Raw genomic sequence first — 71257 nt, forward strand, 5'->3', positions numbered from 1 at the left:
GGACCACAAGGTCGTGTTGTGTTTTCCTTTGGTCCCTTTGTCTGTCTTGTTCCTCCTGTTTTCAGGTAACTTTATGGAGTCCAGAGGTTTAATGTTGCATGAATATGAAAAGCAACACTATCTAAATAATTGGATCTGACTCTACAAGATTCACTGGGTGGCATCATTTGAGGACTCACATCTCCAGGAGAAGTGCTGGCCCAGGAATCACGCATGTCCAGCTGCAGCGGCACTGAGAGAGCTGTGCAAACTGCAGGGAGGACCCGTCCCCGCAAATGCACACGTTGCCAAATGCCTGGCCTGAGCCCTGACTGTCTGCCCACCCAGCAGAACCATGAGGAAGAGTCAATCAAAAACTAATACAGAAAGCTTTTCCGTCTACCCACGAGGTAGAGTACACACAGACTTCCAGACTCTTAGCTGCTGAGAGGTTCCAACCACCCGCCTCTGTGGGAGTGGAAACGAGCCTGGATCCGTCCCTGCCGCCTGGTGGCCCAGGCCCCAGCTGCTACCTTGCCTTCCCAGAGGGGCAGCCTGCTCCGTGACGTGGGGACACATGCTGGTCCAGGATGGAGGGCAGGCCCGACACACCACAGCGAGCACCTTGACCTTGTGGGCTTCCCCGTGGGCTCATCACGGCTGCGGTTGGGAGGTTCCCAGGGGGTCCAGGAGAGAATGAAGTCAATGATGTGAGTCAAAAGGCCTGAGGACCCTGGCCCCATGGAGATGACCTCAGCCTGCCCTGACCCAGGGCAGCCACTGATGGACCAGACCTGTGCACCAGACCTGGGACAGCCGCTCCAAGAGACGTGGCCCGAACTTCTGCTCTTGGGGGAAACGGCCGAGATGAGGTTTTTTCACCAAACAGTTTTCTGGTTTTGTTTTTATTTTCTTGCTGGTTTTCTGGGAAGAGTTGCTTTTTCCTCTCACGAGCTGCTTTCTCTGCTGCCTGCAAGAATACTGGAAACCAAGCGAACCCACCTTTTGGGTTATTCACTATCCAGACGCCTCCTGAGTTTGGACAGGTGTGTTAATCACATTCCCAGACTCTCAGGCTTTGGCTTCCAGAACTATCTTTCTTAACCTGCTCGACAGTGGGTGCTGACCAGCGAATAAATGGTGTCACCGCCCCGCGGGCTCAGAGAGGAATGACATCATGGAGAGAAACTCAGCCGAGTGAGGTGAGGAGAGTGCCCTGGGAGGAGGGAGGATGTCCAGAACCCTGGGAAGACAGACGTGACCATGTGCACAGCCTCAGATGGCACTTCTCTGCAGAGAGTGGGCTGGGTGGGCCAGGTCAGACCAGTGTCAGCCTGGGAGCAGTGCAACTGGGGCTTCCAGGAGCATGGCCTGATATTAATCCAAAATTGTTCCCTCCAATTTCTCATCACAGATTCTATTGCATTGACAAATAAGATGGAAACACAAGAAGGAAAAATAAGACGATAGCATCAGGAAAACTGCTAGTCAGCTCCCCTTCCATGTGTGAAATCTTTTCTTCGCCCACGTCTGGCAGAGGACCCAGGAGTGTCCAGGGAGATCAGGCTGGGTGCAGACGTGAGCTCCCCCAGCTCATGCGGCTGGCAGATGTGTGGGGCTTTGATAACCAGGAAACCCCAAAACAGATTGTGGAGGGAAATTATCTGCAGATGTGTCATAGGGAGAAGAGTCAAACAAGTGCCAATAAATTAGTCAAAATTACATTTTCCCAGATCAGCCTTATCTTCTGAAGTATAAATTATGTGCGATCTAAATTTTCCAAAGTCTTCAAAGGCAAAGCACCCAGAGTCCTGGATGTTCTTGGCAAATGTGTGTTCTTCCCTGAAAGTATTCACAGGAGAATGAAAGTGTGTACCAGCAGCTTGCCACTTGATGGTGGAGCGAGTTATGCAAGAGGGCAAGGGGAGGAGCAAGGCTGCCCCAGGAGCTGGGCTGAGGGTTTGCTGCCCCAGGTCCAGGACAGCAGCTTCTCCTCTGCTCCCAGGAGCCCAAGGTTCACCCACCTGACACTAAACTTGCCACACCTGGGGCTCTTCCAGCTCGGCAGGGTTTTCATGTGGTCCTTATGTGAATCTCCCCTTGGGGAGCACTAATCCTCAGGCACGAACCCCATATTCATCTGATGACCCTGACATCATTACGGTGAACAGAGAGATCCCCTTTTTATTAACTCCCATTTTAAAAGAGGGGAAACACAAAGAGATTCAGGTTAAATCCCCAGCCCTCCCGAGACACCCAGGAATGGAGCTGGGCCAGTCATCCCCACACAAGAGAGCTGTGTCCTGTTCGGCACTAGAATTTTTCAGAGCAGTGGCTCATCTAAAACGTGTCATTATCTCAAGGGATTTTCAGAGAGTCTCAAATTCCTAAGACAAAATGCAAAGCAAACCCAAAGAAAAAGTTCAAGGAAATAGACACACAAGAAGTTTCTTTTTGAAAAATCCCTCTGACACTGGGTTTGAATAGGTGTACTGAATTTCTGTCCTTCCCTTAGAAACCATGCTGACTGGTTTATCATAAAATGGTTAGCATGCTGGTTTGATGAACATGCAAGAAGGAAAACAAACCTCCTTTTTTTCTTGGCTCTCATTTTCTCCCTATGGAGATGCACTTGTCTACCCAGGGGCAAGAGTCTAAACAAGAATACTGAGCACACCTGTGGGGGTTGCAGAGCATACCTGCCTGGTGTGTCTGGACCATGCAGGGTGGGTGCCTCTGATCCTTCCACCTCGAGTGCAAGGTGCCATTTAGCTAAACTTCACCGTAGTGGGCTGTACAGCGTCCCTCCAAGAGCTATGTCCACTGGCAACTTCAGAACATGTCTGTCTCTGTCTGCCTGGGCTGCCGTGGCAACATTCCACAGACTGGGTGGCTTATAAACAGCAGAACCATATTGCTCACAGTTCTGGAGGCTGGACGTCCAAGATCAAGGTGCCAGCAGGGTGAGTTCCAGTGAGAGCCCTGCACTGGGCTGTAGACAGTGCCTTCTCACCAGGTCCTCACCTGATAGAAGCTCTTTCATAAGGGCACTAATCCCATCCCTGAGGGCTCCATCCTCATGACCTAATCACCTCCCAAAGGCCCCACCTCCTGATACCTTCATCTTGGGCGTTAGGACTTCAAAGTATGAATTTGGGGACACACACACATTCAGACCACAGTGGTGACCTTATTTGAACTAAAGGACTTTGCAGAGGATCTTGACATGAGATCATCCTGGGTTTGGATGAGCCCAAAATCTAGTGGTGGGTGTCCTTGTAAGACAGAAAAGGAGGTGACAGAGAGGAGAAGCCAACATGAAGGTGGAGGTGGGGACTGGAGTGATGAGGCCTCTATAAGCCAAGGAAGGCCACAGCCACCAAGGGCCCACAGAGGAGTGGGATAGGGTGCCCCCAGACACTCCAGAGGGAGCCAGCTCTGCCCACACCTGGATTTTGGACTTCCAGCCTCTAGAGCTGTGAGACAATAAATGTCTGTTGTCTAAAGTCCCCCAGTTTATAGCAGTTTGTCACAGGACACTCGAATACTTACACACCCAGAGTGGGAGGAGGTGGACGTGCCTGGGGGAAGGGACAGCACAGCCCTGGCTGCTCCTCAGGGATGAATCTCTGGGAGGGTGATGCCCGAGCCCTTGGTCTTCTCCTCTGGGATTCACAGCAGAGGCCACCTGAACACGGGAACAGTCACAGAGGGTGTGGAGGCGATGACCAGGGCTCCTGGCTGCCCTCCCACACACACACACACACGCCACAGCCCAGGCTGCCCTCGGTGCCCGGCTGACCTTACGCTTCTCACCCCTAAGGAGGGAATTGATGAAAGCATGAGGGACAGAGCTTCTGGGGGAAACAGCACAGACTGGGCAGGGGTGTGGCCTCTAGGGACACTGGCCAGACTCTGAGCGGGATGTGGGCCTGTGCCTGGCTCCCTCCCCAGATGTGCCATGGGTGGGGTCCAGGCTCTGAGTCCCCCCACTGAGAGAAGACCACACCCCTAGGAGGAGGGGACCACCCCTGGGATGACGGCAGCTGGTCACCGTCCACCCCAGCACCAGGCAGGCCTGCAGCCAACTTGTGTCTGAGACGTGTCTGCTGGGTGTTCGGCATCTCGGGGCCTCCTCCTTCCACTTGGGACATGAGTTCCTTGTCTGAGTCGCCCCTGCTGACAGCCTCCTCCTCAAGGACCGGCACCTTATGGGTGTGTCCTATGTGTCCTGGCGTGTCCTAGGGTATGTTCTGGGCCTCCTAGGTTATGTCCTGGTGTGTCCTGTGTGTCCTAGGGTATGTTCTGGGTCTCCTAGGTTATGTCCTGGGGTGTCCTGGGGTGTGTCCTGGTGTGTCCTGGGCATGACCTAGCACAGATGAGGGCCCTACCAGAGGAGGGCAGGTGACTGGGAAGCAGCAGGACAGGACAGGACACAAAAGGGGACCAGGGGCCAGACCATCTGGGGTCCAGGGCTGCCTGCACACACACAGAGACAGGAACACACCTCCACAAAGGAGCAGTGAGGGCTCTGGAGATGCCACTCCCGTGAACTCACCACCTGGGAGCAAGAAAGGATGGAAGGCCTGGAGAAACCCTCGGGTGGCACCTGGCGAGGACTTCCACATGAAGACAAGGACCCCCCCAGCCCACCCATCACGGAGAGCCATACGGGTGGTACCCGGGCCTCTCCCCCCACCCCTGCACCCGGGCCTGATGGCTCCGTCTATCCCTGTCGTCCCAGCAGCCTGTGTCCTCTGGCTCCACGCACCAGAGATAAAATCAGAATCGATGGCGCAGACAAGCCTCATCTTACCTGCATGTTAGCAGCGATGAAACCCAATCCAGCAACTCCTTGAGGCATCTGGCCCAACTGAGGCAGAAGCAGATCAGGCCAAAGCCGGTGGCCCAGGGAACAAGAAGGGCCAGAGAGGATGCCACCCAACAAGGCCTCACTCGGGTCTAAATGGGGCCGGTTTCCAGGGACCTCACAGCCAGTGTGCTCCTGCCTTCCCTGCCCGACCTCCTCTCCATCCACACCTCACCCCCACCCGACGCACACACCTCTCAGCTCTGATTGTTTTTAAATCAGCAGGATCTGGGGTCCGTGCTTGTGCCTGAAATGGAGAGAAGCCATACCCTTCTTCCCCCTCCAACTCTGATTAAACCTCCTGTCCATCAACCCTGCCTAAGACGCCAAGAGCCCGGGCCTCCTTGTGAATTTGCTTCGGAAGCCCAGCCCGGCCAGGACTGCCCGCTGCCGTCTCTGCTGTGTGCTGAGCGGTGCATGGTGAGCACATCTCTACGGTGTGCTGAGCGGTGCATGGTGAGCACAGGCCCAGGGAGGAACAGCCAGGGAGTTCTCTAGAGTAGACAATTATCCTCGCAAGGGCTCTGGGCATGCATTTGGGGAAAGGAAGGGGATTTCTAGGATGCCATGTAGCTATCCAAGGCTGGAAGATTGATTTGCAAATTTACACATTTAAACACCCTTCATATTCCATGAAAAAACATTAAGGAACGTTATCTGCTCTTCTCAGATACAAAACAACAGAAAATGTGTGAGACTGTCATGCTCTTGGTGTTTGATTATTTAAAATATTTACCAGACTATGGCCACACCCCGTCTTCCATGGGATTTCAGCTCCCCTCCTGCCACCAAACTGTCCCGCCCTGTCACCACCCTGGTCATGTGATGCAGAAACCCAAAGACCACTTCTCTCAGTTCCTCTTTCTTGGCTTCTTGGGGATGTGGAATCATCCGGAAACATGTTCTTCCCATATGGTTCCAGGAGGTTGCAGGCTCTGCCTCCACTCCCGACCCCCTTGGGGCTCCTTCTCTGCTTGATCCTCTTCCTCTGGTCCCCCAAGATGCCGGGCTCCTGGGGTTCCATCCTCAGCCCTCTGCTCTTCTCCATTCCCACCCTGCCCTGGGGGCTCCTTTTGCCCCCCAGGCTGCCCATCCTCAAAACATGCCAAATCCACACACCCAACAGCCTGCTGCAGGTCACCAAAATGACCGGCTGTTGTCACCTGAAGCTCTACTTCTCTGCAACGCTCACCTGCACCCCAGCAGCGCCCTTCCCCCGATCCTGTCCCCTCCACCCACCATGCCGTCACATCTTCATCTGCTCTCCAGTCCCTGCCTGTCTCCACCTCCACTGTGTGCTTGGGGCCCCTCCATACCCCCCGGACCAGTGCAGCCCCCTCTGCTCACCCTCCCCTGCCCACCCTCCATGCACACCAAGGGACACTCACAGGGGTTGCCTCAGGACTCCCTGCTTTGTCCCCCACACATCAGACTGCTGTCTTGGGGTGAAAATGCTGGGCTGCTGCCCACTGGTCCCACCTGCTGCTTATTATCCTGTCTTGTCCTCCAGGAAGCCTTCCTTGCCTTCCCCATGCCTGGCAGACCTGAGCAACCTTTTCTACCATCCACAGCACCACCACAACTGGATGTATTACAGCCCCTGGAGGTAGCCCTGTTTCCTTATTAGCCTGCAAGCTCCTTGAGAGAAGGAGCACATGGGGTCTGTCTTTGCCACTGGACATTCGCTCGCTCGCTCAGCCACTCACTCACTCAGTCACTCACTCAGCCACTCGCTCACTCACTCACTCAGTCACTCACTCATTCACTCACTCATTTGACTCCACCACGCATTCACTCACTCACCCGCTCACTCAGCCACTCGCTCACTCACTCACTCATTCACTCACTCACTCACTCATTCACTCACTCATTCATTCACTCAACCACTCATTCTCTCACTCATTCACTCTCTCACTGATTCACTCAACCACTCACTCATTCATTCACTCAATCACTCACTCACTCATTCACTCAACCACTCACTCATTCACTCACTCATTCATTCAGTCACTCACTCATTCATTCACTCACTGACTCATTCAGTCACTCACTCACTCATTCACTCACTCATTCATTCAGTCACTCACTCATTCATTCACTCAACCACTCATTCTCTCACTCATTCACTCTCTCACTCATTCACTCAACCACTCACTCATTCATTCACTCACTGACTCATTCACTCAACCATTCACTCTCTCACTCATTCACTCATTCACTCACTCACTGTCATCCCCCTGGTCAGTTTTGGTCACACAGGACCCCTGTGCTGGGCAGTGGTAAGGAGGAGCAGTGATGAGACAGGCGAGGTGGCCACCGGGAGCTCACTCAAGACAGGGGAGACTGACACCCAGTCCAAAGTCCAAAGACAAAATATCCCACACAAGTTAAAAGGAAATGCTCCAGCTTTAACTCGAAGTGACCAGACCTTAGAAACATACTTCTGAGAGGGGAAAAAAGCAAGTTTTGTATACGTTTTGATCTCACAGGCATTAAAAACACGGGAAGTGAGTGTCTTTTCTGTGTCACTAACATGCATGGCGTCTTTCCAGACACCAGCACATCAGCTGACGTTTGCTGAAGGCCTTTCCACCAGCTTCTGTGTCCTGACAAATACCCACCTGTACCTCCTCTTTCTGTCATCCTGTGGGGTGGTCCCAAATACCTGAAAACCGCCCTGTCTACTCAGGGCCTCGGCCAGGGCCGCCTGGCTCGTGGGAGGAGCATCCAGCCCCTCCCAGGTCTCCTGTGTGTCCCAGGGTCTCTGGGTACCAGGCTGGCCTCAGGGTCCCACAGAACAGGGACTGAGCTGACCACACTTCTGGGCACCCCCCTAACTTAATATTTTTGTCCCTTGCACAAACAACTGTGCTATGGGATTTTCTGTGTAACACACACACGGAGCCTTGGAAGTTAAACTGCCCTGGTGTTTATAAAGAGCCATCTGCTTCCCTATGACACCATCCGGCAGCTCCAGGGAGGCTGGCCTTGGAAAAACAAGACCCCAAAGTGTGTTGAAGCCGCGCCTCACTAGGCCATACACTGGGACCAGCCGGGGGGTCTTTCAGACAAGATGTGCCGGAACTCCCCCAGGGATTATACTGGGCACACGGCCGCCAGGCTGTTCTGCCCCATTGCTTCTTGGTGAAATGAAAATAATAATAATTTCTAAGACTTCAGATTCTACCTCCCAAAGTACTTTTCCAGGAACATACTTTGAAAGAACACCATAGAAAATATGGTCCCAGTGACACAAAGCTTCAGACATTCTCATGATTTAAGGGACGAGGCCGTGAAGGGTCTCCTGCAAGAATTTTTTGTTTCTGAAATTTTGAGCTGAGCCTGTACTGTCAGCATTCAAAATTCCATGTGAGCTTTGCTTGGCTGGTGCTTGTTCTAAGAAAAAAGAACATGTGTGCCATGGGGGTCTGGCTGTCGGCAGGCATTCCCATCCTGGGGTCAGGGGAAGCAGCACTAAAGATGGTGTCTCAGGTACAGAGTCTTGTACAAAAGTCTCTGTATAAAGCACAGAAGAAGAGCAAATATTCTAGAGCAACCCCTGTGAGTGAGTCACAAAGCAATTCTTCAGGATACGTGAAGGCCCCAGAATGAGCTTGCGGACTCCCGGTAGGCAGAGCACAGATTCACCCAAACATGCCTGGATGCCCTGGGCACTTAGTGAGCACCTACTGGGTGCTTGGTCCGTACCAGGCTCTGGGGAGAGAGCGGAGACAGGTGGAGGGTTTGTCCTGTGACTGTGACCACTCATGCACTTGAGGCCCCCGGGCCGCCACGGGAGGGACACAGAGCCACCTCCTCGGGGCTGACTCGCTCTAGACCTGATGATACGCACACCAAGTGCCGCTCAGACCAGAAGAACTTTGTCTTTTCTGAGGGAGGAATCAAAGCTGGAGTTTCCTTGCACGACACAGAATTCCCAATTCTGCTCCAGAAAAATTGACCTTAAACTGCAAAACGTAAGAGGAGGAATGAAAACTTCAGCCTGCCTGGAACACAACAATGGTTTAGCGGATTCAACTCAAAAAAAGTCCCGGGCAGCTGGTGAGGTTTCAGGCGGCGCTGTTGATCCAAACTCTCGTTTTTACCCACAAATCCTGAAAAGCAACATGTTGAAGGGAATGGATGTCTCTAACATCTTCCTCTTGCATTCCCTGGGAATTCAACATTAAACAATGAAGAATAATATTTATTTCTTTCAAGAAAATTGTGAAGATAAATACAGAGTGGGTCACATCGTTCCAAGACTTAGCTGGAACAAGTAAACAGGTTTTCCCTTGTGCCCAAAGAACAAACTATAAAACTAATCACTTTGGGGGGATGGGGGGCACATCTCCTCCTTGATATCAGGTCAGACCAGGTAGCCCTTTGGTCCAAACACTCTGTGGACCCATTGCTGGAAGCATCTCAAAGCCCCTTGATGCTTCATTGAAGAGCTGCCACGGCCTCGTGACAGTTATACAGCATCTTGTGGGTAAGGACACAGGACAATGCACTAGATTAATACTTTGCCTTTTTAATCTATTAATCTACCACCTTTGGGACATGATTTTAAATCCACTCCAGAGCAAAGTGACTGAAAATCACTCTGGTCTGACAGCTTTAAAAGATCACAAGTGAAACGTGTTAAGAAGGTCTCAACCCATCGATACGGTGCAAGGATGGCTCTCTGGAAGTTTCCCTGGCCTGGTGATGCTTCTACACCCTCCCGCTGGGAGCGTCCAAAACAGACAATCATGCACAAGCAAGAAAATATTTCTATTAGACAGAGTTAAAGGGGTGAGTCCGTGTTCTGTCAGATCTGGGCCAAGGATGTTTATCACTGCTGGGGTTGAAAATCCCCCGAGTTCCTGAAAAATATATGCATCCTCCTTGCTGGGTTGGGTCCTGGTATCATCTGAGACAGGGAAAGGGGAGGGGGGATGCAGGCCAGGAACTTAAGTAGATGGAGCCTTGCAATGTGACAAAACAGAAAACTGATTAAAAAAAAAAGTTTCATTTTGATGACACTGAAGTAAAGCATGTCTGTATTTTTAAAACCAATGACTGAGCCCTGCTTCCCTTGTCAGTCCCTGTGCTCACTGGCCAAGGTCACCCCCATAGCCAGGGATGGCCCCCCTAAATAGGCCCTGCAGGCATCTCTCCACGAGCGTGGTCTGGGGAGAATGCCGAGGAGGTCCCCAGGCCACAGGCATCCCCGGCCAGCCCCCAGACGGCACGGGGCGATAACTCACAGCTCTCAGCCTCTCAAGTAGTGGGAAGATGAGATAATACATACAAAACCTCACTTTTGTAAAGCAACCATAAATAAAAATTAATTTTAAAAAACACCTCACTTTCTCCTGTGGTCAAGGACACACACTGCACATCTGGCCATTTGGATGCAAATCCCAAAGTGTAGGAACCTCTAGGAATTGCCTACATATGGAGGAGAAGAAAGAGGAGACATCACCGCGAGAGATGGGTCACCTGGGAAAGCAGGAGGGGTGGACTCCTGTAAAGAAGGAAAGCTCCTTGGGACAGCCTGGGAGCTATGGACAGTGGGCTGAAGACTCTGCCTCTGGACAGCAGAACAAAACAACTCAACAGGACCGACTCCAGACGGCTAAGGTGTCCTGTCGTGGGGACAGAGAGGGAAGTGTGGACGCTCCTTCTAGGATCTGCCAGAGAATGGAGGGAAACCAGACGGGTGCATGTGGATGGCAGGGGCCAGGAGAAGGTCTAGGGTGTGGGATGGCCATGCTCACAAGGCAGAGACAGCAGGCACATGGGCCAGCATGGAGGGACAGGGGGCAGGTGACCCCCAGCACAGACGATGTTGTGCCCATGATGAGGCTGGAGCAGAAGCTTGGGGGCCCTGCCCACTGCAGCCCATCTTGGAGGCCACCTGTGCAGGGGCCTCCGCTCCTGCCAAGGCTTTCTGCTTGACAACCTTCCTCTGTGCCCAGAAGCCACCTGCAGCCACTGGACTGGGAATCAGTGGATAAATACCCAGCTCGCCTACCCTCGGTGTTCCCGCCAAGGTTCCAAGACTCCCACCAAGGAGTCTCCTGACCCAGCCTCCGGAATCACCTCCCAAAGAAACTCCTTTCCCTCAAATCCTTTACTCAGAAGCTGCTTTGGGGTCGCTGTAAGCAATTATAAGACACGAATGGGGGAAGTGGGGGGACTGTTAGCAGAATGCCTCCTGGGAAAAACCAAAAGGATGGTCAGGGCTGTGCAGATGGAGAGACAGGGAGACGTGGGGTCCCCTCGGGGGAATTCAGGGGAGGCTCAGGGGGCAGAGTAGAGAGGGATTCAGATCTCAGAAAATGCCCACTTTTGTCCTCTGGAAAGAATTGATAATATGATGCTGAAGAAGAAACGTCGTGCAGTCAAGGTTACCAACATGGGATTCCATGATTAGTAACAGGGAAAGGCTGGGTTCAACCACGTGCAGGACAAGCAGCCCTCCTGTAACAACAGTGCACTTTTTTAAAATTATGATTAATTTTTATTGGAGTACGGTCGCTCTACAATGTTGTGCACGGCAAATGAATCAGCCAGACACGTACAGATATCCCCTCCCTTTGGGACTTCCGTCCCACTTAGGTCACCACGTATACATTATTGATACTATGTATAAAATAGATAACTGATGACAATGCACTTTCATCAGCACAACCCAGTGAAGCCTCCCCTTTCTTCCATCAAGTTGCCCTGCAGGTCAGAGAGGAGCCATCACTGTTCTCTCTCGCCCTGGACATATTCCTAATTAGTTTGCTTTTCTTAATTAGAAGAGGCTCTACATCCCCACCTTGTCCCCAACTTTATGGGCTCCTCCAGATGTTGAATAGGAAACAGGAAGTCCCAGAAAAACAGCTGGATGTTAAAGACAGTGGGAATTACCAACAGATCACTTTGGAAATGATGCCTTCTCCTCACGTTATCTCTGAGTAACCACTGCTGCGGCATTTTCCTTCTAGAAGGACCGAGTGGTATGAGCCTGGGGCAGGACATCCGCTCTCGCTGTGCTCTGGTGTCTCCTGAGCTTACTTCCCTGGGGTGCACCCATGCCCCCGCCTGCCCCCGCTTACAGTCGCTGCCCTGTATCTCCCCCGGGCTCACAGGACCTGGCTTCCCTCTTCTGGCTCTGCAGATGGCTTTGCCGAAGGTTGTGGGTGGAGGTGTCCTCTCACCCAAACTTCCCAACTTCAGCCACTGTTAACCTCCCCTCCATCAGGTTGAGAGTGACTTGGCATCTTTTCCTTAGAAAACCACATCTCTCAAGTGACTTGGAATTGGTAGAGATGTCTCCCTTCCAGACCAGTGACCTGCCTGTTCTGGAGCGAGAGCCTGGAGTAAGGAAACCTCTGCGGGAATGCACCCGGCATCCACAGTGGTAACCTCAGCCGCTGCTCAGGGCCGTTGCGTGGGTGTTTGTTGACTGCAGGACCCTCCCTCCTCCACCCACCCCTTCGGATGGAGGTCAGTTGGGATCCAGAGCACAAGCCAGCACCCCCAAGGCCCTCATCCTTGGTCACATGGAGCTTTCTCTAGCAGGACTCACTCTTCCAAGAAGACGAGGGGAGATGGCAGGGGGCCTGCTGGTGTCAACCCAGCAAATTCCGGTCATCTCTGCAGCATCTGGTGGGGAGGAAGTGTAACTCGTGGACGCCTGGCCAAGCGTTCCCGTCTTGATTCTGTGAAGAAGAACGACCTTGGTTCTTGTCTTCTTTGAAGAAAGAATTCAGCAAAGAGACCAAGATTGTGAAATAGACACAGTGTTTATTTGAAGCAAAGTGCATGTGGAAGGGCACATGGGCGAACTTGGAGTGAGTTATGCGGGCAGCAGGGGAGGCTTAGTTTGCTTATGTGGGGACGGTTTTCTGGGTTGTCTCCAGCCTATCATCTCACTTGTGCCCACATTTGGTCTGACTCCTTCCAGGTGTGTGCGCATCTCTCGGCCAAGATGGATTCCAGCTGCCTCTTCTCCCTCCTTTTGTCCTTCCTCTAGACGGAGGGCCTTCTCTGCACACGTGTTGGGCTGAGAAATCCACAGGAATGCACCCAATCAGAGCCCATCTCGAAGCATCAGCAGGAGGCCAGATGCAGCTGCTTCGCCTGGGGCCTAACTCCTCCCTCAGGCTGAGTCCTCTATCGTTCCTGAAATGATTAAAGCAAAACGTATGACAAAAGCAAAACCCAAAGCATCTTTCTGTCATTTTCATGACTGTGTTTATATAATTAACATACATAATAAATAAATAGATATTCAAGTTGAGTTAAGTTCAGGATAAGTTCATGGTGATAAACACACTCATTTATTACCAAAAAATTGAAAAATGGAATAGAAACACCTGTGTGAGTTGACTAGCCCATAACTGCCTTGTTCCAGGTATTCTGTTTCAGTGTTTCTCTATATGCATCGCTTTTTCATAAAATTCCGTTTATTTACGGTTTCTGTGACCTCACGTCCGGCTCCTTTTATTTACTGTCACAAAAAAATTATATGTTTGGTCTCTGCTCATTATTTTTTGTTTAAAAGAAATGACTTTGATGTTTCAGTCTTTTGCTGTCTGAATTATGTTTGGTTTACCTTGTCTTTTCTAAGAAACTTCAGGATATATTTCTCCTGTCTTCAGTTTTTCACATGATTACTTTACATTTAGAAATGTGTTAATTCCTATTTTATCATTAGAGTCAGAAATTACAATCATCTTAATCCCTTCGCACAAGATAAAATTTCAGTCTATTTTTTACCATTTCCCAACATCCTAGATTTTCTTGACAAAGTTTGAGGGTTGAAACGCGAGTTACCCTTCTTTGAAGAGCTGGGGTCTTCATTTCGTTGTGGTTTGTAAACAACTCTCTAACTTCTTTCTGGATTTACTTGATATGTACTTCCTAAGACCCTCTGCCAAGTCTGGGCCTGCCTGCTCCACTCTAGTTTGCTTCAACTCCCAGCCTCCTCATGCCTCCTCAAGTTGTAGAACTTTTGTTTCTCGAAGAAGGCAACCACGTACCCTGCTCTCTGAGGGTCCCTGTCGATCTGGGTGGCTTGTCTGTGGGAATGGAAGCTTTCAGCTGCATTAACAACAGGCCCTAGTCTAACAGGCTGGAGCAGCAGGGAATACCCAGCCGTGTGCAGGGTTGAGGGAGGCCACCCGGGTGCTAGATGGAGAAGTTAAATGGGGCCACGGATGTCGCAGGTGTGTTCTGCGTCTCTCTCTGTGACACAGGCCACCAGTGTCGTCCTAGGCTGGAAGCCCTCATGGTCACAGCAGGGCTGCCAGTGCCCAGCAGGACTGCATAACTCTTCCCTAGTCATGCCCTCTGGACAGAGAGTGGCTCATGTGACACCATCAGAGTGTTTTCCCAGCCACCTCCACAAACCTCTCCTGAGCTCTCATCGTCAACTCTCGCTCCTCCCAGGGGTCAGGCTTGGCAGGGATAGGGTTAGTCCTAGAGCAGTCAGGCCTCCTGCTAGCCGAGGTCTGTGACCACATAGGGGGAGCATGGGGAGCCCCCAACACAATATGGGAAGAGGAAGTGGGGAACACACACACCCTCCAGGACAGAGCTCTGTTGACTTCCTACATAAACAGCCCATTATCTGGGCCCACGACAATGTTAGAATAAGTGTATTCCTTTGGCCTCTGTGCAGTTGGGGAGGCCTAACCTCTGTTCCCTTTATAGAACAGTAACTTTGGTTGCAACTCTAAAATCAACAAAATGATAGAACTGCAAGCAGTATTTCTGCCTGGAATATTCCAGGCATCTAAAATTTCCTTCCTTAATGAAAGAAAATTTTCTTCAATTTTAGCTCTGATTATGTTTCTCCTTTAGTTGCCCTAGATTTTCCTACAAGGACATTTATAATTCTTAATCTAGATTCTTTCCCTGTCCTCTCTATCTTCATTTACAAAGAACAAAACAATTAGTTTCATTTTCTCTGCATATTAAAAAACAATGTTTCTTATTGCAGAGAGCCAATACCAGAAGTTAGACATAAGAACACAAACGCCCATCACCAGGGGGAAAAGCAGTATTAATAGTTCACCATGTATCCTTTGGTCTTTTTTCTATGTGATGTACGTCAAGCCACGTGTTAAACAGTCATCAAATACTTCTTGGTGACCTATTACGTTGGCCTTAGAATATATCCCTCTGAAGGTATGCAGAGCGCAGCGCTTAAAAATTAATCAAATTGGTTATTTTTCCCCTGTACTTATATCAGTGTGGTCTACATTTATTCCTATTTGATGTTGCCTTTGATCTCTTTTAAAATTGGACTGTAGTTTTGCCACGTGCAGCATGTCTTGTTGCAAACATCAGCTGGCACTCTGCACAGAGCTCTCCCGCTTACACCCTCCCCACTCCCCTCCTGAGTGAGCACTTTCACCATCGGTCCCCGTGGGCCCTTTCTGTGTTCCATTTTACCAACGTAAGGAAGCTGCTGGCCTTCTTATTTCACCTTCTCTCTGATTACACATGTAACATCCTCGCCCCTGAGCATTTGACTCCACAGCGTCACCATATCCTGCTCTGGGTGGGGATGGGGGACGGACAGTCCTCCACACCTTTTCCGCGTGTGGCCACACGAGTTTGTGGTCACCTTCTCCCCGACGGGCTCTCTGTGTTTGTTTCCTGTGATTGCTGTGGTAAAACACCGCAAAATGAGTGGCTTACAACACCCAAAACTTTTTCTCTCCCAGCTCGGGAGGCCAGAGTCTGAGATCAAAGTGTCCGCAGGGGCTTAGAGCCTCCAAAGGCTCTAAGGGAGGCTCCTTCCTGCCTCTTCCGGCTTCTGGGGCCCCAACACTCCAACCTCTGCCTCCGTCTTCACGTGGCCTCCTCCTCTGTGTCCCTCTTTTCCCCTGTCGTCTGTCTAATCTCCCTCTTAGAAGGACACCTGTCATTGGAGTTAGGGTCCACCCAGGTAACCGGGATAAGCTCCTCAACTCGAAATCCTTAGTTACATCTTCCAAGGTAAGGTGCCATTCTCAGGTCTGAGGTCAGGACGTGGACAGTGTTCTGGAGGCCACTGTTCAGCCCACTGCAGTTGGTGGCTTTGCCGTGTCTTACGGCAGCAAACATCACCTCGTGCACACACCGCTTTGTGCCGTGCAGGTACATCTTCGGCACAATTTCTAGAGGAGGTGTTGAGACTTGAAGGGTGACGCACGGTTTTGTTAGATTTTGTCCAATTCCCTTCCATGGATTGCATCTCTCTTAACACAAGTGACCTTGAACATCTATCCATGGGTGTAAAGGCAATTTGTATGTGTTTGCATTTGCAGTGAAATATCTTTTCATGTTGTTTGTCCACTTTTCTTTTGAGTGTTTTGGTCTTTATTTTTCCTTGATTGTTTAAAACATCTTAAAGTTTAAGGGTTTTAGCCCTCAAGCTAAGATAGGAACTGTTGATATATCCCCCAGTTTGCCATTGCTTTGGATCAAGGCAGTTTGGTGGGGGCGGGGAGATTTTTGGGCCACGCAAACATTTATATAGTGTTGATTTTATTCATTTTTTTCTTATTTACTTGATTCTTTTTTTTTTTTTTTTTTTTCAGTATGTGGGCATCTCACTGTCGTGGCCTCTCCCGTTGCGGAGCACAGGCTCTGGACGCGGCATGTGGGATCTTCCCGGACCGGGGCACGAACCCGCGTCCCCTGCATCTGCAGGCGGACTCTCAACCACTGTGCCACCAGGGAAGCCCCTGATGTCATTTACTTTTACCTTGATGGTATGAGATGCCACCTTTGCCATAAACAAAGTCCCCTGGGTTGGTCTCTCTACTCTGCCCCTAGGGCCCATTTGTCCAGCCGGGCACGAGGGCTATTAGTTACAGGCTTTATACCATGTTTGCGTGTCCTTCCTCGCGCATCTTTTCGGGATTTTCATATTCTTACGTGATTATTTGTCCATACAAACTTTAAGGTCAACTGCATGTCTATAAAAAATACCTGCTGGCACGAGTGTTGGATTTATGCTAAATTTGTATATTAACTCGGTAGAATTAACTCTTCTTATCCAAGAGCAAGGTACAAGTCTACCAAGGAAACTTTGAAAAGTATTTGAGAGTTTCCCCATATCGATTTTACAATTGCTTATCAAGGGCATAAGAATTTCATGTTCTTAGTTGTTTTAAACAAGATTTTCTCTTTCTTTCTGTTTTCTAAGGGGCCGTTGTGGGTCCATAGGAAAGAGATTGATTTTTGTTGGTTAGGCTTATATCCTCCTAAACGTTCCTAAAGGCAGCGTTTTATTATTTAAATAACTTCCTTAGTTCTCAAAGTCATGTTGATGAAGGGATAAGAGTTGAACCTTCTCTCTAAACACACGGATATGGTAGATAAAGATTATTCAATATTTTAAAAAATGCACAGCCACCCATGAAAGCAAGCAAGGAGAATCCCTGTGGCTGGAAATGGGTGAGTGCATGGTGATGCCAGAGGCTGGGTCCCATGGTCACAGTGGATCCAGAGCAAAACAGGTCCTTGAGATCAGTGCTCACCTTGCGCAGGGCCGGACTTGGTGGGTGAGGACTTTGGGTCTCGGCAGGAAGCTGCCCACCCAGGAAAGGGTTGAAATTACCCACCCCTCACTCCCTCCCACACACTCAGGGTTGAGATTGGGAATGAGTTGCCTGCCCAGAATGAACCCAGCCACGTATTCAAATCAAGCCAGGCCCCCAGTGCATCTGTGTGCAGCCCCTGACCTGGGCTATCGGGGCAGGATGAGGCCAGACCAGGTGCCTGCCCCGGGGACTGCGTTCCAAGCAGGTGGGAACAGTTGGCAAAGCGCCCTGTAGGAGAGGCCCTGCTCAGGATGAGCTCTTAAAACACAAGGATTTGAAAAACAGTTAACAGTCCCATAAATGGGAAACGTCAATAATGATCAAAGAAATGTTCACATATTGAGGTGTGGGGAAGTCATTCTGGCTTATACATGAGATAACTTGAATTTTCTTCTAACTAGAACAGCCTGTTTGCGGCCCATCAAGCACACATTGTGCATCTGCTTTCATGATTAAAGAAAAGGGCACATAGACTAGAAGGAAAGAATGTCTGTGTTAAAAATAAAGATTAAATGCCTGTCTTGCTTGGACGCCAATGCCGGTCCTCCTTTGACGATAAGAACACCTTCCCAGGCACCAAGGCCATACTGACTCACTGTGTATGTGCAGATCTTTTTTTAAAAAAAACCAGGAATGCCTCCCTGACTAGTTTGATGTTATTTGTTCTGACGAGACATAAAACTGTGCTGAAAACCGTGCTTCTCAGGAGCAGCTCTGCAGAGTAAACTCTGAGAGGCTGTCTCCCAGGCTATAGTCCTCAGTTTGACTCACATAAAACTCTTTTCCCTTCCTATTATACATTGTTTATTGATTATTTTCATCCGACAATAAGGAGGATATAGAAGTAGCAGAGCGGGAATTCCCTGGAGATCCAGTGGTTAGGACTCCACGCTTTCACTGCTGAGGGACTGGTCAGGAAACTAAAATCCCTCGAGCCACGTGGTGTGGCCAAAAAAGAGAGAAAATAGCAAAGCAATTTTCAAGAAACACTAAGCTAAGCAAGTGCATACTACATTCTCAAGTAAATAAAGTAAAAATCTTATCTGTGGAAAAATAAAACAAGGTTATAAAGCACACATAGGCAGATTAGAAAAATGGGAACACTGGAGACAAAAAATAGCAGGGATGAAACTTACCCAAATTCTTACACACAAATCCCAGGAGGAGGGCTGGGCTGTGTAGCAGGCATTGTGGAGCCTGTTGGAAAGGGTGGGTGGTGGGATTGGAGCCAGTGGGGCCCCCGGCTGTGCAGTCACTCCTGCACTGAGGTCAGCCCAGCAGCCAGCAGGGTGGTCTGGTCCAGAGATTCCTGCCTGCAGTGGGGGGACAGCAGGGTCCCAGGGGTCACCCTGGCACCTCTGGCCCCAGAAAGTCTTCCCCTTTGGATGGAGCTGCCGCCCCAGTTGGGTCTTCGGGTTTGATCAGGCTTCATGCACCACCACCACCACCACCACCACCCCTCCCCACGGTTTGGCTCACTCCTGCGTTTAGGCCAGTTCCTGGAAAGAGCCTTCTAGGGCATCTGCCCACCCTGCAGCCCGTGCCGGCCACTGGACCTGCATCCTCGGCAACGGCATCCACCCCGCTGCAGGCGCCCTGCCTGGAGCTGACCAGCACCGAGACCCCGGGCTGCGGTTGCCTTTCGGAGGAAAGTTAGACTTACTCTGGGATCCCCTAAGGGAAATCTTCTCAGAGTAGAGAGAGTTCCCCCACTCCCTGGGCCCAGACCCCTTTGATGGGGTGGGCAGGGGCCTCTGAAGGGAGCTCTCAGCTGGAGGCAGGTGAGGCCTTGGATGTTGTAACTGATGGAGACCCCTGTTCACTCCGACGGGCCAATTAGCTCGAGGTGACCCTTTGTCCAGGACGGACCTGCCCCTCAGGAGACCAGGGAAGGTGCAGGAGGCACCCTGCACTCCGTACAGGCCTCCATCCTCCCTGTCCAGGCATCCAGCCTCCCATCACCCCTTCGGGCAGTGGAAGGTCTGTTTGAGCCGCAGCCCCTTGCCCGTAACCCTTAATCCGGTGACACCAAAAGGGAGCTTCAAGGTTCAGGAAGGAGTCTGAGGGTTACAGCGAGGGCCTGGATTTCAGACCCAGGATGGAAACGGGGAATATAGCATCAGACAGGACCCGACCCCCTCCTCAGAGCACTTTGCGGGGAGCACTCCAGCTGATTCCAGGGTTTGGGGTGTCTCCGCAAACTCTCGGATCAGTTGCCCTCCTGGGAGAAGCAAAACCACTATAGAATTACCAGAAGACAGATTCTAGAGTTTCAATCGCATTTTTGTGAAGTTCTGTACCATATACATTCAATTTCAAATGTCAACACTGTTCTTTTTCCATCTGATAGGCAAATGTAGATCTAAAAAACAGCCTAAAACCAAATCTAAGACAAAAAATAAACCATGGATTTACAGAATTTAGCATATCCTTGTCCTCAAAGATGAGGTTAGTTCATGCACAGTTTAAGCAAAATACCTACAATTACAGCCCCAGTTGCAATGTTTAGCTGCAATTCACAGAGGAGCGATCAGTCAGTAAACTATCCCATGGTTAATAAACCATCGCATGGAGGTGGACCCTCCGTGGTAACCACGCCCGAGCATTTCAACATACAGTTCCTGGTCTTGTTGCTGGAAGCTTCCAGCCCACCTGAACGCCCAGAGTGGGTCATCTCACAGGTGCACAGACACAAAATAATCTCTACAACTTACACTTTAGACCAATGTTCAGACTCCTACTTCTGAAAATGTTCAATGTTTCATATTAGCTGTTTTTAAACAGCAAAACCAGCAAAGAAAATATTATGCAAAAAAAAAAAAAAAAAAAGAGCGAGAAGTATAGTTCTCTTGCATGGTGCATTGATGGAACATTTACAGACGGGCTGTGTACGGAGCCCCTGCCACCAGCATATTTAAAATAATCATTTTCAGAGCCGGGATCTGGGCCGGGCGGGGCTTGCTCTCCTTTGGGCGCTGAGGAAGGACCACTGGAGGAAGGGCAGGGAGTCCCCTGTGGAGCCCACTCAGGAGCACGATGTCAAGGTGGGGATCCTACCTGTGGCTTCAGTATTACTCACGAATTTAAAGTAACAAAGTGTTAAAAAATATATCAGAACAAGTAACTCCCAACGATAAATGCATCAAGGCGGTGGAAAGGATTACATTTAAGGTATCAGAATTGAAGTTGATGCTGATCCCACATTATTCATTACTTCAAATGGAGATGCCTTTAAATTTATATTAAATTCAATTTAAATGCCATCAAAACCATGGTTGACAAAGTACTGACGGATGAATATTTTAGTCTGATTCAATAGCAGTAAACTTTATTTTCTTACCTTGAGGCAAGGTGATGGAGCTTTTATATGCAGTAGGTTGAACTAGGTTTGTAGTAACATGGCTTCTGATTTCCATAAAATAAAATTCTATCTTTAAAAAATGATTTTCATGGGTTTAAGCCTTGAACTCTGAAAACATTTCTTCAGGGCTCTTTCTGCTTCACTCATTAATTTATACTCTGAAATCCAAAAGCTTTCTTATGCTTCTCTTCAAAATATCTTCAAGTTCAGAATTAATAATTAGTCGTCTTAAAGGTTTTATGTTTGATGTTGATATTCAGTAATATTTCAACTTGATTTTTCCACTTACAGCTCTTGGTCATAGGGGAAAAGCGCCTTATACAGTAACGCACTTGGAGTTGGTGTTGAATGCATGTGCGTTAGCTGAATGAATGAAATGATTCAATAATTGATTAATTATAATTAGTCTCTGTAACTGGTTCTAAGAAAGAATAGGCAGCCATTTGTCCATCTTCTAGAATAGCCCTTGGCTTAAGAGTTTACAGGCCTCGTCACAAAAAGATACAGGCAGTCCCTGTGAAGAGATTATTAGTGATGTAAGTATTGATTATTACTGATGCAGGGAAATAGATAGTCGTCTCTGGGCTGAGTCCTTCAGCCTCTGGCTCTATGTGCTTCCATCTAAGCTCCTAGAATTCAGAGAAGGTTTTTCTCTCCGCATCTCGTTCCCAGCGTGCTGTCTTTCCCAGAGATGTACAGGAGCTCCTGTGGTGGGATCACATTCTGTCAACCCTTCCTCGTGTATTATTATTTTCTTTAGCACAGTGTATTTTTAATTCCTGTCGATTCTTATCTAGCTAATGGCTCATTTCTCCCCTAAACCAAGGCAGCCACAGCTTCTGGGGAAGGACAGATGCAACTGAAGGTCAGGAAGCCATGGCTTGGCTGTGACTTTCAAAATAGCCTTTACAAAAGGGCAGGGGGGTCCACGAGATTTGGGAGCCAGAACGTCAACTGTAAAAGCCAAGTCCTTGATAAATAAAAAAGGCCCACAGACATTTTCCATTTTGCCTCGTTGAATAGAGTGGGTCCTGTAGCCAAGGCTGGGCTGCAGGGAGCTCTGAGGAGTAAACACACAGCTTTTCCAGGCTCTACTGGGGGAAGGGGGAGGGGGAAGGGGCTGAGCATGAGGGACAGCTGGCAGTGTGGGCCACAGCCCTCTAGCAAGCTGTGCCCAGCCCTGTAAACATGAGGGACCAGGATGTGGGCAGAGGCGTCTGCCTCAGAGTCCGTCCCAGGCTCTCCAGGCCGCTGCGCTGCGTTCCTCCCTGAGTCTCAGGTACGGCCACTCTGGTGATGAGGGCTGGCAGCTCACAGAGGCGCTGTGCACAGAGGTTTACATTTTAACCATCCCTCTCCAGACTACTGAGCAAGGCCTTCGGGGAGACATTGTCACAGTCTTATTACAATTAGCATCATCCATTATTTCATCTCCAGGATGCAAGGGCTGCATCCTGGTGGCCAAAAAGTAGGTTTGGGTCGTCAGGTTCCACATGCCATAGCCACCGTCTCAGGGCTCCCTGAAGGGCCACCCAGTCAGAACAGCAGCCATCAGTCCAACCTAGTTTTAGGTGGTGACCACTTCAAGTGCTTAATTTTGATTGCCCTCTTATTTTTATACATGTTTAGAAATTGTTTTCCAAATGTATTTTTAATTAATCCAAAATGAATCATTTAAAAAACTCTGTAGTAGGAGGGAAGAATCAGTGCGGAAAGGTGATTCATTTCGGCATAAAATCAGTCACTCTGGCTGAAAAGCAAAGATCTGTGACTGACATATAGAGTATCGGGAAAATAATCTCAGAAAGGGTTTTGTCTTCTTCTTGGCTTTGCGGTACCGAAACACAGATTCAGAAATAAAAAATAACTTCATCACATAATGACATGCCTAAAGTATCGCATTTTACTAACCTTTCACATGAGTGATTTATAATAAAGTCACCATGTGATTATATAGATTTACATGTTACTTGTCAATTAGAAATAGTTTATTTTAAAGGAATATGGATTTGTTTTACTTATCAGAATCCCAATATACACATTCATGAAATGACTTACAAACTTCATTTTTTACTTTTGAATTATCCCAGGCTCTGGAGGCTCCAGGGAGTCACTAAAACTTAGTAATTCTGAGTAGAGTATCCCCGTCTCACACTTAAAAATAGAAGCCATAATACTCTCGAGCTTCTGCCAAATTGCAAATAAGTGAGCAGAGTGAAGAGTGATGTGATGAGTCAGAGCTGAATATTCTGTGCGATTACACAGCCTTACCCTGGGTCCCGCACCCTCAGCTCTGGCCCAGAGCCCATCTCAGGTAGGCAGGCACCAAAGTCAGGTCCATTTGTGCACCCTGGAGCATCTTTGAGGAAAGCCGGCAGATCCCAGCATTGTAAGTAACTTCATAAATGTGTCTCTTGGGATTCTGATAAGCAGAACAAATGCATACTCCTTTAGGAATACTTTAGGACACATTGTTTTAGTTACTGTGAATATCATTATAATTAATTTGGAAAATACAAAACATATAAAAGACAAGCCGGGGCTTCCCTGGTGGCGCAGTGGTTGAGAGTCCGCCTGCCGACGCAGGGGACGTGGGTTCGTGCCCCGGTCCGGGAAGATCCCACATGCCGCGGAGCGGCTGGGCCCGTGAGCCATGGCTGCTGAGCCTGCGCGTCCGGAGCCTGTGCTCCGCAACGGGAGGGGCCACAGCAGTGAGAGGCCCGCGTACTGCAAAAAAAAAAAAAAAAAAAAAAGACAAGCCAGAGAATCACAGCCCCCTCCTCTTTCACTCTCAGCCAGAAGAATCCTCACCGCCCACCTGGTCTTCACTAGAGCACTGTGAGGCCTGGGAGCTCCTCGTTCACTGAAGGTTGAGCCCCCAAGTCCAGAAGAATGGCCAGGTTGAAGGGGAGCAGACCTCACCCCAGTGGCATGTCCTGGCTGCACTAACGTGTTGCTGGGACATCACATAGGAGAGGGTTTATTCCCCATCAGAACAGAAACAGAGCCAAGGCCACTTGTGCCAAGGTCATTCCATCTTGACATAGTGCATACTGACCTGTCTGCACAGGAGAGAAGGGAATTTACCGATGGAAATGAAGGTGGGCGTCTGCAGACAGGAAACCCCAGAGTCCCATCGCTCTGGGATAGGGGGACCCTCCTACATCCTGGTCACCTCAAGGTCCACAGTGCACCAGGACACCAGGCTCCAGCACTTAGCAGTGGTCCATTTATTGGTTTAAACAAACCAGAGCTTCCAGTTCACCATGCTGGCGATGTAGCCAGAGAATGTGAGGTTTCAGGATAACTGCAAAGAGAGCATAGCGCACTGGAGCAACATTTTGGAGGAAAAGCATCCTTCGTATTCTAAAGTAGAGTCACAGAAAAGACGTAGCATCTCGCAGGCACCGGGCACGTGAACAGACCCACCAGTTAGTTATACTTGAACCTGACACGCTGACTACGGTTTCTTTCCCCAACCATTTTGGGACTTCAAGCTCAATGAATTTGAAGGGGTAAATGTACTTGACAAAACAAAGACCTAGCTGGAAACGATTTCCACAATCTCCAGAAATGTCAGGTGTGTGATATGTATTAAATCGTGTCGACAGTTCAGCCCATAAGTCGCAGAACCTCTGGATTTGGATTCCGGTTCAGGGAGGAGATGATGAAAGTATAAATACGCAGCCAACTGCGCTGAGCACCTCGGAGAGTTCCCAAACTCGCCCTCAGCCAAGTGGCAGGGAACAGCTGGCCAGAATTTCTGAGTGCCTTTAATGAAGAGGATTCTTCGTTGTTCGGATTTGGTGATTAAATGGAATAAGACATATTCCTTAGTGGGTTTCCTGAAAGAAGGTTGTCCTGGAAGACAACTGGGTCTATGAATCCATCCTGGGGCCCGACAGGGCAAGGGCAGGGGTGGGGGGACCACACTTGGAAATCAAGCTTTTGGTCACTTGGTTCTTGTCAGTGTGCTTTTTGTCTTTCCACACATTTCAAGAATCTTTCTTAGACCCAGCTAAGGAGTCTGGGCTACTTTATGTGTTGGGATTTGATTTCCTTCCTCAGAATACAGCACCAAGGATTTGTAAAACAGACTCTGTGTGGGTCCGTGGATGCGTCATGGCTGGTGGAATTATGGAGTGAAACTACGCTGCACTCAGGGCAGAAGCGGGGAGACTGAGGAGACTCCAGAAGCCAGGACGCCTCCAAGGGCACTGCGGACACGTTCCCAGGCCTTGGAAAGTTTCTCTCCATGATGGAAGAAGCTGTGATCATCACCAGTCATCACTAGCATCTCATGGCTGAAGTCTGTACCTACGAAGTGTTTACTGAAACTAGGAACAGTCCCCATGGTCCCCGCGTTCCCACTTAATTAGCTTCTGTCTCACTCACCCTTTAGGGTTATTTATTGTCTTTCTTGACAGACAGAAATGGAGGCCTGGGGTGGTGGGTGGTGGAGTGTCCGGCTGGGCTGCCTCACCCCACACTAGGAATTACACAGGCCCAGCTCCGTGCTGGTTCACTGACCCTGAAGCCAGGCACCCTGGCTTTGCTGCGCAAAGCCCCATGGAAATGTAGGGTCCCAGGTAGAACACAATTGAAATCCTGGTCACCTATCAGAAGAGCATGAGTCATCACTTACTTGCCCAAGCAGCGGGCTTCAGACTGTTGACCAAAATCCTCAGAAAGAAGTATGTTGTGTTATCTACACAGACACACACACACACCTGAAATACAAGTTCACAAAACACTCCTTATATTCCCGGTGTGATACTTTCTCTTCTACCCTATTTCATTTAAGGAAAACTGGACACACAGTGGATAGAAACCCACAGTTTGAAAATAAGCCTGAATTGCTTAGACCGTCTTGCATATTCACGGCTGCATCCCTACAGATCCACGGCCGCAAGCATCTATCCACTAGGCTGTTTCCACGTAGGGTGAGACACTTATGTTTCTGTAGCCACAAGAAATGTGTATTCAAGAGACACTGAGCTAGATTCTCAGTGTGGTTTCTAACCACCACTGCTGTCTGAGCCCTTGTGTGGTTGAATCTATGGCTTGAGCTTTTATCCAAGGTAGTTTAAACAACTTCATGAAACAGATGGGTGTTATCAACAAACTTCATAGGGGATGTCCTTTGTTTAAGGAGCTCTTACTAACTCCAAGAAGATCACATGTCAATCCAGAGAATCTTGGGATTATAAACTCTTAGGTCTAGAAGAAATCCAATTGGTCCTGCTTCCCGATTCTTGTTTTATTAATTAAAAGGAAAGCGTCTGTGGACTAAATTGTCCCACCCAGCATCTGGTACACAACGGCAGGGCAGTTATACGAATTGAATTAATGAACATGCCAACGTGGCAAGGCCAAGGCTGAACAACAGGCACCAGGCTGGGGATGCAGACTTGGTATCCACGGTGGTGTGTGTGGGAAGTTCTGGGTTTGCACCACAGTGTCCGTGGTCCGAGCTCGCCTTCACACCGGGAGAGGAGCCGCTTGCCCACAGCCAAAGGCACTCCCAGCAGAGTGAGCAGAATTATGGCTACTCTGTACCATCTGCACATTCCCGTGTGGCCTCCCACACCTCTGAGTTGAGAGATAAGATGGGTTCCTGGCTCCCCAAAAGGCTTCATCTCTCCTAAGCTCGTCTAGAAGGCAAACCCACAACCCTAGCCTCAGGAGCTCCATGTTTTGATGAGGTTGGAAAACATGGGGTGGGGGGAAACATGGAACAGGAAGTTTTGTTTAATCTATATTCACACCCCTGAGATGGCATTCCCAAGGGAAGTTAAAATAAGACTTTGAAATGGAAGTTGCTTAAGAAGGGCCACGCAAATGATAGGGAGGGACAGGAACCCACAGAGCCCTTCTGCCTCCTCACCCCTGGATGTGGCTGGAAAGGTTTTTCATTTGCAAAATCCAAGGTCATTTTAGTCACTAGTGAAGTGCTTGTGAGGAATTATTAATAGGAATTGTGAACAATACCACTCAGATAGAATCCTGATCTATCTGCCTGTGACAAGCAGAGTGTTAGGGGTTCTGAGGGCTTTGGATAACAACAGCTGGTTCTTCTCATAAAAACGGGGCACCTGTCAGCTTTTCCAATGAAGAACTTTCGTGCGAAGCATACTAAACTCTCCTCATCCGGCTGCCAGCGCCCTGCCATCGGGCAAAGGTATTTTTAAATGTCTTCCAATATATTTTATTACCTGCAAGGGCAGCAGAAATAGTTTGTCGATGTGTGACACCCTCCTTTCCCAGCACGACCCGAAGCGAGCCAGCAGCTTAGAGATGGCAAGTCATCACCCTAATCACTTTTGACTTTTTTCTTCAAAACCACATCATGAAAATGCTGCACTATGAAAAAAGGGGATTGTTCGCAAGGAAAAAAAAAAAGCCGGGGTTTCCGTTCAGAGTGCACAGAGTCTCCTGCCGCTCCGTGTGCCACCCTGGGCCGTGGTCAGGGTGACGCTTGCACCGTTAAGGGTGGTGGGCTTCTCCCCAGTCCTGGGACAACCAGGTGACCTCAGAAAAGGCACATGATCTCTGGGACGCTGCCCCAGGTGATGTTGATCCGCCTTCCTGCCCCCGCCCCCCCGCCAGCTGTTGGTGCATTGATGAATTAATATTTGTAAAGAACTGAGAGCTATTTGCAGAGGGTGTCAGGGGTCAGGAATCACACACCTCCTCTCAGAGTGAAAACGCATGAGGAAGAGACGTGCAAATACGAATCAGGCTAAATGCCCGTTGTAAGTTACGAGTCTGCCCTAATTCTTAGTTTCCCGAGAGCCCGCGACTCCGTGAATTCAGATGTCCTCCCTAAAATAGGAACACAGAAGCTCCCGGGCCCACTTTCGATCTAGACAAACAATTAGCCAGGACATTCTTCTGATTTACCAACAAAGGTCCTAAATCAGTGAAGCTCCCCCTGGCTTTCTTTTCAATGTTATAAAGTCTCTGTCAGTTTTCCCCCTTCCATTGGAAGGTTACATCACTTTCTTTTTCTTCTCTATTTCCTTTTAGGTTTGGAATCACATTCATGGACAGTAGACACAACGCCTATTTGCCGTCTATAAGGTTTAGGAACCTTTCTGAGTTATCCCTCCAACAAAGAATTCTATAATTAGCACAGCAGTTAGTAATATTCAATGAATTGAATAATACATTACATAATCCTTAACAGTATCAGAAAGTCTTCTGATTGTCTGGTGTTTCACATGGGTTCCATTTTACTTATTTTTGTTTTTGTTGTTGAAGTGTAGTTGATTTACAATGTTGTGTTAATTTCTGCTTATAGCAAAGTGATTCAGGTATGTATATATATATATATATATGTATATACACACACACACATTCTTTTTTTTATTCACATGGGCTCCATTTTAAACACAGCCTTTTCATGAGAAAATAATCTTGAATTTGTTACCACAATGTACACTTTGCAGCTAAGGAATTCTAGAATGAAAACAGACGTTCCTTCCAGATAACACATTAATGACTATGCCATCTGATATTCTTTCAATTTTGTAGAATTGCAGGGCTGCCTGATCTGGGAAGGCCCCGAGTCCCAGTGCCTCTGTGTGGATATGGATTTAGGGATGGTTTCCTACGACCTGCTCCTGGCACGGGTGAGACGGAGAAGGCCAGGGAGTTGAGGGAGGCCACATCTGACCCCTCCCTCGACGACCCCTTCCCACGCCTTCTCAGATCACAAGATACTCGATAAAGGCACATTTAAAATGTGGCTTTCAAATTACTCCCTCTTACAATGATTCCCTGGGACACAGGAGTCAGACACCGGGCCAAGATTGGAGCCAACAGCAGGTAAGGGAGAGTTTCTCCCGGGGCACCCACTGCCCCCAACAGGGAAGAGACACTGCATCCCCGCCGCCCCCAGGGGCACTGTCAGGGGGACCAGGCGGTGCCCCGAGGGGCGGAGACGAAGACAGCCCCCATGGAGAGGCCTGGGAGCAGGATGCCCAGGTCACACAGCCGGAGGGGGACCCAGGTCACCAGGAAGCTGTGCTGGGGGAAGACGACCTCAGGCCCCAGTCCCAACCCTCGCCCATCATTCCCCAGAAGCACATCGCTTGTTGGGCCCCCAGTGGTGTCTTTTACCCGTCATCCTGAACTTGAAATATTTACTTGTGCTCAGAATCTGGAGATGCGTGTCCGCTGAAACTAGGCACGTGGACCCCTCTCACTCAGCTCCCGATGTATCTGAAAGAGACAGAGTAACACAAGGAAAGAGTGAACTCCACTCGGGCCTGTCTTTCCCCAGGCAGCTGGTGCAAAGACAAACGGTGCCGAGTTGCTGACGGGTGATGAGTGGCAGTCCCCAAATATTCCTGAAATACTCGGTCAACTGGATACATCTTGCTTAAGGGCTGTTACTCCACATGATGTAAGGTAGACATACCTCCTGCTCCAAATTAGATTGTGCGGGTGAGGCAGGAATCTGAGGGGCCCAACTTCAGCGTGCAGCTAGGGGAGCATCGCGGTCTGCCCTGGGAGCTTAACAGGGTGTGTTTGTGTGTGTGAAACCGAAAGGCAAAGATGTGCCTGATTCCTAAGGTCTGAGCAATTTCAACTACTGTTTGTGCCAAGAACACTCCGTTAAAAAAAAAAAAAAAAAGGAAAGGAATTTACTGGAAAGGGCAAGAGATGGGGCCTGCCTATGTAAGTTGAGGGAGCCTGGGAGGCGTCCTGTGGAACTCGGGTCAACTCAAGCTAACAGTTTACTCTTTAGAAGAGAGTAAATTCAAGCAATGTTTGCATAAGCCACGGCTCTAGACTTTATCTCCCTTTCACATTTTGATTTATTCTTGGAAATTTAAACTCCATGGGTGAGTGTGTGTGTGTGGTGTGTGTGTAGAAAGAGAGACAGACAGACAGAAACAGAGAGAGACAGACACAGACAGAGACACAGAGACAGGTATATCATATCAAAAAACTGGAAGGTCTCAGGAAAGAAACCAAGGGCTAACATTTTAGTTTCCAGTTGCAGAAGATAAAAGGCCAGAGGCCCTGTTAGTCCTCATTCGCTGAGCCCGGGCAGAGAGCAGGTGAGCACCCCTGGAGGATGGCAGAGGGTGGCCCCCCCTGAGGTGGGCCCCCGAGATTTGAGGACGGAGACCACCATCATCCCTGCCTTTCTTCAGGGCAGGGGTTTGGATGCCACAGCGTGTCTGTTTGTTTCTGCAAATCCTGAAGCCCTCTTTTGTGAACTTGCTGCAGAAAAATTTAAGGAGAAAATCATGCTGGCAGCTGCTCTACTGAAACCAAGAAGGACTTTCCACCATCCCCCACCTGCAGAGGAAATTGCAGGCTGCACGCAGGATTTCACGTTGCTGTGTTTGCGCCTGTCTACAGGTCCAGTGGGCATTTACTGGGCCGCTCCCTCTGGCAAAGCTGAGACACGAGGACGCCTCACCCCCGCCACCCTTGGCCGGCCCCAGCCCATTGACCTCACTTCATCCATGACCTTCGGGCAGCAGGGGAGGCCGGGGACAGCGCTGAGGGCCTGCGTTGCAGGGAGGGGAAACAGCCTGGAAAAGCAGGTCTGGGCTGGACCACTCGAGGAGCGTGGGGTTGGCGCCCGGCCCAAGGTGGAATCCGCAGCACAGCCCTCGCCCTGGGTTAATCCGGGCAACTCACAAATCTCAGGTGTCTCACCTGTGAAGCCAAGAGGACAATCACGACTCTTTTGTAGTTGTAGGGAAGATTAGGTGAGATAACCCAGAGCAGGGGCACAGAGTAAGCGCTAACTGAACACCAGCAGCTACTTCCTTTGCTTATTAACTGCGTGTCCTCAAACAAAATGTTCAGAACTCCTGGTGGCCCCCTGTGTACCACGTGAAGAAGGTAGCATCAACCCAGAGAGGGCTGAGGGATGTCGTTTAAATGAGATACTGGACGTGGTCTGCCAGGTGAAGGAGATACAGCTTGTCCACAAGGATGTGGGTCAACTCCAGCTCTGCTCGTAAAGCATCTCCAGCCAAAAGACCCCCTGCCCCATGCAAGTCCCATGAGATTCCCCGGTTTCTCTTCCAAACTACCGAAACTTCCAACCTCTTAACTTCACCCAGATCACTGGAATGAACTGAGGTTTAGACGTTAGCCATAAAAGGTACGTGTGTTTTAGATGAGTGGGTCTATTTTGGGTCCCAGAAACTGACACACAAGGATGGAATGGCTGTGCCTAGCAGTGGCTGAATGAAAACTTTCCTGGTCATTGGCAGCTCTCAGTCTGTCCAACCTCTGTCCTCTGAGACTCCCCGCACTACACCTGCTACATTCCAGAAGCCCAGGGCTAAGTTAGCAGAAGCACAATGACACAATGATGCCTCCCTCCACACGTTCCATGTGGGCTAACCATGCCGCCACCACCATCACCCCAAAACAAAATTTCCCCAGAGGCCAAAGAGTAAACACACCTCTGATCCATTCCTTTCCCAGCCCAACGTTTTCTGAGTTATGAAGCAAATTAGTAGCCACTCCTTAAACAACTAAACTACTGGGTTGAGAGGAAAGTTTTCAAACGCACTTACCTATTTAACTTTTCTTTCAAGGCCACTCATTAAAATTAATGGCAGTTAATGTTAATAAAAGTCTCTTTTTCATCATTGAGCTGCCCACCCGATCAACATGTGTGTCTGCTGAGGCTTGTGAGGTGGAAAAAGGGCCCGGAAGTAAATCCATGCTTCAGGGGAAGCTTCCCCGACCCTCAATCCGGTGCCTGTGTGGACAGACGCAAGCACACACACGCACACACACGCACACCCACCACACCCACCCCCCCACACACACACACGCACAAGCATACACACACGTGTGCATACATGTGCACGCGCACACACACCCACACGTGCACACGCACACACACCCACACACCCATACACACACGTGCACACACGCACACACACCACCCACACATGCACAGCACATCCCCAAACAAGCGTGCACACGCATGTGCACACACTCTCACACGCACGCGCGCACACACACGAGCATACACACACGTGTGCACACACACACATACACACCCGCACACGCATACAACCCATACACACCCACATGCGTGTGCACACACACGCACGCACACACACCACCCACTGTGTTCCCTGCAGTTTTAAGTTTTTGGCTATAACATACACAAAATGTATTTCTAAGCAGAGTTGCCAAATTAATTGATGTAATTGCTAAAAAGCCATTGCTTCTTCCATGGCAGTTAAAAGCCCATAACTTCAGTAATGTAGTAAACGAACTTGTTTTATCCACATAAGACCCCTTTGAATTTTTACCTAACAGGGATCCAGCACATATCCCAGAGAATTTTACTAGAAGATGTCTCAGGTGAGAAAACATGTTTTTTCTCACTTCCTGCATAAAGAAAGCTGGAGGCGTGCAGGAGATGGTCAGTCATCACCCGCAAGGAGCCGCCAGCAGGTGGCTGGACGGGAATGGAACCCCAGCTGCTCCCTCTTCGACTTCTCACCTTGCAGACACTTCACCTGCACGTGGCATTTCAAGACTCCAGGATCACTTCACAAGTGTTTCATAGGACACACATTTAAAATAGATGCTAATCGTCTGCATCTAACAAATTGCACTAAAAAGCAGTTGAGGCAGCGCCGTGTGGAGTGGGTCCAGACAAGGTCAGAGGTCACAAAGGAGAGAGAACAAAGGGTACTGGCGGAGACCACGGCTTTGTGGTCCTGGCCTCCAGGACCTGTCCTCACTGCCTCTTGCACCCAACTGTCTACACTGCCTTGCACTGGATTGTTCACACTGCTACCTGCACCCAACTTTCTGCACTGCCTCCCTCACCTGAGCGTCTACACAGCCTTCAGCAGTTAACTGTCCACACAAGACCCCTGCAGCTAGCCGTATGCGCAATCTCCCAGCACAAAGATGTGTTTTCAAACAAGAGCAGGCAAGGAAATGAGGATGATTATGTAGGAAGATGGCGCTCTGGGTCCTGCTGGGGGGGTGAGAGTCTCGGGTCTGATTCTGTAGGCAGCTGGGTCCCCCCTCAGCCCCTCCACCAAGAGACTGTTAGGTCTGCGATATTTTAGAGATCAGTGTAGAACAGGTTGGTGCGAGGAGGCCTTCGAAGCAGGATCCCAGGGCTTGGATACTGCAGGGGGCAGACAGAGGGGTGAGGGCCACAGGGAAGGCCAAGAGAAGGATGGAGAGGCAGCAGAAGGGGGCAGGGGAGGCGGACCTCAGGCATCACTTTTCCGCTATCACGTGTCTTCCCATCAGAACAGTTTGGGGACTTCCCTGGTGGTCCAGTGGTTAAGACTTCATCTTCTAATGCAGGAGGTGCTGGTTCAATCCCTAGTCCGGTAGCTAAGATCCCATATGCCTCGCAGCCAAAAACACACACAAAAAAACATTAAACAGAAGCAATATTGCAACAAATTCAGTAAAGACTTAAAAAACCTGTTGAAAGGACAATGTTCAATTTCATTTGAGTCTGTGGCTTAATGCATCTCTTGTTCTTCCTTCTCAATAAGTTCTCTCTGCTTAGAGCATAAACTACTACTTGAAAGTCACGGCCTCTTTGAACAAACCCCGATGTCTTTCCACAGACATGCAAGGCAGCCACCATGAACGAGAAGTGCACAGGGCCGGGCTCTGGGTGTAGGATTACTCTGCTCTGTGCTGGTAGACAAAGACCATGGACCGAAGATCACAGATCACTGTGATCCAAACACATACTTTGATGGATGCACAGTGACTGAAGTGCTGAGATGCCAATAGGAAGCTCCTAAGAAACCCACATCCCCTAGAGGTTTACGGTGGATCCTAAGGGGCTCATTGATAACACACTTGGATTCACTAGTGGGATTATGAATCAACCACACAATGAAATCCAACAAGAAATTCTTCAAAACTCATCCTGCTTCTCCTGCTTTTAATTCTTGTTGAACTGAAAAGTAAGTACTTTAAAGAAACTCAAGTCCACCCCCAAGAGCCCAGGATTCCAACATGAACCAATTTGAAAGCCGCTTGCGCAGGTGACTACACGTCCCAAGATTCCAGAGCTCAGGAAAAGCCTCACGACCAAACCTATCACTTTGATTCTATCATCTTGTTCCCTACCTTTTCTATCAGCAAACACTTGAGTCGACAAATATTCAGTTTGATGTTGAGTTCACATCAAGGCAAACCTAGGAAGGCTCCCTACCTATTGCGTTCCTGGATCTCGGAGCTGGCTGGAGCCGGAACACGCAGGCTTGTAAATCTAACTGTCTGCACAAAAGGGGTCAGGGCCCAGGTTTGACCACCAGCATGCCTCCTTCCTGCTGAGTGTGGCGAAGGGTGATCTGTGCACCCGCAGGGCTAAAGCCTCTTCCCACCCTGGGTATCACTACCTATAATGCAGACACTTCCCTGCCTCTGATGAAAACCAAAGGGCTTTCGGACCACCCTGTGGTGGCCACGCTAAGCCACTGTCTCCACACAGCTCTGTTTGCAGGACAGGTCAGTGGCCTCTGGAAACGTCTGACACTTTCAAGAGCTTGTGGGGTCATCGCATCCCCGATCTGCCCTGAAGGAAATGCACCCGTGCTGCAGAGGCCCCAGCTCTGTCTCACAGGGCTCCACCACTCGAATGCTGCCTGAATTTCCACGGCAGGCATTTTCTAGTTGTCTCACCTCAGTCCTGCACCCATGGCCCTGCCAGACCAATGGACCCCAAATCTCTCTCCAGGTGACTCCAGTGCCATCCTGGCTTAAGGGCCATTGGATTAATGCATGAAGCCACTTAATGGGGAACATAAAAGCCCTGAATGTGGGTGACTGTCAACAAATCCATGCCAAGGTAAAGCGACCGTTTTAAAAAAGCAGCATTTACTTATGAGAGGAGCATGTGATTTGGGAATGGGTTTTCACAAGGGGAAGGTGAGGTGGAAGGTTTGGAGGGCCATCCTTTGGTGGGAAGGATTGTTCAGGTCTCTGTGTGTAAAGAGAGACCTGCTCTCTACCACAGGGTGATGGGATTCTGGCTTGAACCCAAGCCACCTTACACCTCTAATTCCATCCACTCACCGTCACTAAATTCAGTTCTGTCCATTCTGCCTCAATTTCTCCCTTCCATACACCTCTGCTCCAAGCCATGTATGAAAAAATCTCACTTGACAAATATTTTTAATGTATCTCATCAGTATTAGGTTTGCCAGACTTAGCAAATAAAAATAAAGAAAAAATTAAGTTTATTCTTATTTTTTGCATGTGGTTTACTACACAGTTTCTATTGAAAATATACTTAAATGTACACTTTGAATACAATTACTTTTTAATTTTTGAGTGATTATTGTCAGTGGAACACAAATTATGTGAAAATCTTGATTACTACAAGGTAAGGAGTGATCCTGCTGCAAAGAAGACAAGGAAAAAAAATGAATAAATATATAATTTATGAATTACACAGTCTTTATTACTAATCCAAGCTTTGCCACCCCTCAGAATGAAACACCCAGACATGCACAGTAATCGTTAAATTCAATCCTCTTTGATATGGTGATGACTCCCGTGCAAGTTATACTTTGCACATATTTTGTGACTGTGTCAGTTGAAGGTGTATTTTCCCAGGTAGAAAGCTAAAACATATTGCATGGAACAGTTTATAAGCCTGATTTACAAATGTTCAGGATTCAGACACTGAATGGGCCTCATTTATCCTCTTGGCCTGACCCCTGCATGGCCATCACTGGGCCTTGGGCTGGGATGAGGTCTGTGAGTGGACCGACCGGGGCAGGTAGACAGTGAAGCTAGGGCCAGCCTAGCCCGACAAGGAGTACCTTGGAAGAGCCTCTGGGGCAGGAGGCTCCGGGCTTTGGGAGGAGAGCCACTTGGGGCACTCAAAGGGCCACGGCAGAATCGTTAAGAGCTGTTCCCTCCCCTGCCAAGGCTGTGGAGGTCACCGGCTTCCATTGCCTTGTCTGGGGTTCTCTGCCTGGCAGAGTGCAGGCACTACGCCTCCTGCAGGACCACTGTCCAGAGCCGGCACTGGGCCCCTGCTAAGGAGGCGCCTGCCCACCCTGTTCAGAGCTTCACCCCATCATCTCCTGTGCGACACCCTCCAGGCGACGACCCCATCACAGTAGTCAGCCCCTTCCTCTAAGCATCCAGCCTGAGGCTGCCGGTGCCCTTGTGCATAAGCCCCTACCGGAATAAAAGTGCCTCCTGGGCCTCCTAACACCACGGTGATTTAGGAACACGACTGGTCCCTGTCCCACAGATTTGCTCTCAGCGGCTTTTCCTTACCTCAAGGTAAGAGGCCAGGAGTGCACCCAGCCTGGGACAACCCGCCAAACTCCTGCAGCCCACAGCCCACCTGCAGCTAAGCCTCTAGCTGCGCACTCTGCCGAGTTTGCACGGGGAAGGCAGGGAGAGGAGGGGCTTCGAGCACCTGAGCACATCATTTGCTTCTACTTAAAGATCTAACGTCAGTCGAAAGTTTACATTATAACTCATTTGTGTGCTGACTCCTGGCAAGACGGCTTTATCTTCTTTCAAAGCACAGCCTTGACTCAGCGCCTGCTTCGTAAGAGGTCCAGCCCCACGGAGAGGTTAAACCAACTGTGTTTCCCATCAGGGCTTGGGCTCATCCCACCCACCGCAGACAGGCCCTCCCGGAGGAAGTGGGCCCTTTCGGTAACCCCTGTTTACATCTGGGCCCGTTACCACCTAACTCACTATTATTTGAGGGGCTGAGTATCACTAATCATTTTAAACGGATTATTTTTCCACTGCTTGAGAGCCAGAAAGAATAAACCTGAAACTGGCCTGGGCCTCCTATTTAAATAAACTAGCGTCCTAGCGCCCGATCTGCCCCACACTTGGGCCCAGGGGTCCCCAAGGCCCCGCCTCCTGCCTCCCGCCCCACCCCCTTCCCGCCTCCAGGCCTTGGCGGGCTGGTCCAGGCTCCGGTCCACCGTCTCCGCTCCAGTCCACCATCTCCCCATCTCGGCTGTACGGACCTCCAGGGTCGAGTTACCCCCGGGAGTCGGATGGCGGGAGGGATAGGGCCGAGGTCGCGTCGGGGGCACAACTTACCCAGATCAACAACAGGGCCCGACTCCCAAAGGTTACAAAGCACACCGCCTCCCCAGACCCAAACTTCACTGCCCCCAGCCCCACCCCAGAGCCTCCCCCGCGGCCGCTGGGGCCTCCTGCAGGTCCTGCCCTCGGGGACCCTCTCCCCACAGGTGGGAGGATGGGGACGCTGCTCCCATTGTCCCGCCCCTGCACTACCAGCTCTGAGCGTCCAAGTCAAAGTCGCCAGTGGCCACCCGAGAACGAGGGCCACAGTATGGTCTGGCAGCCAAGAGTCCCGGAAATGAAGTGCTGACAGTGAGGCTGGGTTCCAGGACGCCCCCGCCCCCCCATCCCCCACCCCCGCCTTTGACTCTGGAGCTTGTCCTGAGGGGCTGTAGCTGGACGAAACCCAGGCGACCTGGCGCGCTCGCGGGCGCCCCCATCCAGGCCGTGAACTCCGCTGCGTCCACGTGGGCTTGTCACCACCTCCAGGCAGCCCTCCAGCTTGTTCTTAAAGAGAAGTGTGGGACGGGAGTTGGGGGGAGGGAGAGTGTGTCGAGGTAACTAAACTTGCTTGATCGGGCCTGTAAAACCCTGACTTCTCCTGGTAAATTCCCTGAAAAGGAGAAGAGATGTCTCAGGCCACTGGACTGCGTGCGGGGAGCCGCACCCAGAGGCCAGCGGCTCAATCGAGCGCCCTCCCGCCCCTGGCTAGGTTTATCCAGGTCGTCCCAGAGGTGCAGCCCCGCCAGGCGAGCTGTGCAGTCAGGCTCCTCCGCGCGGGTCCTGGGAAGGCGGCTGGGGGTGCACGGGGTCCCCGCCCCGGTCACTGCCCGGCGGGACCTTCCGGGCGCGCGCCACGAAGGCGGCCACTGGTGTGGGGCAAGTGCTCTCAGCTGCCGAGCGAATATCACCTCGAGCTCTGCTCCCAGCACCGCGTAGTTGCCTGGTGCGTGCCGTAAAGACCCGCAAAAGAACCGAGGGAAGGGGGCAAACAGCAAGGCTGGCGGCGGCTCCTCCCTCCTGGGCGTGGGGAAGGCTCCCAGCCGACCCTCCCTCATCCTAAACTTGGAGGCAGTGCTTTCGATTTGCGGCAGCTAGGGCGTGGACTCTGTGCCCCTGCCCCGCGCACGCCCGCGCTCCGGAGGGGCAGGGGTGCGGCACCCAGAGCCGCCCGCGAGGGTGTCCGGAGCAGGGCTGGAGGACAGGGGGCCCGCGAGGGGGGCCGGGAGGAGGGGAGACTTGTCGAGGGGAGGGAGCAGCAGTAGGGCCAGGGTGGGGGCTAGCGGAGTGGAGCTGGGGGCGCAGTCGTCGGAGGAGCCCTGGATGGGGCCTCCTCTGGGAGCTGGCAGGCGTCGCGCGTCCCTGCAGGCTGGTGGACGGGCCCCGGGCGCCCGGCTGCGGCCTCCCCTAAGGAGGCTGCGAAGGGCCAGACCGTCTCCCCTCGAGGGGACGGGGCCTGGAAGTGGCGGGAGGACATCAGCAGGCCACTGGACCCGAGCCTCCCGGAGCGAGATCTGGGCGGGGCTCTGCCCTCTCCTCAGCGCCCCCCGCGCCCCCTGCACTTCCCAGTGCCCCGGGCGAGGGCTCCCAGCCGGGCCCTGCGGTCGCTCCCGCGCTCTTCGCGGTCCCTGGACCTGCCAGCTGAAGGACGTCCTCAGCCCGGACGGCCCGGGGGCTGGGGACCGTGGAGGAAAGATAGTTCCTTGAAGAAATGATTGTAGTAGTTGTGCAGGAGCCAAACGTGGGCTCAGAACCGACCCTGGGTTAAATGCTATTAATGAACTTCGGGCCCCCGGGTGTCCCCGTGGAGAGCGCGGCCGGGAGCGGGGCGCCTCCAGGTCACGCACCTCACCCGGGGCCGCCGGCGCCCACGGCCCCCTCCTCCGCGCGCTGCGGAGCGGCCTTCCCGGCTGACACTGCCTCTCCCCACCCAGAACGTCGGGGCACCGATTGGCCTTCCCTGTCTCCCTGGGCCACCTACGTGTCCCCACCTGACCTGCTAACTCACCTCCCAACTTTTCAGGGCTCGTGACACCCCCGGGTCACGCGGGACCCGCACCTGCTCAGGACGAACGCTCGGCACCCTTCCCATCCCCAGGCCAGGGTGGTCCCACTGTGCTGGTAGGAGCAGGGCCTGAAAACAGGGGTCCTCCCCCAGCCCACCTTCCCCTGTTCGAAAATGTCAGGGGTTAAAATGTTCGCTTTGCGCTTTCTTTTGATCTTGGAGGGGAAAGGCCAGAAATGCTGGCACCGTTACGGGCCGTGCTTAGACCTGCGGCTGCGAGCAGTCCCAACCCCACTAACTTTGGTCAGCCTTATTAATTCCAGCAGCACTCTATTTGTTTGTCATTTTCCACTTTTCCTCGCGAATCATTATTTATGGCAGAGGGGGGACATAAAGGTGCCCGCTAGTAGAATGGAGGCTGGGAGGGAATTTCTGACAAGGAGAGCATGAATGTGTGTTTTCCCTAAAGGTCACCAACAGAAGAGGCCTGGTCTGATCATCTCTTAGAATCGTTACTCAAGAGCATTAACTAATTACCCAATCAGAGAAATGAAAAAAAAATTTCTTTAAAATAACCAAAGGTAATTATAACCCGGTTGTTGACACTAATGGTTAATAATTGATCAGAACTTACACACAATCGTTAATTCCCCCCGCCCCCCCCCTAAAAAAACGTGAGTGCTTGTGTAGTGTTATTTTGTTCCTTCCCTCTGGGCATTGCCTATGAAGATCCACTTAGTTTCCATTTGGAGGCAGCCCCAAACCTCACAGCTGCTTCTTTAAGAATCTTAGATTTAATTTGTTTTCAGTTTCATCTAGAACCAAGTAACATTGGGACACCTTTTTAAAAGATGCTTCCTTAGTATCTTGGAGCCACACTTAAACAAACAAACAAAAATCATTCTTCCTCTTTCCTTTTACCTGGGGTTGCAAAAGAACAGAAGGCAGATTTCCTGACTCATCCCATTTGCATTATATTACCAGTAGAGTCCTCCTTGCAAACAGCTTCCATTTTTATCTTTCTTAGAAAGAGCGAGAACACTCTGCCCTCAGCAGAGGGAATACAAGCCTATTTTCTCTGCCTAGAGGGTGGAGGGTGGAGGTGCCAGCTGAGACTATATCCCTCTGTTTGCAGGAGATGCAGGTGAAAAAGCAGAGGAGAGCATGAAAATGGGGGTATTTGCTCCCCAAACTGGGGGTAGAAGTGGTGCCTCCCTCGCCTACCAATGCCTGACGTCCAAGTGCATAGCATCAAACACCGGTTTCCTAGCATTCTAGCCCAAGCAAAGGGAAGGGCTGGCGTGTGGTTTCATCACGGCCAATAGAAAGTAATTTCCAGCAACTGGAAAATTATATTGTCATAGATTATTTCTCCTTATAATAAGCCTTTAAAATATCTGCAGGGATTTGTCACTTACATAAAGGTTTGCAAATACATCAAAGGGATATGTCCCCTTTGCGATCTGTAGAAATTCAAATGACGTTAATCGTAATATCCACATGTCACAGACTGTTGTGTATTGTTCCCAAGATTGTCTCTTGGGTTAACACATTTTTTTTTAATGTTTAAAATGTTATTTTTGTAAAAGGTAGTGTAAAAACACATACTTAATGGGTCTATTTATATCCTTAGTTTGGGGTTAAAATGAATGTTTTCCTTGGGATTTTCAATGCACTGGGAAACTAAAGAAAAAGTATGTGGTGGATAATCAGTGTAGACTGTTACTTTGAGGAACTTTCTAATAATCCAGCGTATTGTTTACATTTGAAAAGGGATGCCTCCCGCTGAAAAGATAAATGGCTTTGTAATGATTTTTGCAAACTTATGTCTCTTTACTGCGACTCGAGCAGAGAATTTAGGGCACATTTATTCCGTCACGTCAAGAAACAAAAGGGTCGACTTGACTCTTAGCCCCTTTGATAATATTTCAGTGCGATTTTAAATGACCCTAAAACGCACGCGGCCAGTGGAGGGCGGCTGCTCCGTCCGCGCTTTCCGCAGCGGTGCGCAAGGGCCAGGTCCAAAGATGCCGGATAAACACGCGCGGGAGGACAGCCTCGCGGGCACCCGGCCGCTTCCGCGCTTCCTGGACCTGCTCGGCGGCGGCGGCGGCGGCGGCGGCGGCAGCGAGGGATGCGGGATGCGCGGAGCCCCGGCCCGGGCGCCCGGCCCCTTCCTCTCCGCCGCCCCCGCGGCCTCGCCGCAGACAAAGGTGGATGAAGTTCTTTTTAAGTTTCAAAGGCAGTTGCCCGGCAGCTTTGCAGAAACAATAACTCTTTTATTGGGAACAAATGTTGACATTTGACGGGCGCGGAGCCTGCGGCCGCCGGGCAAGCGCTCCCCTTGCTCTCAGCAGCGCCCGGCCCCGGGGCCCACCTGAGATTAAGGCGCGAATTCCGATAAATCTGCTTTAAAGCACACGGGGCCGCGCGGGGCAGAGGCCGGCAAGCCGGACCGCGGGGCTGCATCCCAGCCGAGGGGCGGGAGGCCGGGCCAGGCCCGCGTCCCCAAGGCCCCGCGTGCTCGCCACTGCGCGCCCCCCTCTCCTCCGCCTCCGCTAACATCTGCGAAAGTCTTCGTAGGCCAGGACGTAATGTTTGATTAGCTCGATTTTAAAGCAAAAGATAAAAATCAGACGCAGCAACTTCCTTCCCTAAGAAGGGTCTCTCTGTCTCTGTGTCTCTATGGGTCTCTCTTTCTCCCTCGTCTTCCCTAAGGATCTGCGTGGAGAAACCATAACCCACTCTGCATTTCCTTAAAAAGATCCCGCTAAACACCTGCAGCTTTTATGTGCTTAGAGCACATTTCAAAATCAAGTTTTCCAGAAAGAAATTCAGGTCAGGAGGCAGGGTAGGTAAGTTATGGAAATCTTTGATAATTTGTTGGACTTATAAACATCAAAGAAGATTCGTTAGCCTGGGCTAATCTCCTGCGCTGCTTTGAGTTTTCACCCATTGAAAGGTATGCGTTGTCCCTGAGCGGAGGGCTGCTGTGTGTGTGTGTGTGTGTGTGTGTGTGTAGGGAAGGGATCACATGTCCAGGTAAAACAGTCTTCGGTTCCAAAGGGAGACAGCTTTTATCCAGGCTTCAATTCTGAACACGTGCAAGGAGACCCATTTTTGCGTGGGTTTCCTACTTCTCCACTCCACACTTCTTTAAGAGACGCAGTGCCCTCGGTGTGTATAGTCACTGGGGGCATGGTCTTTCAGTGCCTAATTTGTTGAATATTGTCAACTTTCATACTTTTCACTGAATTATAATATTGCATATTGCAGATACCGCTGCCATGCGCACCGCAGTCCCTGCCGATTTAGGAAATACAGCTAATATTAATAAAAGCAAAACTACTTAACGCCTTCGTATGGCAATGCCAAATGCTATCTGGAGGGGAAATCATTATCTTCACAGTAATTCTACAAAGCTTTCAGCTGAGACAAAAACAGGCAAAGGAGCTCCCGCCTCACTTGTATGTCCACAGACTCGAATTTGTTTTCTTCCAGACATGCTGCCACAGAGTAACCAGGCTGCCCACGTGAAAAATCTTCCCTGTTGCCAAGAGATAGCTCAGATCCAAACATGTCGAGGTCTCTTACTAGGAGAGGCAGGAAGGAGAAAAAAATAGTTGTGTACCCCAGAGATTCGCTTTCTGCTAACCTCCAAATGCTTATCTACTCAAAGCCAACAAAATGCCTGAGAAGTAATAGAAAACCGAAACCTTGGCCTGCGTCTCCGTTGGCAGTCAGACCCCACCGTTCCTCCCCACAGGCATGGCGCTGTGACCGGTTCACAGCCCCCTGGATTTGCCTCAAGTGTCTAAGATTACTTTCAAATACCCTTTCTAACAAGACCCCGGCAAGAGGCCACTAATTTCTAAGGCACAAAAAGCCACTGGAGAGAGCTCCGTTTGTCAATATCAACTGGTCCAGCAATTTCCCATCCTCAGACACGTCGGCCTATCGGAGCTGGCAGACGTGTAGACAAGATTTTATAAATTGTTCAATATCAGCCCATAATGAACCCCAACTGACCATTCCAAAGCAGCTAAAAGCATCCGGGATGACCCCCGCTGGGATCCAATAATGCGCTCAGGCTGCAACATTATTAATCACGGAATAAAATAGATGAACCTCTTGAAAAATAAGTGTATGATTGATTAAAGGGCAATCTAAGAAGCTATTATTCTTGTTTTATAACCGTAAGTTATATTCACTCAATTTATCTTTGGAGAGGAAATAAATGATCATTTCTTTTCTGAAATTATATTATATGGATATCCATACAATTTTGCTGAAAATTAAAGTGACAGTTTTGCTGCTTTTATGATACTAATCAAAGGGAATATGTTCCCTGACTACAAATTCTAGACTTGTCCTATCATTAGATAGTAACACAATAACGAGGCAATAGGCTAAGGTTCTTTAAACTTTTCTTCCCCCCCAGGGTAAGGGTAAGAGTCACTGTAAGGAAAATAAATCTCTCCTCCCAGATTTTCGCCGTGTGTTTAATGTGAGTTATATGAAAAGGAGAGTTAAGAAGCCATCCAATAAATCTGAATAATCTACGCCAATTTGGATAATTCAAGGTTACAATAAACAATTATTTCCCTCAATAATTTATGGTGAGGGTGTAACTATTATCCATGTTATCACAATTCTCTAGTTACTGAGGAGGTTCAATGAGCCTATACCCGAAATAAATATAAAATGGATCCTAATGCATAGGCATATCAGATCATTTTATCTTGCCAAGCTTTTAAAATGTATACTAACAAGCCGTTTTCATATTCAGAACACAAAATCTGAATTTTCTTGCAATGCATGTGTACATAAATAACCTAAAACCATACATATCTCCCTACTGTGTACGTCTCTTCCATCTGCCTTTTTGTAGGAGCAGGAGAAGGGAGAGATTATTTTACACATTTTCATTAAAAAGCCTGAGGTCAGATCACCTGGGCAGAGGGGCTACTATCACCAGGACTCCCTACCCAAATCACTCTTCCAGGACAAATGAGCCCCAGACACCACATTGTTGTAGACTAGTTTGCTTTTATTTACAATTTAAGATATAAATTAGTAAAGAATTCTCGTTAAACAACCAACAAAGATTATATAACCAGCAATGTTCAAATAAAAACCAGGCAGATTCTATTTACAAAAGGTTTAGATTCCATTGCAATACAACTTGCATAAATTACTAGAAGCTTTATATCATTATAAAAATAAATATCAAATTTGTTTCCACTTCTTAAGTACTCAAGTTCTATAATCACGTTTTATTTCTACTGTGTACATCTTTTACAAATAAACTTTACAGTAAATCCTATCACACCTATAGAATATATACCGTGGCAATGAAGTGATCAATTCAAGATATCCTGAGAAAAAAGATTGTTTTCAAAAGTCACACATACATTGGGGAAGCTATACTATGCCAACAAATTCACATATGTCCAACAAAAGTCTGTTCCAATAGAGTCTGTGGGTTGGCAGTGCCCTGTGGATCCTTCTCTTTTACAGTGGCACAAGATGTGGTCCGGATTTAGAGATCTTTTTTTTTTTAATACATCTGTATATTTATAAACTTGGGAAGAGAGAATGGCCTGCTGACTTTTTTTTCCAAAGCAATTGTGACACCTACCTGTGGACCAAGGAAAAGACCAAATCATCCCAAATCCTTCAGTCCCATGCCAACATCATCATATTCTAAAAAGGAGTCCATCTGAAATGGTCTTGCCTCTTCCCCATCTCCAAGCTCTGTGATTAGTAATTGTGCCTACTTGTAAAGTGGGTATTTTTTGAGTTGCTGCTGTCAGCCAGGTGAACTGCACGGCCCTACCTAGTCCATCTGGACATAGGGACAAGCCTGATAAAAGCTAGACTAGTCCTTCTATGTCTCTCCAGTCTGACTCTGCAAAGATCATCTATAAAGGCGTTTGATACCCCAACTTTCAGGGGCACTCGCTCATCAAAGCAAGTGTCTATTAAGGGTCTAGCATAGTTAAAAAACAAAGTTCCAAATTTGCATACAAATACCCAGATTTTAAGAACCTATTTTTTCCAAAGAGAAAACAACAGCAATAAATACGTTCCAGTTAAAGGAGTGATTCTGTAAAGCAGAACTTGAGCAGAAAAAGAAGGACTCTCTAAAAGAGCATGGATCCCCTCCCACTTAAAGGGGAAAACAAAACAAAACAAAACAAAAAAAAGGGGGAAGATTGCAGTGCTCTGTCCTCATACCCCGTGCCAAAAAGCAAGAAATACACATTAAGCAAGTTTACAGGGCAACTGGTTCGGGGAGGCTTACCCAAGGGGTAAGGGGGAACCCCAGGGAGCCCACTTACTTGCATTGCTGTGTGCGGCCCTTCTATAGGTAGGGCTGGAGGCCTCCACCAACCACGGTGCAGCCCTCACTGGCATCTGTCAGGGGAGGGGGCAGTTAGTCAGAACCCACCCCCAGAGCCATCAGTCTCCCAGACAGCAGCACAGCCACCAGCCTGCACACCCACGCTCGCCATGCCCTTGCCCCCTGCGCCCGGCGAGCAGTCTGGGGGAGCCCGCTGTCTCCACCACCACTGCCTGAGACAGACTTCGGTCATGTTTCCGCGTCCTCATTTTCTCTCCCCCTTGACTCCTTTTACAGGTCTTATCAGCTCAAGCCTGAATTATGAGCAACAGAGACAATATAAAGAAAAGGAGAGAAAGAAAACAGGCTCTCGTTTTCTATTTTGAAGATTTAAAAACTAAGGCCTCTGGGAAGAACTAGAACGTTTTGTTTCCTTCCAGCCAAAGGCAGAAGAGGAGATTCAGCTGAGACTCTATAAAGGGACAGAAAAGACAGAAAGCTTAGGCTCAGTCAGCAGGGGGAAAGCTGTCAGCTGCATGTTGGGCAATCTGTGTTTGCCCAAACGAAAACAGTCACGAGAATACTAGTAACGGTAATAATGATAAATCAAATGAAAAGTCAGCTATAAGGGGGCAAGTCCCGTTGCGTGGCAGGATCGCCTGGCCCTCCGCCCCCTTTCTGCCCTCACCACCCCTTCACTTCTAACTTGTAGTCCAAGAACCACCGTCCAAAGACGTCCTGTCTTCTTCCTGTTCTCCTGTAAGCGACAAAGCTTCCCCGGCCAGACCTACAGGTCCCCCGGCCCCTTCCCCGGCTCCTCAAGGGTGCTCACCAACCGGGGACCCGCCGGCGCCCCCTCCCCCAAGGCCCCGCGGGCCGCAGGCCGCCTACCTTTCTTGGGCTCGTAGCCGCCGCCGGGGGGCCGGTAGTGGGGCTCCAGCGGGTGCGCGCCCGCCTTGCCCGCGTCGCTGGCAGCCTTGGGCGCCGCGTGCAGCGCCTCTCCGGGGGCCGCGGCCGCCGAGTTGTACCGCAGGAGACCCTGGCCCTGCAGAGCCGCGTTCAAGTTCCCGTAGTTTGTGTAGTTGCCGTAGAAGGGCGACGTGTAGTAGAGGTGGCGGCCTAGCAGCGGCGACGCGGGGTAGGGCGAGCCGCCCGGCGGCGCCCCTGACGAGGCGGGCGCGGCGGCCGCTGGCAGCCCCGGCGGCGCGCAGGCCGGGCCCAGGCTCGGCTGCTTGAGGTCCGACGTGGCGATCTCGGCCAGAGACCACAGCTTGGGCTTGCTGGCGGGCGGCGGCGCGCCCGGCGACGTCCGGCTGCCCAGGGGCGTCTTGCCGCCGCCGCCGCCGCCGCCCCCGCGGGGCGCGGCCTCGGATGGGGGGCTCAGCAGCGGCGCCTCCACGCCGGTGAGCGGCGACGAGGTCACGGGCTTGGGCGGCGCCAGGTCCCGCTCGCCCTCCTCCTCGTCGTCGTCCTCGTCGTCCTCCAGGTCGTCGTACTTCTCCTTGCACTCCGAGCCCGACTCGCACAGGGGGTCCCCGGCCCGGCACGGCAGCTTCTCTCCGTCCGACTCGGCGGAGCACGAATGATCCGTGAGCGAGTCGACGTGCAGGCTGATCCCTGCAGGGGCGCGGGCACGGTCTGTGGCACCCGGGGGCTCTCTGCCCCACCTGCTCCCTCACTTCGACCCAACCCGAGCCGCGTCCTCCAGGGAGCGCGACCTCCCAGGACGCGCTCACCGAGGAGGAGTTGCTCGGCCCCGGAGCTGCCAGGCGGCCGAGACTCCAGGCCCGAATGTGGAGCGTCGGGCGGGCAGCACCCGCCCCCCCCGCCCGACCTCATCCTCCCTGACCTCACCTTGGCGCCCCGCCTGGGAAGAAAGCCCCCGCGACCCTGCGCCCGCCTCGGCCCCTCTCACCTTCGTCCTCCGCCGAAGTCTCGGTGCCCTCCTGCACCTTGTCCGGACTCTCCTCCTTGCTCCTTGCCGAGTCGCCCTCGTCCTCGTCCTCATCCTCGCTTTTGTTCCTGGGGGCCCACGTCATCTTGTTCTCCTTCTTGAGGCGCCGGCGCGCGTTGGCGAACCAGGTGGAGACCTGCGTGAGGGTCATCTTGGTGATGATGGCCAGCATGATCTTCTCGCCCTTGGTGGGGTAGGGGTTCTTGCGGTGCTCGTTGAGCCAGGCCTTGAGCGTGGCCGTGGCATCCCGCGTGGCGTTCTTGCGGTAGGCTGGGTCATTGAGCTGGTACGGGTAGGCCGCGCTTCCATAAGGGTGGTAGCTGATGGCGCCCGTCATCCCGGTCGTGTGTGCGTCGTAGGGCGCACCCTGCAACCGACAAGAGCCTGGTGAGCGGGTCGCTTGGGGACCTGCCAGGCGTCAGCGCCAAGGCGACCCCTCCGCCCGCCCGTGGCCGCCTTTCCCACGATGCCTCCGGCGCTAGAGCTGCGCTTCCCGCGGCAACAGAGCAAAAGGACTCAGCGGGTAATTTAAGGCCAGCTGTTGATCAAGAAAAGCGATACGGTTTTATTATCAAATTTTCCAACTATTTCACTTTCCTAAAACGAGGCATCTTCCCCCAAATGCCCCTGGGCCGCCAGTACAGACGTACACAAACACGAACGCACACACAGGCCCACAGGTAGTTTCCTGATATCTAAATTTCTCTGGATGTTAAGTGCGGCTGCCTCCCCTACTCCCCCTCCCCCGCCCTTATATGGTTAAAAAACTACCCCAGAGCCCCCGCTCCGCTATTCACCGCCCTAAAGCTCGGCAAATCCAATTTGCAACTCAGAAGCCAGTCACCGTTTCGAATTCTTCAAATACGTGGTAATTAGCCTTTAACGTTTAAATTCGAGACTTTTACAGCCTTCGCCGAGGCCCCAGCAACTCCAGTGCTGCCCTGGAATTCCGCCGAGCGCGGGAGGTGGCCACAAGCCCCCGTTACGGCCTCCATCATCTAAAATGCGTTTTGCCACACCCGGCCGGGCCCAGCTGCAGACCCCGAGGAGCGCGGGCCGACCACGGGTCGGGGAAGCAGGAGCTGCTCTCGGTGCGCAGGGGACCGAGGCGGCACTTAGCTGGCCAAACGCCGGCCGACACGTTTTTCCGAAGCATGGCCTGTGGGACAGATTAAGGCTGAGATCTTGGCGGCCGGGCCGGGCCCCAGAGCCTCTGCCGATGCTCCCTCCCTTCCCCAACCCAGTGACCCCAAGCCCCTACAAGTAGATGCTAAACACTCGGTAATCGCCCCGGAGGCCCCAGTGGCGCCGACCCTCGCGCCTCGCGCCGAAAGAAGCGAGCGCCGGCCCGCTCCGGACTGCTGGCCGAGCTTCGGCGCCTGAAGGAAGGACCACCCAGGACAGATCCCATCCCGACCCCAGCGGAGTCGCACTTCACAGGCTCTTGGGGAAAATGACCCCTGCAGCCGAGTGGAAGGGCGTGGAACGCGAGTCTCGGCCCGCGCTCAGGACGTCGCCGGCCGACCGCCCTGCCGCTTGTCCTGGCCTCTCGTCCCGCCAGCAGCGCGGCGACCCCAGTCGGCGACTGCGGAGCCACCTCCCACCGGCACGTTCCCCGCGGCCCAGCTCGCGGATCCCCGTCCCCGCTCCGCCAGCGCCGCGATCAGTGTCTCCGCGCCCGGCGTCCCGCGTCCAGCCCGCCCGCCCGCCCGCGCGCGGTTACCATGTAGGATGGGAAGCCGGCGGCGGCGGCGGCAGCGTCGGCCGAGTACTGCAGCGGGCTGCCGAAGCCCGTGGCCGCCTGCGCGGTGAAGGCCGCGGAGCCCGGGTAAGGGCTGAACGCCGAGCCCGACGCCGAGCGAGCCAGCTCCTCGCTGCGCGGCGCCGCCAGTGCCGACGCGCCGTACGCCGGGCACGAGTATAGCGCCAGCGAGCCGGGCGCCTGGTACAGGTAGCCCTGCGGGTAGGACATGGTGGGCGCGGGGCGCCGGGCCCGCGTCACGCCGAACAGCGGGCAGGGCGCGCGGCGCCCTCCATCCACGCCCGGCCGGGGCGCGGCGCGGCGGCGGCGGGCGCGGGGACCGCCGGCCGAGGCAGGCCGGCCTGCACACTAGCCCGGGCGGCCCGCGGGCCGGGGGAGCGGCTGGGCGGCGGCGGCGGCCTCGGCAGCGGCAGCGCGGAGCCGGTGGGCGCAGCCGCGCGCCAGGCCGGCGGTCGGGGTTTGGGGGAGTCTGGACTCGGGAGTGAGGAGTTGAGGAAGGAGCGCTCGAGTTTCCGAGGGACATTGGAACGCAGAGCTGTCCGTCACGAGCTCATCTGCATATTCGGGCGCCCGCCCCCTCCCCTGCCCCGCCCGCTTTGCCGGCTCCAGCCGCCAGGCCGCGGCCGGGGGAGGGGCGGAGACGGGCGCGGGAGTGGGGCGGAGGAGCGGGCGGCGGGAGGGAGGAAGGAGGGAGGAGGAGGCGATAGCGACGCGCAGGCTTTTGTGGCGCAGTCGCCTCTCGCGCAGACCCAGCCCGCGGCTCGCGGCCCCGCAGCCTGGCGGGGCCGAGCAGTGCGCACCCCCTCCCACTTGCGCGGACTCCCGGCACCCGCCCTCCCACCTTCCTCGGCCAGCCCCCCAGACCCAGCCGCGCTGGCCCCCTTCCCTTGCCCCGCCCCCAGCTCGGCCCGCGAGAACCCGGCTGAGGCCGCCGGGCTGCCACTTGGGGGGACGAACGGCCCGTGCCCCCTCTCCGCCTGGGTGACTGAGCGCAGGACCCTAGTGCAAGGGCCGAGAGCCGCGGGTGATGGGGCGGAAGTGTGGCACCCGAGGCCCGGGTCCTCTTGGGGGTGCCGTGCGTGGCGCTGACTTCCACCTTCCTGCGTCCACCCTGCCTGCCGCGCGGTGCGAAGCTCCCCGCGTGGCCTCGCGTGTGGTCTCCGGCCCCGCGCCGCCCAGCTTGTCCCCGCGGGACCCGGATACGGGGCACTTTCGTTGCGAACTGCCAGGAGGGCCCTGAGGTGAGCTTTCTGCCCCGAAGTCCGTAGTGGCAAGCCGGTCCCGGGGTGTTAGGACTTTCTGCTCTAGGAAGCGTTTTAGCCCACGCCTCCAGTGCTTCGTCCGGGAAGACGCCACCCCCTCCAAAGAGTTTTATTTTATTTTGTTTTAATAAGTTGACTCCTCTTTCGGATGTGTGTTGTAAAACACTCTGGGGAATGATTGTCACTGGACAGACCGCCTCTGGCACGACGTGAAGCCTCGCTGTCACTCGGGAAGGGACGAGAAAACGACAGGCTGGTGGCACGGGCGGCGCAGCCGGCGGCACAGGTAGCTCAGGTAACAGGCGACTCGGGAGGAGCTTCGCAGGGCCCAGCGGCGAGATGCTAGGAAAAGGGCCCTGGGACCCCCAGTTCCTCGAAAACACCCTTCTCCCCACACCTTCTCTGGGGGCCGGGCCAGCGGAAGCGGGCGTCTGGCGACTGGGCAGGGGGACGGGGGGAGGTGGGGGGAGGTCACCGGTGGCTCTCAGGAGGTCCACGGGGGGTCGGGTGTGTGAGGATACGGCGGGGTGGCCCACACAACAGGTGCCACTTCCTCGGCGGCCGTCTCGGGTGGGTGACCTGTAGGGGGAGAACGCGGTAGGTGGGAGCTCCGGCCCGCAGACCCCCCCTTCCCGCAGCCCCCTGTTGGTTGGGCAGCTCTCAGAGTGGCCAGAGTTATCGCGTTCGGGTCGCGGTCGCGCGGGCGCCGCGCGCGCGTCCTGCGGCCGCTCTGCTGGCTGCGGCTGCAGCGCGGGGACCATGAGGCCCCAGTCTGCGGCCTGATCGCCTGCGGAACCTTCGAGGCAGTCAGGGTGCGTCTGTCTTTCCCTAGGTCCAAGGGAACCAGATGTAAACGGCAGTGCCGGGCTTGAGCAGAACCCACCCTCCTTGGCCTGCGGGTGCGTGGCTCCCGGCAGGTGCGGTCCAGGCCCTTTAACCAGCCGCCTCTCCCCCGAGCCCCCAAGCCACTCGCTCCCTCCTGTCCCCACACGCTGCCTACAAACCCCAGCCCGCTCCCGCTACACCTCACTCGCCACCTCCCCCCCAAACACAGCCCCCTCCGCCCCGCCCCTCCCCCACTACTTCCCACACACTCTGGGCCGCTGTGAGCACCCAGCAGGGGAGTTTCAACAATGCTGTGACCCCAAGCAGGACGTCCTAATTCAGTTCAGGGCAGATATTTTAAATCAATTATCCTAGCGTTAAAAAGGAAAGAGAAGGAGAGAGAGCCAGAGGCCCCAGCAGCCCTGTGGCGCATGCCTTTGACAGGACCCACGGCATTTGTGGTCTTCCTGGGAGGGTATTCGGCCGGGAAGAGGCCATAAATGAGACAGACACACGTTGGATGACCAACGTAAACAGCAGCAGATCAGGTTACAGGCCTTCGATTCGCTTCCAATTACATAGTTTAAGTGAAAAAATCAGGTCTAATGTTTATCTCCAAGGAAGACTGGCCTGAGTATTTCCATTTCCAAAGACCAGCGCCTGCTGTTGTCTCATTAGCATTTGGGCCTGCCCCCCCTCGCCCTCCCTCGCCCTCCCTCGCCCTCCCTCGATCTCTCTCCTGGGCCTGATCTCTGCCAGGGGCAGAAAAGAAAACAGCGAATTATTACAAAAACATCCCCAGTTTGGAACAGGAGCATAAGCTCCGATACACTCGATTTTGACATCAATTAAGTGTATAACCAGACATGTGCACGTGGCTTTGGAGGGTCTCGACTCGCCCAGGGTGCATCTCCAGAAAGGGCTGCCTGGCACTTCCCTCTGCCTTTAGCTCGGCGCTGCTGATTCTGAAGACAGTCTCTTCTCTGAGTGTATTTTATCCCCCAGCAATTATACTCCTCCACTGAAATCTAAATTTTCCGTACTGCTGCCTGCTACTAATAAAAACTGTCTACCTTGCACTATTAAACGGTCGAATCGCCCTACATGCCGTTTTTATTAGTAGTGACTGTAGCAAATTAAAATGCCTACGCAGAGACATTAAAACTTACGCTTAGCATTGTTATTGGGATACATAAACTCTGTTTCGCTTTAAAGCTCTCCGATTTTTTAAAATCACTTTCCCTTTTCGTAGATTAAAGTTGGCTTGGTCTTCTTTTTAAAAACTCAATCGAAAGAACAGGCTGCATGTGTCGAGGCTCGACGCGGTGGCTGGGAGCGCGGCCGCCTGCGACTGTGGCCTGGATTCGCGGGAACTGAGTCTCGGGTCACCGCGGGGAGCGCTCGGCTGCGTCCCGAGCCGCCAGGCCTCCTCTCTCCGAGAGCAGGGACCTAGATGCTTCGCTCACGGTCGTGGAGGGCTTTCAGGCCTGTGGAGCGTCTCGGTCCGGACGTACACTTGGCTTCTGTTGCTTTCAGTTGCCCTCCAAGCTGGATTTAAAGAGAAGGGCCGGCACGCAGGGCCAACCGGGTAAGTGCCCGGAAAGCGCGCTCACACGGAACCATTAACCTGGGCAGTGAGCTTTCAGGTTTACGGTGGATCCCCCCGCCCCTTTGCCCCAGATGTGCATTCAAAAAAAAAAGCGGGTGTGGTGGTTGTTAACACTGTCACATTACTGTTTCTTGTCCCAACAGTGGCCGATGCCTTTGGAACAAGTCGGCGTGGACATGCGCGTTTCAAGGAGCTGTGGTTTCCTGGAGGCCAAGCTCTGGGAAACGGCAGAAACGCGCGCGGGCTTGGGCTCCGGGTCCTCCCCGGAAAGCGGCGGCGGCGCAGGCCGAGGCGCCCTCCACCTCCGTCCTGGGGCTCCCGGGAGCCGGGCAGGCTGAGCGGCGACGCGGCCCGAAGTCGTGCGCGCGGGCGGCGAGGGGGCGCTGTGGCCCGCGGCTGCCGCCTCGTCCCCATCGCGGTGGCCCCGGCGCTGTCCCCGGCCACCGACGGGCGGCGGGCTTCCCGACCTGCCTCCTCCCACGTCGGTTTGATTCGGAGAAGGACAATAACCCTGGAGCATTTCAATAAAACCTGAGTCTCGCTCGACCTTTCTCTCTTTCCGCCTTTTGCCCTGTCTTCCGGGGAGTTTGTAAGAGTTTGGTGGGAAAATAGGTGCCATTGTGGAACGTGTAAATTTGGAGGCGGGTCAGTTAAGATTAAAGAGACACATTTTACGTTGTTGCCCCGAATAAAGCCACGTGTGAAATGTAGGTCGTTTCAACGTATAAGGCACATTTCCAGTGTAAAGTCATGTGTGAAATGTAAGTCGTTTCAATGTATAAGGCACATTTCCAGTGTGTTCCTAACCGAGTTCTCCTGTGCCCGCACTTCCTGGCGGGACTGCGGAGCGAGTGACAGCAAAAACAAGGAGAAAGAGCGCGAGAGATCTGCGTTTTCCTTTGTTTTTCTTTTCTTTTTTGGAAAACCGAAACACGTCGCTATAAATTGTACAAAATTTAAGTCAAAATGAAACGTAAATGCCTTCCAAGCGGGGTTGAGCCCGCTCACGATTCTATGGACACTTTGGATTTCCGAGGTTCTCAAACTCTCTTCTGATGTGGCCACGTGTGTCTGGAAAACAAAGTCGTAGGCGAACCCGCGCAAGGCCCAGGGGTCCCCGCCGCTCCTGTCCAGGAACCCCGAGCTGGGACGCGGCCCGGGGTTTTCAAACGGGCCCGAAAGCCTGGGCCCTGCGGGCAGCGCCGCGGGTGGGGACCCGGGCTGGGGCCCCAGGACGCAGGGAGCTCTCTTCTGCACTTTCTGGACTCAGCCGGCGACCCGGCTCTCCCACCAGCGGCTCGACCCCGGAGCTCGGACGACTGCGAGGTCTCCTGGCCGCTAACGTGTCCCTCCCGGTTTCCTTTAGTGGCAGCACAGTGCCCATCCTCTCCACAGATGCCCCGCCTCCGACGCGCTTCCTGAAGTTTCTCCTGCGCTGCGCCCCGAGAATCCTTCCCTCGCCATTTCTCAGCATCCTGCAGGCTTGGCCTGCGTGCTCCCCTGGCTCTCGGCTCATCCCTCCTCCCCGCCCGCCCGGAACCGCAGACCCTAGTGGCGAGGCGTGCGCGCGGCCCCGCGCCCAGGTCCCCGCCGGCGTCCGAGTCCCGGGCCTGGAGCGCCGAGCGGGAACTGGATGGCGGGTGCAGGGGTGGGGGGAGGGTCGCGGGCCGGGTACGGGATGAGGGATCCGAGTTACTGCAGACCCGTTTCCGGGGCAGCGAAGACCCGAGCGCCCTCGTCCTGCAATCGGCGGCTGTCTGGAAGGAGAAGTGTTCGAGAGTCCTCAGCCCTCCACGTTCACGGCGTGGACTCGCACACACGTGTGCGCGCACACGCGCGCTGCCCGGGGAGGTCCGCGCGCCGCGGGAGCTGCTCTGGGCAAGTGGAAAGAGATAAGAGTTGTCGTTTTTTTCTTTTCCCTTTTCTTTTAAGTGTTTCTGCAAGACAGTCGTTGGAAGAACTTAGCTCACCTCCATCCCCCACCTCTCCCCACCCCACCCTCAGTCCCTCCGGCAGCTACTCCATCACTCGCTTCGCATTCTCCGTTTTACACTCCGGAGCGCACCGTGGGGCGTGAGTGCGGGTGTGAACGCGCCCAGGGGGCTGCAGAGACGGCGCGAGTCGCTCCGACCGGCCGGAGCAGGTAGGATCCTCGCTCGCAAGAAAACATGGGAGGAGAAGGAAGTGTGTTTTGACAATTGCTTTCATCAGAGAAGCGAGGCTGTATAGGGCGTTTGTCTGGGGCCATGCTTCATATCCTTTTGCTAACTCTCGGTTTGTGCACCCAAACGGCTCGCCCACACCACGATTCGGCGGCACGTAGTCAGGCGCACACACCAGCCCTCCCTAAGCTCTCCCACACACTCTGACACAGCTGGGTTGCAGAGCCAGGGGTAAGGGAGGATTTTTTTTTTTTTTTAATACTGGAAGGAATGCAGAAAGAAAAGTTTGATACATTTGATTGCATTAAAAGTAAAAACTTCAGTTGGATAGAAAATAAATTGCTGAAGATAGAAGATATTTGCGGCCCACCTAAATGGCAAAGACTGCTCTGCAGAATCAGGAAGGGTTCCCAACATCAGCGGGTGAAGGCAAGCCACCCAATGGAGAAATGGGTCAGGGATGCAGGCAGACCCTCCACACAGAGGAGACCTAAGAGCTTAGTTAGCAGAGGCGCACATTCACTCTTGACAGGGAGATCATACAGTGTATAAGATGCCACTTTACGCCCGCTGGATGACACCAAACAAGGCCCAGGGTGTGCAGAGACAGGGCACTCGCTCTCCCTGCCATGCTAGTTGAAATGGCTCCAAAGGAATTAGGGAGGCATTTGACCACATCTGAAAGAGCAGGAGACGCCCACTCCCTCTCACCCTGGATTCCTTGCCTCATTGTCCCACCGCAAGAAAAATGCCAGGCAGGGGCACGGAGGCCCCAGCACAGCGCTTGCAGCATTGTTTGCAAAGTGCAGGGCTGGAAACGTCCTAAATGGCAGGAGAGGCCTGGATACAGAGTCTGCGGCATATTCCATGGAACAGAATGTTCCCAGGGATGAAAGTGAGTAAGATAGCTCTGCTGGTATCAACATGAATAAGTCCTGAGAATATAGAGTTGAGCGGGGAAAATAATATTTTTTTTAAAAAAGGATACAGACAACTTGATGCCGATGACAGAATTTGACAAAATCCAGCAATATGTGTGCTATTTACACATGCGGGTGGGGACTGCAGTAATGCTGTGGGGAGGAAGGCCTCCCCTCTGCTGCAGGCCCACTGAGTGCCTGGGAAGGGGGTGAGGGGAGTCCACTGTGTTAGTCATGTTTTATTTCTGAAAAATACATCTGCTGCAAATGTCACAAAAGATTATTAACTTGGAATGATGGTTACGTGGGATTCTATTGCTCTGTACATTCCTACCATGTGAAATATTTTACACTTTGAAAATTAAAAGAAAAATATGTGTTATCATTTAAAAAGAAGAGTCACAGAAGTATAGTGAACTAATTTAGGAGCGCTTTCTTAAAAAAAAAAACCAGGTTGTCAAAATTTTGCATTTTTGTCTCTTTCTTCCTCTCTTCATCCCCCCACCCTTCAAAATATAAAGATAAACAAAGTCTTGGATTTGCAGTTTAGACTGTCACTTATGTGTCTTTGGGCCATCGTCCAGAGCGTGGCAGGTAGAGAGAGGCTTCCCGGGCAGGGTGCTCCCTACAGGACCCTGGGCCCCTCGTCTGGGACCTGCAGGTTAGCGGCTCACCCCGTGGCCACTTGCTCTGCTCAGGGCTAAGGCACCGTCACAGAGGCCTCTGGAGGGGAAGGACAGCGTTGCTGCCACCGGCCACCTGCATGCCTCTATAGGGAGAGGGATGCCTTTGCCCCGGATGGAATTCTGCATCTTTTCTCTACACACAGTAAAGGTATTTTAGAAAATTAAAGTTAAGAGTAGAGAGAAGGGCTCTGGAAGACAGAAAGATGGGGGGATGGCCAAGGGGGCGGGCAGAGTGTAGCCTAGAAAGGAAAGCAGAAGAGAGGCTGGGGCGGGGTAGGGAGACTCCAGGCCCTGGCAGGCCCTCACCCTGCACACACCCCTCACTCCCAGAATAGAACTCTGTGCCTTTCTGGCACTTAAGCTGCTTCTAGAAACAATCCTCTCTGCTCTCATTCTCTCCATTTCAACTAGACGGATTGGATCTTCCACACAGACCTGCAGAGAGGCCTTGCTCAGGCAGAGAGGCCGGCAGCTTGGCCCCGGCAGTGATTACAGAGGCCTCCACGTTCCATTCTATTCCTCAACCTGCTCAGAGCCAGGCTAGGAAAGGGTGCTGCTTCCTGGGAATCCCCACAGTTCCAAAGGCTCCCCTGCATCCACCAGGTGGAAGGCCCTTGCTGCTTAGTTCCACTGGCAGGCAGCCATCGGGCTGGTTGCCCCCTTGCTCTCTGCTCGGGCCCCCTGGCCTGCTGACCCTTCTTCCTGCAGCCACACCCCCTCCCACATCAGTCTCTACACGTTGCTTCCCCTGAGAGCATCCTCCCCACGGTGCTCCTTCATCCCTCTGCCTTGGGGCTCTGTGGCAGCCACAGCCAGAGCTGCTGCTGGTGTCCTGGTGTGACGGTTCTCTGACCTGACTTCAGGCCTGGCAAATCGTGGGAGCTAGACAAGTATTGACTGAATGAATGAAAGAATGAGTGGATGGCTTGCTCTTGGTTATTCACCTTTACTTCTAAAAGGTACAGCAGGGTGTTGAGGGAAAGAAACAAAAAGATCACAGGGAGACTTGCTTACGTTTTAACCCCCGCTTCCCTCCTTGGAGATTCCTCTTCACCTGAGTGTCATGGACACTCGTAATCCAGGCAGATCCGAGCATGCCTCAGGAGCCCTGCTCTCCAGTGTAAAGCACAGTTGACTTGGGATGTTAAATTTTAAGGCCCAATGGAAATACACACTTAAAATAACATTTAGTTTTTAAAATAAATTCCTGAGTTAGCAGTCAGCCCCAAACCTTGCATTCCTTGAGGAAAGTGAGCGTGAATTTTTATTTTTGCATCTCAAGTGACCTGTTCCCAGCACACAGACATTTGGGGAAAAGGAAACTTGACCAGAAGCAAACTGGACTTTTATGATACTTTTAGTGAAAAATTCAGTGAGAACAAGTGTTTAAAGCACTACTTAGATTCCGAGCAAGGGTTTTGTAGATACAGACAAGCTTACTGTAAAACTTATTTTTAATGGCACAAACCTTACGATAGCTAAAACAATTTTGACAAAGAAGGATAAAGTGAGACGAATCAGTTTACCGGACGTCAAGACATTACATCATTGAAACAGAAAAGGCAATCCAAAAACAAACCCAGACGAATATTCCTGACTTATTTTGACAAAGATGCAAAGCAATTAAGTGGAGGAAAGTTAGTCTTTTCAACAAATGGTGTCGGAGCAGTTGGACATCCATAAGTCACACACACACAGACACACACACACACACACACACACTCCAACCCAAGTCTCATATCTTATACAAAAATTAACTAAACATGGATCACAGACTTAACTGTCAAATTATGAAACTTTTAGAAAAATAGAGGAGAAAATCTTCAAGATTTAAAGCAAGGCAAAGAATTTGTAGACTGAACACCAAAAGCACAATCCATAAAAGGAAAATTTGATACATTGGGCTTCATCCAACTTAAAACTTGTGTTCTCTGAAAGAATGAAAAGGTAAGTTGCAGACAGAAAATATTGGGTTGGCCAAAAAGTTTGTTCGGTTTTAAGTAAAAATAAAAGACACATTTTTCATTTTCACCAAGAATTTTATTCAACAATATATTCACTAACTGAACAAACTTTTTGGCCAAACCATATATCCGACAAAGGACTAGTATCTAGAATATATAAAGACTACTCAAAGCAAAAGAGTAAACTAAAACAATAAAAAACAATCCAATTAAAATTGTCAAAAGAAATTTCACCGAAAAGGATATATAGATGGCAAATAAGCATATGAAGGATGTTCAACGTCATTAGCCATCAAGGAAATGCAAACTAAAACCACAGTGAAATATATGCACCTATCAGAATGGCTAAAGTTAAAAAAAATAAAATAGAGATAACATCAAAGTCTGGTAAGAATGCAGAGAAACGAGATCATTCATCCAGTGCTGGTGGGAATATAACATGGTAAATCCACTCTGGAAACTAGTTTGACAGTTTCTTATAAAACTAAATTTGCAGCTACCATGAAGTCTAGAGATTGCATTCTTGGGCATCATTCCCAGAGAAACAGAAACTTACGTTCACACAAACCCTGTACACGGATGTTCATATTAGCCTTATGTATAACAGGCAGAAACTGGAATCAGCCCAGATGTCCTTCAGTAGGTAGAACAAACTAATGCTCAACCGTGTGCAAGAGTGAGTTGCTGGTCCACACAAGAACTCGCATGAATCTCCAGAGAATTAGGCTGAAGGACAAAAGCCAATGCCAAAGGTTATACACTGCGTGATTCCACCAGGAGAACATTTTGAAATTACAAAAGTTTAGAAACGGAGAACAGTTTGGTGGTTGCCAGGTAGGAGAGACAAAGTGTGGGAGTTAGGAAGTAAGAGGGAGGGGGCGTGTTTACAAAGGGGAACAGGAAGGAACCTTGTGGTGATAAGGGTCAGTACCTTGACTGTGTGTGTCTTCAGAGACATTCAGGGCATGAGGGCTGGAGAAGATGTGGGACCCACAATATATGATGCCTCCTCTGAGCACAGGAAGGCAGGGCATGTGACAAGGGGACGGTAGAGGCAGCATCCTCCTGGAGATGCAAAGCCAGGAACTGCCTTCTATATTTTTTGACTTTTATAAATATTTGGTGACTTTTAAAAGTTATATATGGTCAGGGGAGGGATAAATTGGAAGTTTAGGATTAACAAATCTATTATATATGTATAATAGATAAACAACAAGGACATACTGTATACCACAGGGAACTATATACAATACCTTATAATAACCTATAATGGAAAAGAATCTGAAAAATAATACATATATATGTATATACACTAGAATCACTGTGCTGTACACCTGAAACCAACACAACAGTGTAAATCAACTATACTTGAATTTTAAAAAATTATATACAAATATGATGAATTGGGTGTATAGTATAATGGGATGAGAAGAAGAGCATGTTTTTATATTTATCTTTTGAAACCTCTGACTCTTCTAGATTTTTACATTAGTCTGAGAAAAAATATATATTATATATATAGATCGTGAATTATGGTAGATACTAAACTATATCTGAGATAAGCACACATATATTTTAACACATATTTAATGTTAATATTTCTTTATATGTCTCCTCATATATTGAAAGTCTTGTTTCTTTCACCCCTGTATATTTATTGATTTATTTTGAAATACACATAAAGTTTCAAAACCATAAATATCAACATTACTACTAACAATAAATACTACAGTTTTTTTTTTCTTTGTAAATTATTTTGCATATAGAAAATATCACGCTTGGGATCCACAAAACAGTATTCAAAATTACTTGAAGATAGTATTTTATCTGTTATCAATTTTATACAAAGATTTATTTTTTTCCTACCTAAATTAATTTTAGGACTTTTTCTCTTTTCGACTGAATTTTTGTAATTCAGTAACTTCCATGGTTGTCACGGGACGTGCGTTCAGCAGTCTTGGCCCCTTTGTCTCCCCTGTTTTCCATCGCTCCTGCCCTCCTGCTGTCCGTCTCTGCCCTCATCAACTCCTACAAGTCTCCCCAGCATTTCTTTTTCCAAATGTAAGCAAATACATGCACACGTTCATGACCGTAAGTCAATAAACCCTCTCCCTTTCTTTCTCAGGTTACATACCTCCTTCCCAAACTTGCTGTTTTCTTAACAATAACTCAAGGAGATCACTACGAATTACTTTATAGAGAATTTTCCCTTTTTTCCCAAAAGTACCTGAATAGTATTGTCTTCAAGGGTGCATCATAGTTATTCAACCAGACCCCTAGTGAAGGGTCTTTGTGCCGGTTATAAGCATGTACTTTATTAATGGTGCTGCGGTCGGCAGCTTTCTTACAGGCTCTTGCTGGAGAAGGTGCAGCTTCATCCTGGAACCTAAGAAATGGGATATCTGGGCCGTAGGGTGACTAAATGTGTGGTTTTAGCTGGAATTGCCAAATTTCTGTTCTGTTTTGTACTTCAAATATCAGTATAAGAGACTGCACGTTTCTTCACATCCCAACCAGCATAGACTGTTTAAAGAAACTTGGAATGTTGTCTGATCTGATATGTGAAAAGTGAGTAATAAATTCTTCTTTCGATGGCATTAAGCTCTCAATATTGAAACTCAGTCACCTCCCTGAGGTAAAATCCCACACGTATGTTTCAGAACAAAGTGGCATTTCATTATGGTTTAATGTGAATTTTCCAAATAACTAATGACATTGATCATCTTTGCATGTGCTTGTTGGCCATCCATATACCTTTTTTTCTGAAGTGGCTGTACAATTCTTGTGGTCATTTTTAAAATGCATTGTTCTTCTTCTAATTTTTGCATTGTAAGAGTTCTTTATATATTCTGGTCGCAAGTCCTTTTGCAGATATAGGTTTTGCAGATATTTCTCCCAATCTGTGGCTTGCATTTTCACTTTTTTTTATTCTATTAATGGAGTTTTTCAACAAGCAAAACTTCCCGTTTTGATAAAATTCAATTTTCAAAAATTATTCTTTTTGCCTTGTGGGATGTGTATGTGTGTTGTGTGTCCTTTTAAAGAAATATATGCCTGATCCAAGGTCATGAAGATTTTCTCCTATGTAATTTTTGCAACTGTTATGATTTTAGCTCTTACATTTACCTATTATGATTCATTTTGGAGTAATTTTGTGTGGGGTATGTAGGAAGAGTCAACATTATTTTTTTCCCCATCCAGTACATAGTTGTTTCAGTGCCACTTATTGAAGACTATACTTAACCCAGTGAATTATCTTGTCACTTTTGCCAAAAAATGCAGTTGCCCATTTGAGTGTGGGTGCATTTCTGGCTTCTCAACAATGTCCCATTGAGATCTGTCTGTCCTTAGCTCAATACCATATTGTTTTGTTTTTATCTCTTTACAGAAAGTCTTAAATTTAAAGTTAAAAGCATAAGTCCTTTAACTTTAATTTTCTTTCATAAAATTGTTTTGGAACTTCTAAGTCCTTTATATTACCATGTAAATTTTGAATTAGTTCCTCAATTTCTACAAAAAGGCCCGTGGGGTTTGATTGGGATTTAATTGATAATATAGATCAAGTTGTGGAAAACCGCTCTCTTAAAAAATATTAACTCATTCAATCCGTAAATATACTCGACCTTTCCTTTTATTTAGGCCTTTAAAAATTTTCTCAGGAATGTTTTATAATTTTTAGGGTAGAAATTTTGAGCAACATTTATTAAAGTTATTACTAAGCATTTTATTTATTTATTTAAGCCATTGGGAATGCCTTTGTGCGACATATTTTGACGTTGTTTATATAGAAGTACAAGTAATTTTTGTATATTGACCAGGTGTTCTGCAATCTTGCTAACTTTGGCTATTGGTTATATTAGCTTTCTGTAGATTTTTAAAATTTTCTGTATAAATGATTATGTCTTTTGTGAATAAAGTTTTATTCCAACTTTTCCAGCTTGCTTGCTGTCTCCTTCATTGTCTACCTTTCTTGCACGAGCCAGAATCTCTGGTGTGATGCAACAGAAGTGTGAGGGAAGCATCCTTGCCATCACCCGAGGTGGGAAGATCAGTCTGTCTTCACTAAGCATTGTGATGCTGTAAGTTTTAAAGATGTCCTTAAGTTTGCCCTTTTTTCCTAGGTTGCTGTGAGCTTTTAATCATGGATGGGGGCTGTACTTCCTTGAAACTTATTTTCCTGTATCTATTCAATAAACATATTTTTTTAATTTAATTCTATTAATATGGTATGTTAATTAATTGACTTTCAAATGTCAAACCAACCTTGCATTAGTGAGATGAACTCCACTTGGTCATAGGTACATTATCATTTTACAGGACTGTGCGTCTCATGATATAGAAACAAAAATCTTCAAATATGTTAATGAATCGAGTCCAGCAACTTATCAGAGGATGACAGATCATGCACAAATGGGGTTTATCTCAGGAATTTAAGACTGAGTCAACTTGGCAAAATCAACCAATGTAATTCATCATATTAGCAAGATAAAGGAGAAAGATGATATGATTATTTCAATAAATACAGAAACAACTTTTGACAAAACTTACAATTCCTTTATTAACAACACTCAGAAAACTATGGGTAGAATGAAAATTTTCAAACTGACAAAGGACATCAGCATACACCTAAAGCTGACACCACTGTTAATCATGAAAGATTGCATGCTCTCCACGACTGGGAGCAAGATGAAGGTGTCCACTTCTATTCAACATCATATTCGTAGTCTTAACCATGGTAATAAGACAATAAGTAAATAACAAACAAGAAATAAGACAAAATTTGGAAAGGGTTCCTAGACAACACAATTGCCTATGCAAAACAAAATACCTATTAGAATTACTATGTGAATTTAACAAGGTTACAAAACACAAAGTCCACATTAATGTCAATCAGTTGTATTTCCACAAAGTGGTGACAAATAACAAGAAAATTTAATTTTTTTAAATTCCATTTATAATATTGTTGAAATATTAAACAAATAGCAATAAACTAAATCAAATGTAAAACGTACAAATTCTACATGGAAAACTACAACATAGTACTGAGAATTAAAGGAAATATAAATAAAATGAGAGATATAACATAGTCATGGATTGAAAAACTCCATATCGTGAAGATATTCATTCTGCCCAAATTGATATGTAAAGTGAATACATGCCAATCAAAACTTCAATAGGAATTTTTGTAAAAACTGATGATTGATTCTAAAGCTTGTTTAGAATTTCAAAGGACAATAGTCAAGCAATTTTGAAGAAGAAGAACCAGACTGGAGAGCTTGTGCTACTTGATTTCAAGCCTTATTATAAAGTTACAGTAATTAAGACAGCTTGCTATTGGTGAAAAGATGGACACATAGATCAACAGAACAGAACAGAGAGCTGAGAAATAGACCTACACATTTGTGATTACTTAATATTGACAAAAATGCCCTGGTGTTAGAACAACTCAACATCCATATGAGAAAAAAAAATGCTATTTAACACCATATACAAAATTATTTTGAAATGGATCAGAGACCTAAATGCAAAGGCTAAAACATAGGAGTAAACTTTTACAATTTGGAGGCATTCCTTAGAGAGGACACACATAAGAATACCCTTAAAAGAGAAGGGGAGAGGGGCTTCCCTGGTGGCACAGTGGTTGAGAATCCGCCTGCCAATGCAGGAGACGCAGGTTCGAGCCCTGGTCCGGGAAGATCCCGCATGCCGGAGAGCAACTGAGTCCGTGAGCCACAACTGCTTAGCCTGCGCTCTAGAGCCCACGAGACACAACTACTGAAGCCCACGAGCCACAACTACTGAAGCATGCGTGCCTAGAGCCCATGCTCCACAGCAAGAGAAGCCACCGCAATGAGAAGCCTGTGTACCGCAACGAAGAATAACCCCCGCTCACCACAACTAGAGAAAGCCTGCGCACAGCAACGAAGACCCAACACAGCCTAAAATAAAATAAAGAAATTTTAAAAAAAGGCAGAGAAAAGGGATAAATTGGACTTCATAAAATTCTCTTGAAGTGACCAAGACGATAAAATAAAAAGGCAAGCCACAGTGTATAATTTGTTGCCTGTGACATATTATATATAGCATATTTTTTGACAAAACACTTGCATATGTAAACACATTTTACATTTCAATAAGCTGAGGAGTCTAATAAAAAGTGGGTAAAGTCTTGCAAAGACACTTGTCAAAAGATATCATTTCAAAAATGGTCAACACCAGCAGTCATAAGAGAAACATAAACAAATCCCAGTGAGTTTCCACTACTCACCTTCTAGAATGAGGCTAAAATTAAGGAGACTGACCATATCAGGCGTTGTTGATGAGCAACAGCAAATGAGATTCTAAATCAGTCCTGGTGGGGATGGAAAACTGGGCTAGCACTTCAGAAAACCATCTGGGCCATCAGACATGAGCCTCAACATACTCTTACCACGTGCCCAAGACATGCTACTCTTAGGTCTGCCCAAGAGAAAAGAGAACGAGTGTCCCACCAACCATTTGACCCCCATGTTTATTGTAGCATCATTTATCATAGCCCCAAACTGGGAAGAACCCAAATGGTCATCATCAGGAGAGTTAGACTGTGGTCCACAGTGCCCAGGTGACCTGTCTCATCACCATCAACCCTGGGCGACTCTGCACCACGTATCCTTGAGGTGTTCAGGCTCCCCATCTTCTGCTTGGCCCTCCACACCTGACCAGACACTGTACCTGCCCAGGGACCTTCTGTCCTCATGCCCGAGGGTGTAAGAGAATCTGAAGTCACCTTTGACTTACCTTCCTTTTTCTCTTAATTAGTTAGTTAGTTAAATATGCCAACAAATACTTTTGGAAAAGGGTTATGGGAGGAAGTGAGGACCCACCAAATTCATATGTGGAAGTCCTAACCCCCAGTGCCTCTCCAAATGTGACCGTGTGTGGAGATTCAGTCTTTAAAGAGGTGATTAAGGTGAAATGAGGTCATTGGAGCGAGTCCGGCTGCCGAATGAGTGGTATCCTCGGAATAAGAGGAGATCAGGACACAGACACACACACAGAGACGACCATGTGAGGACATAGGGAGGAGATGGCCTTCTACACGCCCAGGAGAGAGGCCTCAGAGGGAAGCAGTCCTGTGGACACCCTGACCTCCAGAAAGGTGCGAAAATAAATTCCTGTTGTTTAAGCCGCTCAGTCTTGGTACTTTGTTAGGGCAGCCGGAGCAGATGACACAAACACCTGTGAAGTAAGAGCCACTACAGGCCCACCTCCGTGAATGCCATTATGAGTATGGAAAAAAAGAGATGTGGTCGAATGGGGTTTATTCTCAGCTGGGGGTGAGGATGGAAATGCACTAATTCCCCAGCGGCCATGCCCACATGAGCCTCCTACTGCCTTTCCTGACGGTGACCCCTCTCTTCCGCCTGGTTTACAATAATCTCCCTCTTGCTGCCCTCGACCCTACCATCAAGTTAAGGGAGCATGTGATTTGCCACCTACACTTCCCAGATGACTTGTCCCTGGAGATGGAGCTCAACAGAACAGAAGTCACGGTGTCCAACTGGCAGACTACTAGCAGACTGGGAGGTGAGTCAAGCAGCCCCTACACTCCCCAGGTACCACCACTTGCCAGGGGCTGACGCAGACACCGAAGGCCACAGCGGCCCCCACCCCCCGAGCTTTGTGCAGATTGGGTGAGAAGGGACCGTCAGTGAGATCTAACACTATTGCCTTTGGGAATTCGTTCCTGTGTTCACAGAAGAGGGAACCAAAGCTGGAACGAGCGGGGGCACTGGAGTGTTCTATTCACTTACGTACACCTTTATTGTGTGCTGACTTTGCACAGAAGAACCCCGCACTGTGGGGCAGAGAGAGATTATAGCAGAGTTTCTTCTTGTACCCATTAGAAGACAGGGAGAGTCATGCACGCCGACCTCAACCAGGTTATGTAATATATGAAATGATGCAGAACAGAGAGTGCTGGAATTTCAAAACAGGAGTCTCCTGCCAACGTCTGAAGAGACTCCAGCCACCTCACGCAGAAGCCCGGGTGGCGACCAACTTTCCACAATGCATCCCACGTGCTCCACGGCACAGGCCGGCGTTCAGACTCTGATACCCCCTCATCACTGATGTTCCTCTGGTTTCTCTCTCAAGTTTGCTGAAGTACATATTCATCTTTCCAGAGCTTAGGGTGTGCTTTCATTTTCATTTTTAAAAGTGTTACAGTTTCGGGAATTCCCTGTCGGTCCAGTGGTTAAGACTCATATCTTCCACTGCAGCGGACCCGGGTTCGAGCTCTGGTCAGGGAACTAAGATCCTGCGTGCCACAGTGTGGCCAAAAAAAAAGTATTACAGTTTTGTTTCCAATGAGCTTCCCCTTCACCTGTATCCATTTCCAACATGTTTTTTGTTTGCTTGTTTTGCTTTTGTTTTTCCATCTTCATTCCAATCTTTATTTCTTAATATATCATGATAATTTAAAAAAAATAAATAAACATTTTTATCTTGTGCTTTTCGTTCATATTCAGACAAAATTAGTGCTGTTTTAGCAATGCAAATTTCACATTAATATGGTACATTCCATTGGCTGAGGCTTCCATGTATTTTGTTGGTTTGATAAAAGCCCTTTTCAAAAGGCATACGAAGCTATAAAGAAAAAGACAAAAAAGGTACTTGAGTTTTAGGAATTAGTGTGATTATTGGTAATGCAAAAACATCCAAAAACCTGAAACAAATACTGAATCTTCAGTTCTAAACTGCAGCTTAAGCAAGTGACAGCAAACCAAAGGAAACTTGATTTACTCATGAAGAAATTAAGAAAATGCAGGCTTCCCTGGTGGCGCAGTGGTTGAGAATCTGCCTGCTAATGCAGAGGACACAGGTTCGAACCCTGGTCTGGGAAGATCCCACATGCTGCGGAGCAACTGGGCCCGTGAGCCGCAACTGCTGAGCCTGCGCGTCTGGAGCCTGTGCTCCACAACAAGAGAGGCCCCGATAGTGAGAGGCCCGCACACCGCGATGAAGAGTGGTCCCTGCTTGCCACAATTAGAGAAAGCCCTCGCACAGAAATGAAGACCCAACACAGCCGAAAATAAATTAATTAATTAATTAATTTTAAAAAAAAAGAAATTAAGAAAATCCAATGTGGTTTTAATCAGCTGTGATGTAATCATAGTTTCTCACCTGTGTCTCCATTGCTGTTGGACAGAATAACATTTCCGGGGCCATGTGTGTCAGGTGGCTGGTCTTCTCCACCAACTTGGATTGCCAGGCTTGTGCTCTAAGGGTAGAATGAGGACTGGGGTCTCTACCTGATGGATCTCCTGTAGGTTTTTGCTGGCAGATGTACAGACATCCATGTGTAAGGCATCCCTGAATCCCATGCGCACCAAGCTGGGGCTTGTCTCTGTGGTCAAGTCCCATCAGTTCTCATGGCAGGACAGGTGCAGACCTGGTAAACAACAGGTTAGAGAGGAACCAGGTACAGGGGTCTGCGGGGCCAGGCTGGGCCCAGGCCCCAGGAGGTGTCTGCTGTTGAGAAGACACGTACCTGAGACAACTTTGCCAGGAGAATCCACCGAATCCATCTGTTTTCTTAGATAGTGGGAAGTGCTGGGGAGAAGAGGACAACAGGGCAAACGAGCAGGGGGCTATTTTGTCAGAAGCCATGAGAGGTCACGTTGACAAGGAAACCGTTAAGCAGAAACGTGAGGGAAGCAAAAGAGAGCTTCCCGAAAGTGTGGGGAGGTGGGCATATCCAGGGAATGTGGGCACAGACTTCCAGTCTCATAGGGAACAGAACGGAATTCCAGTTGTATTTGTTTCCTGTGGCTGATGTAAAAAATGACCCCCGAAGGGGTGACTTAAAACAGCAGGAATGTATTCCCTCATAGCTCTGGAGGCCAGACCTCTGATATCAAGCTGTCCCAGGGCCGAGCTCCCTCCTGAGGCCTCTTTCAGCATCTGGTGACCCAGCCTCTGTCTCGGGGCTCCCGGTGGCCTCACGCCAAGCTCTGCCTCAGTGTTCGGTGGCCTGCCACTCTGTCTCCCCTTCTTAGAAGGACATCCATCTTGGACTTAGGCCCTTCCAATCTGGGCCGATGCTTACCTCAATCACATCTGCAAAGACCCTATTTCTAAAGAAGGTCACATTTGAATCTTTTCTGGGGGGGGTCGGGGTAGCACTATCCAGCCACCTACATGTGTAAGAGCTGCAGACTCCAGGAGGGATTCAGATCAATAGCAGAGAGCACGTAGGACTGCACTCTGAAGGGACGGAGGGCTGCTGCCCCCAGGCAGGTAGACTCGGGTGGCGTCTGGGGGACAAGACATTCACACTGAGAACAAAGCAGCCCTGATTCGCTGGGGGAGGGGCAGGGGAGCCCCACGGGCGGCGGGCTCGGCAGAGCACGGGCGCAAGGTCGGCGCTTTCCCACCCTACTCTTTCCCCATATCTCTGCTGAGCCTGTCCTCCACCTTCGGTTTCCAGGGTCCTTGTACCACCCGATGGCCGCCCCAGCTAAAATCTCACCTCGCTAGCGCTCCCCTCGGGCTGAGGACCATTTCCTGCCTTTCCCTCTTCCAGCCCCGTTCCCCAGGCCGAGGCCCAGCTGGCAGGGGTGCAGCCCTCCTTTCTGGAGCGCCCGCCGATGGCACCGTCTAAATTCGGGGCACACTCTAGTTTGTGTTTCGGGGGGCCTTCTGCCCGTGATGCTCCAGCCCAGGGCCCCCTTTGCCCCCCGCGGAGCCTGCTGCCTCTTCCGCTACGGGAACGTGCCCTGCGGTCCCACACACCCCCGTGCAAGTGAGAGGCCCTCTGGAACACAAGTGGTTCGACCAGTTTCCACATCAGACTCTCCACCACCTGCGGGAAGCCTTGGCCACGCCAAGGGACAAACTGGTTTCGAGGCCGGCGTCACCTCACGCCCCGAAATGCATCCCCCGCAGAGGCCGGTCCAGCTCTGCATCTGCGCCCCCGGGATGCTGGCCTCAAGGTTCATCCAGCCCAGAGCTCCCCCGCCTGCCCAGACCCACGCAGGGGACCGGCTCCTGCCTCCAGCAGGACCCTCCGGTCTTTATTGAAGCGGGGAGGGGTGGGAAGACGAGGGGGAGAGTCTGCTTCAAGATAAAGGCAACTTGAGACTTAGAGCTGGACCTTCCATTGCCCCCCACTTTCGTCCCCAGAGGGCGGCTTCCTCACGCCTGCTATCCCTCCCTCCCGGGCCTGCTTCCCCATCAGGAGGAAACGCTGAGGGATGCCCCCTCGTTCTTAGGAAGGGCAGTGGGACCACTGTTTTTATAAGTCGGCTTCTGCCAACAGCCTACTGTCAATCTTAAGTTTCTTAAGTTTTTGTGCCGACAAAAATAGTTTTCCCTCTAAGAGGAATTCTTGAACCAGCTGTCAACTAGTGCCTTTTATGTGACCAAATATATACATATTTTAATTGAAATTTTGGATATATAATGTATATGTATATTTGTATATTATCTGTGTACATGTTGTATAGATATACATTTTCAACAAAGAAAAATAAATATGTTGATAAAATTCATAGAAAATCTATTAAAAATGCAGGTTTAGGCTGCACAATTATTTCATAATTCCCCAAATAAAAAATATCCAGGCAACAATAATATAAATTAACAACAAAATGACCCCCAAATAGTCTACTTGGGATTAAGCAACGTTAGCAAGAAAAAGCTCGAGCTATCTGCTGAGTGAATGTGAGAATGTATTCATCAAGGTAGAGGGGAAACAGGAATATAGATTTGGGGCACAAATATACATTGATTAAGCTTTTAGGTATTTTATTTTATTTTTTTACCTCAAGTATGTAGCATTTTATAACTAAAAAACAGAGAAGATAGAAAATAGGTCCTCAGTCAAATATATTATGATACAGTCTCATAATGGAATATTAAGTAGATTCTAAAAAAGACAAAGCAGAAATATATGAAGTAAAATAGGAAGGTAGCCACTGTAATTTGTTAGATTTTGTGTATGATAAAGCAAGTGTGATCTACACATATGTGAGCTAATAAAGCCATGGAAAGCTGAATGATATCGGCTTAGTGAGTGGTCATGAATACTTAAGCATTATTTGAATCATATCAGTGATGGAGTGTTTTGGGCTGATGTAGCAAAAACTTCTGTGCACCTCTTACTAGCAACTTCCTGCTTCTTATAGAGCACTGGTGTTCACAGGAGGCCATTTTGATTCGTCATAATGACTGGGAAACTATATACCTTAGTACTCTACAGCACACAAATCACCCCCACCCTAGATATGCTGTTTTATAATAACAGAACCTTGGTTTCTAGCTGAGCACGTGGTCACCTGGAGCAAAGACTACATTTCCCAGAATTCCTGCAACTAGGTATGGTCATGTGACTTGGGGTTGGCTCTAGAGTGTGAACAGAAGGGATGCGGCCACCTCAGCAACCCCTGCAGATGGAGAGCACAGCCCCGCCTTGTTTCCCTTCTTCCGGCAGGAGCACGACCCAGACACTCAGCACTGGAGCTGGGGGGACACAGTGTCCAAGGGTGAAAGTGCATGGAAAGGCCCCCTTAGGCTCCCACACCTGCTGGGCCTGGACTGAGCCATATACCGGCCTCCCTTCAGCCACCGATGCTTTGGTTTCCTGTCTCTCACCGATGAACCAAGCCCGAACAAAAGCGAGTAGAGCTTGGTATTTTATTACACACATTCTAATGAATACATTCTTTCTATTACCAATTTTAAGATAATTGATAAAGTTAAGCAGCCTGTGTCTGCTGTAAATACCACCACCTGGGCGGCTTTTAGCGCAAGAGCAGCGTAGTCTCTCACAGTCTGGAGGCTACACGTCCCAGATCCAGCTGTGGGCAAGGTTGGCGCCTCTGGAGGCTCCAGGGGAGGATCCGCTTCGTCCCTCTCTGCCCAGCGTCT

At 50.1% G+C, this 71257-nt stretch overlaps 1 protein-coding gene across 9 annotated transcripts; it reads right to left on the reverse strand.

Moving 5' to 3' along the window:
• Nucleotides 1-12614: 12614 nt before the first annotated feature.
• On the reverse strand, nucleotides 12615-49591 carry IRX2 (iroquois homeobox 2). Of its 9 annotated transcripts, none has more exons than XR_016392581.1 (7): nucleotides 48879-49590; nucleotides 47117-47522; nucleotides 46093-46818; nucleotides 45200-45275; nucleotides 33024-35181; nucleotides 18567-29017; nucleotides 12615-13012 (listed from the first exon to the last, which is right to left on the reverse strand). XR_016392581.1 is itself a non-coding variant. In XM_089908660.1 (5 exons), exons 1-4 carry the CDS (start codon nucleotides 49125-49127, stop codon nucleotides 45223-45225), a joined length of 1434 nt encoding a protein of 477 aa, XP_089764786.1. In that variant the 5' UTR covers nucleotides 49128-49590; the 3' UTR covers nucleotides 12615-13012; nucleotides 45200-45222. The 9 variants fall into 9 exon arrangements, 3 of the variants coding, with proteins under 3 accessions (XP_089764786.1, XP_022436972.1, XP_089764787.1); XR_016392579.1 differs by having other exon boundaries at nucleotides 14910-29017; XR_016392583.1 differs by lacking the exons at nucleotides 33024-35181; nucleotides 45200-45275 and having other exon boundaries at nucleotides 14910-18743; nucleotides 28943-29017; nucleotides 48879-49591.
• Between the last annotated feature and the right edge of the window lie 21666 nt (nucleotides 49592-71257).

This window comes from Delphinapterus leucas, chromosome 3, assembly GCF_059928025.1.
Source record: "Delphinapterus leucas isolate spDelLeu-1000000601 "Yukka" chromosome 3, BTC_Dleu_Yukka2, whole genome shotgun sequence".
Lineage (NCBI taxonomy): Eukaryota > Metazoa > Chordata > Mammalia > Artiodactyla > Monodontidae > Delphinapterus > Delphinapterus leucas.

Coding starts and splice junctions, on each gene's coding strand:
- IRX2 (XM_089908660.1), bottom strand. CDS start 49,127: ATGTCCTACCCGCAGGGCTACCTGTACCAGGCGCCCGGCTCGCTGGCG. Junction 47,523..48,878: donor CCGGCTTCCCATCCTACATG/GTAACCGCGCGC, acceptor TGTCGGTTGCAG/GGTGCGCCCTACGACGCACA. Junction 46,819..47,116: donor GACTTCGGCGGAGGACGAAG/GTGAGAGGGGCC, acceptor GCGCCCCTGCAG/GGATCAGCCTGCACGTCGAC.